The sequence below is a fragment of the Mobula birostris genome, chromosome 30 (genome assembly GCF_030028105.1).
Source record: "Mobula birostris isolate sMobBir1 chromosome 30, sMobBir1.hap1, whole genome shotgun sequence".
Classification (NCBI taxonomy): Eukaryota; Metazoa; Chordata; class Chondrichthyes; order Myliobatiformes; family Myliobatidae; genus Mobula; species Mobula birostris.
Window position 1 is genome coordinate 9,020,804 of NC_092399.1, and position 72,089 is coordinate 9,092,892.

The window sequence follows — 72,089 nt, forward strand, 5'->3', positions numbered from 1 at the left end:
GAGACACATGGTAGAACAGGCCAAAGTCAGCATGGTTTCCTTAAGGGGAAATGTTGCCTGAAAAATCTGTTGGATCTCTGAGAAAATAACAGGCAGGATCAAATCAGTGAATGTTCTTTCTTTAGATTTTCAGACGGCTCTTGACAAGGTGCTGCACATGAGGCTGCTTAACAAGGTAAGAGCCCATGGTATTACAGCAAAGATACTAACATGGGTAGAGCATTGGCTGACTGGCAGGGAGCAAAGAGTGGGAATAAATGGGGCCTTTTCTGGTTGGCTGTCAGTGACTAGTGGTGTGCAGCAGGGCTCGGTATTGGGACTGCTTTGTTTCATGTAACGTCAATAATTTGGATGAAGGAATTGATGGCTTTGTGGCCAAATTTGTTGATGATACTAAGATAGGTGGAGGGGCGGGTAGTGTTTAGGAAGCAGGATGTCTGCAGAAGAAGTTTGAGAGATTGGGCGAATGGGCAAAGAAGTGACAGATGGAATATGGTGTAGGGAAGTGCATGGTCATACACTTCGGTAGAAGGAATAAAGATGTGGACTATTTTATAAATGGGGAGAAAATTCAAAAATCAGAGGTGCAAAGTGACTTGGTAGTCCTTGTGCAGGATTCCCTAATGGTGAATTTGCTGGCAGTGGAGAGAGTTCTAAGGTTTCAAGAATTATCTCAACAATGAAAGCTTAACATATGAAGAAGTTTTGATGGCTCTGGGCCTGTATTTGCTGGAGTTTAGAAGAATGGGGGCGGGGGGGATCTCGTTGAAACTTAACAAATATTGAAATGCCTAGATAGTGTGGATGTGGAGAGGATTGACCACTGATGCCAGGCAGGCAATCTCTGAAGAGTATTGATAATGGCTGGGGTTACCTGCCTTGTGAAGACACTGCCCAGAAGAAAGGCAATGGCAAACCACTTCTGTAGAAAAATTTGCAAAGAACAGTTATAGTCACGGGACCATGATCGCCCACGTTATACGACACAGCACAGAATGACGATGATGAAGTTAAATCAAGAAAGTTATTTCAAGTAGGAACAAGCTCAAAAACCAAGTACAAACCAGAGCTCACATACATTTTCCTTCCAAGATATTACACTTCTTCATTCAAGCATAGGTAAATCTTTCTCCCCTTCTGAAAATTCCATGGGACATATTTTGACACTAGAAGCAGTATGTAAAAGCAAACTGCGATTGAGACATCGTTTATCACTTTAAAGCCGATTATGGGGCAGTGCAGCTGCAACATGCCTTCTGTATCCCCTTCAACTCAGCTTATGGTGAATGTAACCATGTGAGATACCTCATGGCCTGTTAACTTTTTTAATGTTTCACGGTTCTCCCTATTGACTAGCAAATAACAACTGCCATAAATTTGTCTTAACTGAAGTTTTGAATTCATTTTGCCTTACATCTGTTGACTCTCTAATACTAGTGAATTAATTAGATAGTGTTAATTATGGAATGATATTGTGTACTAAATTAATATTGGCTGTGAAGAATAAACACTATCTCATGGTTCCCATCCCTTTTCACGAGACTATTTACGAATTTAATAGGTGTAAAGTGTGCATACTACATTCCCCATGGTGCACGTGAAGAGCCTTTGAATAAGTCACACAAGATGTTTCAGCTCCTTGTGTTTTATTTCTGTACTGCATTTTGTCAGAGACTAATAATTCACTGCATGCATAAATTTAATCCACAATTCAGACATTGATACCCACCTGAGGTATTTATCAGGAGTACTGCATACACAAGGGCCTTAGCAATGTCAATGACCCCCCCCCCCCATCCGTCCAACAATCTCTTTGACCACCATCAGATAGGAGGTACCGTAGCATTAGGACAAGAACTGTTAGGATAGGAAACAGCTTCTTTCCCCAGGCCACGAGACTACCGAACTCCCTGACCACCCAGGTAAAAAGTGCCACTGACATTATACTCATGAGGAAGTCTGCAGATGCTGGAAATCCAAAGCAACACACACACAAAATGCTGGAGGAACTCAGCAGGTCAGGCAGCATCTATGGAAATGAATAAACAGTTGATGTTTCAGGCTGAGACCCTTCCTTGGGACTGGAAGGGAGAAAATGCCAGAATAAGAGTGAAAGGAAGATAGCTAGAAGGTGATAGGTGAAGCCAGGTGGGTAGGAGAGGTAAAGGGCTGGAGAAGAAGGAATCTGATAGGAGAGAGAGTGGACCATAGGAGAAAGGGAAGGAGGATGGGACCCAACGGGAGTTAAAGACAGGTGAAGAAGAGGTAAGGGGCTAGAGTGGGGAATAGAAGAAGAGGGGAGAGGGAGGGAACTTTTTCTGTTTGCACCTTGGTCTGGAGGAGCATTGTTTTGTTTGGCGGTATACAAGTGTACCATTGAATAACAATAAACTGAACTTCAACCACCTGATAAGTGGAGCACAGTTTGAAGAGTCTGTCTGAACACTTTACTTTCCTCTATCTTCTCTCACCGCTTTCACCTCCCTCATGTTCCTATCACTCATAGTTCTAGCTCAGATACATAGACCTCAGACCTGGTAGGTGACCACCTAGCAACCACTGAGGACAATTTCGGACAGGAAATAAATGGTGACTTCGTTAATAAATTGCGTACACCATAAATTAATAAAAACTATATTCTTTACCCCAATCCCCTCCCTTAACAATCTGTGTGTTGCTCTGTGAAATGCTCTCACCGAAAAGCAGGACCTATCATCAGAGATCACCACCACCCAGGACATGCTCTTTTCTCACTGCTACCATCAGGTAGAAGGTACAGGAGCCTCAGGACGGGCACCACCAGGTTCAAGAACAGTTACTACTCCACAACCACCAGGCTCTTGAACCAAAGCGGATAACAACACTCACGTGTCCTTCCATTGAGAAATTCCCACAACCAATGATCTCACTTTCAAGATTCTTTAGCTCATTATCTCATGTTCTCATTATTTATTTATATTTGCATTTACACAGTTTGTAGTCTTCTGTACTCCGGTTGATCTTTCATTGATCCTGTTGTAGTTACAATTCTATAGAATTGGTGAGTATGCCCGCAGGAAAATGAATCTCAGTGTTATATGTGGTGATTATGTATGTACGTTGATAATAAAATTAACTTTGAACTTTACATTATGGCTTTCTGATCACTGTAAATAATATTTGCTTGTCTAATACACTTCGCTGCCTTCTTACAGTCCAAAGAATCGATGGAGCGACAAGTGCTCTGCGCAGACGCAGTGAAGCACAATCGACAAGACCGGCTCTGCTCAGTCTGCGCAGACACAGTGAAGTGCGATTGACGAGACCGGCGCTGGTCAGTCTGCGCAGACGCATTGAAGAGCGATTGGTGAGCCCGAGCAGTCGGGGCCCGCAGTGTCTGCGCATGCGCATGCCGATGCCGATGCCGGCAGGTAACCGGTGGGAGCTGATGCAATTCGTCAACGTGACTTGTTGGCGGTAGAGCTGGAGGTGGAGGGTTGTTCATCGTTGGCTCTCGAAGCTGATCTGCACACGGTAAGGATCTGTGATGCTGAAGCAGCCGGAGGAAGCGGGGTCTGGAGCTGTGTGTTGGTCGGATTCACGTGGGCTGGGGGCCTGTCTGGAGGACTGTAGCCGGCCTGGGCTTTGGTTTATATGGAGCAGTCGAGGGTGCGGTGACATCTGACTTGCCTTTTCCTATTTGTTTTTCGGGTTTATATCGTGGGCAAAGATTAAGCATTTGTTGCCCTGGAACAGCAGGCCGGTCAGAGGACATTTAATGGTAAATCATGAAGCAAGGTCTGGCAATAAGAGGAAATCTGCAGATGCTGGAAACCCGAGGTAGAAAATGCTGGAAGCACTCAGGTCAGGCAACATCCGTGGAAAGAGAAACAAACTTAACGTTTCAAGCCTCAGATTCTTGGTCCTTACAAAGACCAAACACTTTAATTATGTTTCCTCTTCACTGATGACGCTTCACTTCCTGAGTGTTTCCATCATTTTCTGTTTTTTTATTGTGGTGCTGGGCCAGACCAGGTAGAATGGCAGCTTTCATTCCTTCAAGGACAGTCGTAAGCCAGATGGATTTTTACAACAATCTGTTAGTTTTGTGGTAATTACTAATTACTGGCTTTGTAAATTTAAGCTCCACTGCTACCAGAGTAGCATTTGAATGATAGTCTCTGGTTTCTTTAAGCCACTGGGTTGCTCAACAGCCTACTTAAGACTGATACCAGCGATACCAAAGAAACAGATACCGGGGTTCATAAACACAAACGATTCTACAGGTGTAGAAATCTTGAGTAACACACATAAATTGCTGGAGGAACTCAGCAAGTCAGTCAGCGTCTTTAGAGAGGAATAGGTAATCATCGTTTCTGGCTTGAAATATCAGCTGTTCATTATCCTCCATAGATGTTTAAATATATTGATTTTGATTCTGAATCTCTCTCTATAGGTGTTTCCTGGCTTGCTCAATATTTTTGGGATCTTTGATTTTTGTTTCAGATTTTCAACATCTGTGGCTGGCAGACTCTAGAAATAGTTTATTTGTATATCAAATGAGGCTGCCCCTCTCACTTTAGAAAATCGTCAGTCCTTGCATTGCTCATGTATTGCACCAGAATAATAAAATTTGTCCTCTTAAACTCTGTTAGTTCTGCAAAATATCATCATTGTTATGTGCCATGTCAAATGACATGGGCAATCATGGTCTTTCCATGACCATGATTGTTCTTGTCAAATTTTTCTACTGAAGTGGTTTGCCATTGCCTTCTTCTGGGAACTGTCCTTACGAGATGAGTGACCCCAGCCATTATCAATACTGTTCAGAGATTGTCTGCCTGGCGTCAATGGTCGCATAACCAGGACTTATGATGTGCATCGGCTGCTCCAATGGCAGGTGGTGAAGAAACGTGACCCTGATCGAGGGCCTAAGCAGGTACTACACCTTGTCAAATGGTGACCTGGGGGCCAGTGGAGTGAAGGAGGACTTATACCAGCTTTGGTAGAATTGTATCTCCACCCTGCCATCCAGCTGCAATGTAACAGCATACAAATTGGACACTTGAAGGTGATGGGGAGAGTTGTGCTTGTGTTGGCTGAGTCTATAACCCTCTGCAGCCTCATGGGATCTTGTAAATTGGAGGGCTCACACCAGGCTGTGTTGCCTTTAAAAATTTGCAATTTATAAAAACATACCAAATCTCCTCAAACTCCTAACAAAGTAGTCTTCATGATTGCATTGACAGATTATCTGAGATGTTGAAACCCAGGTACTTGAGGCTGCTCACCCTTCCCACCACTGTCTCCCCATTGAGGACCAGTGTATGTTCTCCCTTCTTCATATCCACAATCGCTTTTGCTGCAAAGCCACTCAACCAACCGATCAATTTCGCTCCTGTATGGCTTCTCATCATCATCTGGGATTCTAAAACAACAGCGGTGTCCTCGACGAATTTATTATTGGTGAATAAATACCTGGCCTTCTGTGATTTTTGGGGAACTGCTGGATCCTCCACTTAGAACTTCTGGTAGTAGATGGTTATAGAAGGTGCATCCTTGTCTTTGGCACTTGTACTAGGTGAAGCATTTTAGGGATCGTCTTCCATTAAGTGTTTAATTGCCATTCATAGCTGGATGTGGCAGAAGTGCAGTGTTTTGATCACATCTGATTTGGACTGTGTGATTCTGTTTGCTGTATGCTCTTCTTGCTAATTAGCACACATGTTACAACTTCAACAGGTTCCTCTTCTTCCCCCCCCCCAACTTCCTCATTTCCCCACTCTGACCTTTTACCTTTGTAAGGGGGTTTCGTCTTTTAGGTTACTGTGTAGGCTAATTAAAATGGCTTCTTTGTTATGTTATGCTTAGGAATGCTTCTTTGTTATGTTAAACGCTGAGAAAGTCCTTCCCGCTAGCAGTTTGTTTTGTATTATCTATTGATATGAGGACGAATGAACCAATTGGGATAGTTGTTATGTTTTTGGTGTATTTGAGGATACTGTATGTGCGAGGTTTTGGGGCAGAAGGCAGGAGAGAGAGACAGAGAATGGACCAGGTGCTGTGAGTCCGCTAACAGGGTTGGACCCCGAGCGAGGCGTTCGGCGAGGAGGGGAGACAGAGACGGACTCGTGTGGAGCATCTGGTCGACCACCGTTGTTGGTCCCAGGCAGCCGGTCGAGGTGGTCCAAGGGGTCGCAGTGTGAAGAAGAAGGGTCCTGAGCTCCAACTTTTTTTGTGCACGTGTGGCACCTTTTATTTTCCTTTTTTTATTTTATTCTCTATTAATTATATAGTTCCAGTAATATCTATAAACTGTAAATCATTTAATTGTATCTGGTGTATTATCTGTTATTTGGGCGGGGTGGGGTACATCACACAGCATCCACACAAACTAATTACCCAGTTTGCCGGGGCCGAGGGCTGTTGCCCTAGACGACAGCGAGCCGAGTGACCCTGATGCTGGTTGGGGGGGCTACACTTCTCACCTGCCTATTCCCCTGGGTCCGCTTTCTCCTATGGTACACTCTTCTCTGATCAGATTTCTTCCATCCCAGCCTTTGACCTTTCCCATCCACCTGACTTTACCTATCACCTTCCAGCTAGCCTCTTTCCCCTCCCTTCCGCCCTTTAATTCTGCCATCTTCCTTCCTTCCTTCCTTCTCAGTCCTGAAGAAGGGTCTCGGCACAAAACATCGACTATCAATTCATTTCTGTAGATACTGCCTGACTCTTTGAGTTCCTCCAGCATTTTGTGTGCTTAACCTCAACAGATTGTTACCTCATTTTTATACATGCCTAATGGTATGCATGGCAAATCCTTGTACACTATTCATTGGAGCAGGTTTTGACCTGTGTAGAGTCAGGGACAAGTGATGTCAAAAGGTTACAGTCTCAAGATGGCACAGAACTGTGACCTCTGTGGAAGTTGTGACTAAGTTTTAGTTGTTTTTTTTTTCAGTGCATCTTTTTTAGTGTTTTGTTTGGGTTTGTATGGATGGTTTTGGGGACAGAGAGAGTTGTCAGGGGTCATCTTGGGGTTTTAGGGACAAGAATGTTGGGGAGTTGGAGGACAGGCTTAAGTGTCCTCGTCATATTCAAAAGAGAGCGATGTAACAGTGAAGGATGTGGGGCATCCCTGTGAATCTGGCTGGAATGTCCGGCTGGCAGACTAGCTTAGATGATGGATGTTGGCTCATTTTAGGGTCAGGTTGTCAGCGGGTTCCAGGGTCTGAGTTTGGTTCAGACAGGAGGAACAAGGTCCAATGACTGCCCTGCGTTCATGAATTGATGAGACCAGAGTTCCAAGTCCTAGTGTTCAGAGTCCTGTCATCAGGGAGGATGGAGGTCGAGGTGAGTCTGAGAATCGAGGCCCGAGGGTCTAATTGGAAGACCATAGGTTGAGGCCCATTGGCCGGAGCCGCGGGTCTGTGGGTCTGCTGGGGTAGTGGAATGCCCAATGTCTGTGTGTCCACATTCGAATCTGGGTGTGCTGGAGCCCAAAGAATATGGGCTGACTTGAGCTTAGGGGACTGTGTGTGTGCGCGTGGGAGTGAGGAATGGGACTTATTTTGGTGTTCCGCCGAGCATTGTGGGCATGCTTTGTTGACATCTGTAGTTGGGAAAATGCTTGAAGCTATCATTAAAGAAGAAATAGCAAGGCATCTAGAAAGAAATGGATCCATCAGGCAGACACAGTGTAGTTTCAGCAAAAGCAGATCCTCTTTGACAAACTTACTGGACCTCTTAGAGGATATAATGAGCGGAGTGGATAGAAGGGGACAGATGGACGTTATTCACTTGGATTTCCAGAAGGTATTTGATAAGGTGCCACATAAAAGACTTATCCATAAGATAAGGATGCAGAGTTGGGGGTGATGTATTAGCATGGATAGAGGATTGGTTAATGGATGGAAAGCAGAGAGTTGGGAAACGTGGGTGTTTCTCTGGTTGGCAATCAGTGGCGAGCAGTGCTGAGCCCACAACTGTTCATGATATCCTTTACTAACCATATAGTCAAATTAAGAATTATAAAGCTGAATCGTTTAATTGCAAAAAAAAGAAAAGTGCCCATTCTTATGAAACAGTCTAATGTGCAATGTTGGAGCTCACTGATAAGGCCGTTCGTCCACCATCGACTTCCTCCGATCATCGCTGACCTTCGGACCCTCATTCCAAGTCCACTCCGTCCGGCAGTCTACCAGCTCTCTCCATTCGCGTCTTATCTCTTCCCAGCAAAAGACTGCAAATTCCTGGCTCCTAGACACACAAGAAAGAACAACATCTCGCTCATTGGCTAACATGCCCCGTTACCTCTAGTCATAACCCAAACATTGCTGCTACAGAGAAACCATTACCTCAGCAGTGGAACATTACAGAGAAACCATTACATCAGCAGTGAAACCTTACACTGTGTTACATACATTAACAATCTGGAAGAGGGGACTGAGTGCAGTGTATCTTAAGTTTGCTGAAGACACTAAATTGAGTGGAAAAGCAAATAGTGCAGAGGATATGGAGAGTCTGCAGAGATATAGAGATAGGTTCAGTGAGTGGGCAAAGGTCTGCCAGATGGAGTACAATGTTGGTAAATGCGAGGTCATCCACTTAGGAAGGAAAATGGAAGATCAGAGTATTATTTAAATGGTAAAAGATTGCAGCATGCTGCTGCGCGGAAGGATGTGGGAGTGCTTGTGCATGAATTGCAAAAGGTTGGTGTGCAGGTGCAACAGACTATCAAGAGGGTAAACGGAATGTTGGCCATTACTAGAGGGATTGAATTTAAGAGCAGGGAGGTTATGCTGCAACTGTATAGAGTTCTGGTGAGGCTGCATCTGGAGTACTGTGGGCAGTTCTGGTCTCCTTACGTGAGGAAGGATGTACTGGCTTTGGAGATGGTGCAGATGAAGTTCACCAGGTTGATTCCGGAGATGAGGGAGTCAGACTATGAGAGAATGAGTTGCCTGGGACTGTAATCACTGGATTTCAGAAGGATGAGAGGAAATCTTATAGAAACATATACCATTATGAAAGAGATAGAAAAGACAGAGGCAGGAAAGTTGTTTCCACTAGGTGAGACTAGAACTAGGGGACATAGCCTCAAGATTTGGGATGGATATGAGGAGGAAATGCTTTTCCCAAAGGGTGGTGAATCTGTGGAATTCTCTGCCCAGTGAAACAGTGAAGGCTACCTTAGTAAATATAATTAAGACAAAGTCGGATAGATTTTTGCATAGTAGGGGAATTAAGGGTTATGGGGGAAAAGGCAGGTAGGTGGAGATCAGCCATGATCTTACTGAATGGCAGTGCAGGCTTGACGGACCAGATGGCCGACTCCTACTCCTGTTTCTTATGTTCTTATGTTGACACTGGAATGTGTGACGACAATTGCGGGCTGACCCCAGCACACCCTATATTGTGTTGGTTGTTGATGCAAACAACACATTTCACCATTTGTTTAGATGTGTGTGTGAGAAATAAATTTGAATCTTGGCATACTTGAGGTTACGAATGGTAGCAAAATTCAATTCTGATCTTGATTGTCCACTTTGTCTTACAAATGCATTGTCTTAAGCTGGTAGATTTGTTCTGAATATGCATTGCCACGTACCACGCAGTGACGGGTGTATACAGTACGAAGATAAAGAATTTCATTCCATTAAAGGGCGATTTTCCTTCTAACACATTTATGGACAGTTTGGGTGAAGTATTGTTAGTATTGCCTTGCCAGGAAAGCACTTTTGAATTATAGTCATGTTTGTAATAAGCATGGTAGGTAATCTTTATCCAGCAAGGTTAGCAAGGGGCCAGGGTAGTACAGTGATAGCACAGCAGTTTACAGTACAGACAACCCAGGTTCAATTGCTGCAGCTGCCTGTAAGGACTTTGTACATTCTTCCTGTGACCACGTGGGTTTCCTCTGGATGCTCCGGTTTCCTCCCACTGTCTAAAGATGTACCGGCTGATAGGTTAATTGGCCATTGTAAATTATCCAGTAATTAGGCTCAGATTAAATTGGGGGATTGTTGGGCAACATGGCTCGAAGGCTTGGAAGGGCCTATTCTGCACTCTATCTCATTAAATATTTTTTTTAAAAAAGAGGTTACAGGTTTCCCCTGCCATCCGAAGGTAGAGCATTCCTATGAAATGGTTCGTAAGCCGGATTGACGTGAAGTGAAGAAGCAATTACCATTTATTTATATGGGAAAAATTTGTGATCGTTCACAGACCCAAAAAATAACCTATCAAATCATGCCAAATAACACACAAAACCTAAAATAACAGTAACGTATAGTAAAAGCAGGAATGATATGATAAATACACAGCCTATATAAAGTAGAAATAGTTTTCTGCAATCATTGCACTGTCCACCGTGGCGAAAATCTCACACAAGCGCTCTCGGCAGAAACACTCTCTCCAGTAACCTTTAAGCTATGAAGCTGCCAAATCATACCAAATAACACATAAAAATACAGAGCCTTTATAAAGTAGAAATAATATATTTGCAGTGTAGTATCACTTACTGGAATTGGGAAGACAGCGAGCACACTGATGATGGTGTGTTAGGCTGAGTCGTTGGAGGTTGGGGTGTTGGGACACTGGGGCGTCATCTCATCGTTGCCTGTTTCCATCAGGGCAGGCAGGTCATCTTCTATGTCTGCCTGCCTCGATGTTGAAGGTCGAGGTTGGTCGTCTGCTGTGGCTGATGTGGAAGGCTTGAAAAACGACGGTATGCTTGACTGCTAGCCTCACGCATTTTTCTATCGTACAGTTCTTTGTAAGCACTCAAACTATCCTGCAAATATGCCCTAAACCTACATACCCTTTCAAAATTAAAGTCGTAGTTTTCTGCAATCATTGCAGTGTTGTCATTTGCAGCGAAAATCTCACACAGTTACTTCATGTTCAGTTCCTGGACGACTTCACTTTCGGTCTGTTCACTACTGCATTCAGTTTATCCTTTCCTCTTCCAATTGCATCAGTTCTTGGTCATAGGATGCCAAAACCTCTTCAAAATCATCTTCGTCAACTTCCATAAGCCAGACTCACATTGTCCTTAATTCATTCACCATGATCGAAATGCTTAATTATGCCTAGTTTTATGCTAATTGTAACACCCCATAGGAGCTCTTTTAGGTTTTTCATCTGGCTAATGGATGCTCAAAATAAATCGACATAAAGCACAGATGCTCACAGGCACGTGTTTAAGCAATGCCAGCTAGAATGCAGTTCATGGGGAGGAACTTGGCTGCTCGGGGCGTGCGCTGCCTTTTATCACGCGCTGCCTTTTTTCGTAACAGTGAAAACACCTTCTGTTAGCGAAAACAGGTAACTAATGTAGGTCTATCATAACAGCGAGGTGTCGTAAAGCGAACGTTAGAAAAACGGGGGACACCTGTATTTGTATTTTTGCTTTAGAACTAAGCACTATAGCATTATACAGGACATCAGAGCCAGCTTCTCCATGCTTCTCAAAATGGTGCCAAAGGATTTTTTTTGCATTCACTGAGAGGGCAGATGAGTCCCCAGTTTATTACTGGCTCCTCAGTTATTCTCTAATGTTAATGTAAAAGTATAGTACTATACCAGTTGCTCAGTTTTGCTTCTAATCCTTGAATCTTTGAATTGGCAACCCACTTCCTACTGATTTGTGTAAAAGCTTTCTTGAGAGGCCTTGTCTTACACTAAAGGCAACCTTTACTCTTACACAGTTGTACATGCAGAAATCTACAAATATTAGACAGTTCTTCAGATTCATTTATTTTTCACATGTATATCAAAATATACACTACAGTGAAATGTGTTTGCATTAACGACTGACACAACTTAAGGATGTACTGGGGACAGACTGCAAGTGTTATCATCTATGCAATTATAGTGGGCAGGAGAAGTTCATGTTTACTGGCATTGTTTGTGAACAAAGTTAAACATTTGGCAGTTAATGTTATAGTAAAACTGACTTTTTTTCGATTTCTCGCAGATCGCCATTGGAAGCATTCAGCAACATGGGGGAAAGCAGAAATGTTAAGGAGAAAATCAGTCTTATCGCACGAAACTTGCAGGTATGATATTATGCAAATATCAGTGATAAGAAATAATTATTTCTCCTTCTGTTTGAATACATAGATTTGATTACCGGAAATAATGGTGAATGCAAATTTAACTGGAATCTTTTAAATGAATTGAATGTTGAAATATGTTGAAAGTAGTACTAACCCTAACCTTTTTCTCATTATATTGAGCTTGTAAATATAAGTCTATTAAAACTTCTCACCCTGAATAATGTGCAAACTGCAGAGCATGTTATATTGTCACTGAAAGTAAATATATGGGGAAAAGATAAAAAGTGATATAATATTTTTAGCAAAAAAAGCACAGAACAGTATAACTGGTAAATAAGTTGGTGGATAATTGATTACATTTTGAGGATCAATTCACTTTTATGTCTATATGTTAAGTTCTTGAACTTCAGTCATTTAATCTTAGATATTCTGCATTTTCAGAAAAAAAATCAGTTTAAGAATGTATTTTTATGCTTAGTATATACTTAAGTAGTTCAACAAAGCAAGCTTTATGTTTTTTTTCTAGGAGGTCTTGGGTGAGGATAAGTTGCATTCCATTCTGCAAGAGCGAGACCTGAAAGTTTACTGGGGAACAGCCACAACCGGAAAGCCCCATGTAGCATACTTTGTGCCAATGTCAAAGATTGCTGACTTCTTGAAAGCTGGGTGTGAGGTGAGAAGATAGACAAATAGGGAATGTGGTGCAGATTTTTTTTCCATGAACTTCGTAGTCCAAACTATATTACTGGTTTAGTCATGATTTTGTTGAAAACCGGCAGCATAAATCAGAGTCAGGTTTATTATCAGTGGCGATTTGCAGCAGCAGTACAGTGCGAGACATAAAACTTCCTGTAAGTTACAAAAAATATTGTGCAAACGAAGGAAAATAACGTAGTATTCATAGGTTCATGGACCGTTTAGAAATCTGATGGTGGAAGCAAAGAAGCTGCCTCTAAAATGTTGGGAGTAGGTCTTCAGGCTCTTGTACTTCCTCCCCAATGGTAGTAATGGGAAGAGGGAGTGTCCCGGATGGTGAGGATCTTAATGATGGATGCTACCTTCTTGAGGCACTGGCCCTTGGAGATGACTCAACAGTGGGGATGGTTTCGTTGGAGCTGGCTCAGGCTACAACCCTCTGCAGCCTCTTTCAATGCCGCACGTTGGAACCTCCATAATCAGGCCATGATGCGACCAGTCAGAATGCACTCCACTGTACATTTGCAGAAATTTTTAAGCCTTTGGTGACATGCCAAATCTCCTCAAAATCCTAATGAAGTGGAGCCGCCGTTGTAATTGTATCAAAATGTTGAGCCTAGGATAGATCCTCTGAAACGTTGGTGTCAGAGGATGCTCACCTTTTCCACTGCATCACTTTGATGAGGATTGGTGTGTGTCCTCCCTCCCTAAAGTTCATGACCAGTTTCTTGGTCTTGTTGACGCAGAGTGCGAGGTTGTTGTTATGACACCACTCAACTAGCTAATCTATCTCACTCTTGTATGCCTCCTCTTTGCCACCTGAGATTCTGTCGAGAGCAGTAATATGATCGAAATTAGAGATGTCTCTTCAGCTGTGTCCAGCCACACAAGTAGCCTGGGTCAGCATGTACCTTGGAGGTGTTGATTGTCAGTGAGGGCGATACATTATTATTGCTCTGCGCTGAGTGTGGTCTTCTGATGAGGAAGGCAAGGAACCAGTTACAGAAGGAGGTACAGAGTCCCCAGTGAGGGAATGATGATGTTGAACACTGAGATGTAATCGGTAAACAGCAGACTGAGGTGTGTAATGCTGTTGTCCAGATTTTCCAAAGCTGAGTGGAGAGCCAGTGAGATGGCAAGTCGCAGTGGGTCCTTGCTCAGGGTGGGGGAGGGAACGTCGACTCAGACCACAGTTAGGAGAGTTAGGTAGTTAGAGATACAGTTAGTTAGAATAGGCCTTTCAAGCCCATCCCTCCATAGTTAACCCTAGCCTAATCACAGGACAATTTACAATAACCGTATTAACATACTAACCAGTACGTATTTAGACTGTGGGAGAAAACTGGAGGACCCAGAGAGAACCCACACATTCCATGGGGAAGACATACAGACTCCATAGAAGTGATGTTGGAATTGAACTTTGAATTCTTGATGCCCTGAGCTGTAATAGTATCCGGTAACCACCAAGTGAGTGCTGCCAGGAGACAGTTGTTGAAATAGCCCATCCTGCTCTTCTTGGGCACTGGTATGAATGATGCCCTTTTGAAGCAGGTGTGAACCACTGGTTGCAGTAGTGAGAGTCTGGAGATGATTTTGAACACTCCAGCCAGTTGTTCAACAAAGATTTCCAATATCTGGCCAGGTACACCAGTGGCTAATTCATCAGATTCGAAGAGGAATCCCTGATAATTCTGTTTTTTTAAAAATTCTATTATACTCCATCATTGTTGATAGCAATAGCACCTTCCATAATCTAGGGCCTCCATTAGTCAGGGTCGACCATGGATGTTGAGTTTTAGCTGTCTACAGGATATGCAAGCCAGGGCAGTACAATACAAGCTTTTACCATGCATCACACACCCCATCCACACATCTGATGAACCCAAAGAGTGGCAGAGACCAATACTGTTTGGCACCTGCAGTGTTACAGGAGTTGCCAGTCAGAGTTGAACTCCATATAGGACTGCCTTGGGGATTCCAGCTCTAGATTTTTCCCTCAAGAGTTTACTCCCGAAGCCTTCTCCATGAGTGGGAAGAACTGCAAGGCAGCGGAGGTTTGAGATTGGAGTTTTCCTTCTCCTAGATGAGCTGCCAACCACGGCTAATGAGCCCCATCTGCCGGAAGGTACAGGTTTTAAGCTGCTGGCGACTCGCCTTTGCCGCTTCTCCTGTCAGTAGAAACAGTTCTGCCAGGCTTAGTAGCTAAGCCACACGTGAAGGGTAGGAGCTGGACTTGGTTGGTCAGAGGACATTTGAAGCGCACACTATTGGGAGCATTTAATAGGTAGTAGAAGCTTATCCCCATTACCACCCCTGGCTATAACAACCTGAAGGAACAATCTTTCACAACACAGCACCTTAAACAGAATGGATCAGTGAGTAATATGCAAGAAAAAAAATTATTCCAATGAAATAACATGCACGAGATCCTGAGGATGCTTGAAATTCTGATGAAGGATCTCAGTGATCTTTATTCCTCTCCATAGATGTTGCCTGACCTGCTGAGTTCCTCCAGCATTTTGTGTATTACCCCTATCAAGTGAGTGGATCTTAGGACAGATAATCAAAATTTTGGTAACAATAATTTTAATGATCTTCATAAAGGCCAGTGGAGAGTTTAATAGTGGGAGTTCTTGAGTTTAGGGATTAGAGCTGAAAGTAAAAGTCTAAAATTCTTTATCAATATACATTGTGAGTATCTGAATATTTTTAATCGAGGAAAAACTCTGACACCTGGCCATCTTAGTTGTATCGTATCAAGCTTACAAACATTCTGAGAATAAAACTTGTTGGACTATGGAGCAAATTTTTGCAGGGACCAAAGGTGATGGCAGTGGTCTTCCTGGTGCTTAAATGGAGAAAATTTCTGTTGTTCTTTTCTGGATGTGGGACTTGCAAAGTGTCACGTCATAGTAGTGAACATGTGGAAAGAGTTTCAAAAGCTGGAAATGTCATGATTTAGTTTTCTGAAGCATTGTGCAGGATCTCAATATGTGTGAATATCTTCTAGGAAAGCTATAGCACATTACAGAAATAGCAGAAATTGCAATAAAAAAATTTCTTACAAACAATTAAAATCTCTGTTTCCCCTTCTGCTTCAGGTAACTATTTTATTTGCTGATTTGCATGCTTATTTGGACAACATGAAAGCTCCTTGGGAACTGCTTCAACTAAGAACGGAGTACTACGAACATATTATAAAAGCCATGCTGGAAAGTATAGGTGTACCAACAGAAAAACTCAAATTTGTGAAAGGGACCGATTATCAGTTAAGCAGGTAGGGTATTAGTATCTAAATAGAGAAAAGATTATTTTAATTTCATAGATTGAAAGTCTTTATTTTGTTTGACTGTAACAAGTTAACTTCATTCAACTTCACTTGCCCCATCATTGAAAAGTTCCCACAACCTTTGGACTCACTTTCAAGGGCTCTTCATCTGAAGTTCTCAATATTTATTGCTTTGTTTTTGTATTAGCACCTTGTTGTCTTTTAGGTTGGGGTACAACTGCCGATTTCTATGTGGACGATCTGTTAGTTTTTTGTGTGAGGGAGGGGTGGGGTGTTTTGGGTTAACGAGTTTTGTTTCTTTTTCTTGTGGAGGTGGTTGACTTTTCTTTCAACAACACCCATGATTTTTTGTATTTCATGGTTATCTGGAGAAGACAAATATCAGTTGTATTGTATGCATACTTTGACAATAAACTGAACCTTTGAACCTTTTGCACATTGGTTGAATGGCCAAATTGGTGCCGTCTTTCATTGATTTTATTATGGTTATTATTCTGTAATGGATTATTGAGTTTACCCACAAGAAAGTGAATCTCAGTGTTGTATATGATGACTTGTATGTACTTCGATGATAAATTTACTTTGAACTTTGAACAATTTCTCTAACTTCAGCATGTGTCTGTGTTTTCAGGGAATACACTTTGGATGTCTACAAGTTGTCCTCTGTAGTGACCCAACATGATGCCAAAAAAGCTGGCGCGGAAGTAGTTAAACAAGTGGAACATCCACTCCTCAGTGGTCTCCTGTATCCTGGATTACAGGTAGGAATGGGAAAGACTGATAACAAAGGGGATGTACATGGTGAGGCAAAGGGGCTCCGACACCTGTGATGATGTCCAAGAAGGATTCCTGACACGATATGTGGACCGGCCGACTAGAAGAGAGGTCAATCACTAACACACACAAAAGTCTACAGATGCTGGAAATCCAAAGCAACACACACAAAATGCTGGAGCAACTCAGCAGGTCAGGCAGCATCTATGGAAAAGAATAAACAGTTGCCGTTTTGGGCCAAGACCTTCTTCAGAACTGAGAAGGAAGAGGGAAGATGCCAGAATAAGAAGTTGACGGGGGGTAGTGGGTGGAGAGGCTAACTGGAAGGTGAAAGGTGAAGCCAGGTCGGTGGGAAGGGTAAGGGCTGGAGAAGAAGTAATCTGATAAGAGAGGAGAGTGGACAATAGCAGAAAGGGAAGGAGGAGGGTACCCAGGGGGAAGTAATAGGCAGGGAAGAAGAAGGGAAAGTTCAGAATGGAGAATAGAGGAAAGGGTTATACTGGATAGAAGAGAAGCCATACTGGATCTGTTACTAGGCAATGAACCTGGTCAAGTGACAGATCTCTTGGTGAGCATTTCGGAGACAATGACTACATCTCCATAACATTTAGACAAGGAAAGGAGCAGACAGTATAGAATAGTGTTTAATTGGGGAAGGGCAAATTGGGATTCTGGGCAGGAACTGGGGAGATACTGGGGATGTATGTGCGGTCAGCATAAAACAGGCTAAAGTGCTGGAACATGTCGAGGTTAAGAAAAAGGATGTGTTGGAACTTTGGAAAAACATTAGGCTAGATAACTCTTTGGGCTGGATGGGTATACCCCAGGTTATCAAGGGAAGAGATTGCTACGCAGTTGACACTGATCTTTGTATCTTCACTGGCCACGGAAGTCGTAGCAGAAAATTGGAGGGTGTCACGTGTTATTTCCTTGTTCAAGAAAGGTAATAGGATAATCCTGAGAATTATAGACCACTGAGTCTTATATCAGTGGTGGGCAAACAATTGGACAGGACTGATGAGCAATTTGGAGAAGCTTAGTCTGATTAGAGATAGAAAGTATGGTTTTATGTGGGACAGGTTGTGCCTCGTGAGCCTGTTGACTTTTCCAGAAAATGACAAAACAAATTGATGAAGGTAGAGTGGTAGATGTGATACTTATGGATTTTAGAAAGGCATCCTGCAAGGTTCCCGTAGTAGGCTCCGGAGGCATTGGGTCCAGTGGAATTTGGTTGTGTGGATTTTAGAATTGGTTTGCCCTCTGGTAGTAAATAGAACAGATTCTGCCTGGAGCTCCCTGACCAGCGGCAGTCCACATGGATCTGTTCTAGGACCCCTGCTCTTTGTGATTGTTAAAAATGACTAAATGAGGAAATTCAAGGGTGGGTTTGCAGATGACACAAAGGTTAGTGGTGTTGTGGATAGTGTATAAGCCTGTTGTAGTTACAATGGAACATTGATAGGATGTAGAGCTGGGCTGAGAAGTGGCAGATGGAGATTAATCCTGAAAAGTGTGAAGTGAAGCACTTCAGAAGGTCGAACTTGACGGTGGAGGACAAGGTTAATGGCAGGATTCTTGGCAGAGTGGAGGAACAGTGGGATCTTGGGATTGACATCCATCGATCCCACAAAGATGCTGCACAGATTGATAGGACGGTTAAGAAGGAGTATAGTGCAGTGGCCTTCATTATTCAGGGTATTTTAGATTAGGAGCCGTGAGGTAAAGTTGCAGCTGTATAAAACTGGTTAGAACACACTTGGAGTATTGTGTTCAGTTCTGACCACCTCATTGTAAAAGGATATGGACTCTTTGGATAGAGAGGAGATTTACCAGGATGCTGCCTGGGTTGGAGCATGCCTTAGTAAGATAGACTGAGTGAGCTAGGGCTTTTCTCTGCAGAGCAAAGGAGGATGGGAGGTGACTTGATGGTGTATAAGATGATAAGCATAAATAGAGTGGACAACCAGTGCCTCTTACGCAGGGCGGCAATGACTAACTTGAGAGGACATTCTTTTAAGGTGATTGGAGGAACGCACAGAGGGATGTCAGAGGTACAGAGAGTAGAAAGTGTTGGCACACACCACCAGGGGTGGTAGTAGAGGCAGATTCATGAGGGGTATTTCAGAGACTCTTAGATAGGTACATGAATGAAAGAGAGATGGAGGGCTATGTGGGGGGTAGAGTTAGAGTGATCTTGAAGTAGGCTGTACCAGGGTGACCGTGTGACTGAGTGGGTTTCCTCTGGGGGCTCCGGTTTCCACCCACGGTCCAAAGTCGTACCGGTTGGTAGGTTAGTTGGTCATTGTAAATTGTCCCGTGATTAGGCTAGGATTAAATTGGGAGATTGCTGAGCGCTGTGGCTCGAAGACCAGGAGGGCATATTCCACACTGCAGCTCAATAAATAAATAAAGGTTGGCAGAATATTGTGGCCAAAGGGCCTGTACTCTACTATTCTATATTCTTTGAACATGAAGCAGATTGAGAATGCATGCTTGCGTGCACAATGTATGTATTATTTTAGTGAGCCCCACCATAACAGTCAAATTTAAATTCCTACCCATATCACAGCTGAAACTTATTGAAGTAAGGGAAATCCTTTCTCTTAAATCTTTGTCGTCGATAGATTGACAGGAATTTCCATTTCTTGTTATGTAAGTTTGTGGGTAATAAACCAGGTGTTCAAATGATATCTGAAATATTACTTATTCATTTTTGATATTTTTTTCAGTCATTCATTTGTATTTTAATAAAATCACAACTTCTTGTAGTCTGTTCAAAACCATAGGGCCCTAGGTTAAAATAAACCTGTGATGCCTGCCCTGTTCTAATGTTGAAATGATCTTGTGTGGCAAGTAATTCAATTTATTAGTAGTTTTCTTTGTTTTCAAAGCTTCAATATTATCATTAATTGAAAACTTTAAAAGTTTTATTTCATTTTAATCCTAAGTGTTAACATTTTTTTAATATTTTCTCACTCCTTTTAGGCCCTAGATGAAGAGTATTTGAAGGTTGATGCACAGTTTGGTGGGATTGATCAGAGGAAAATATTCACCTTTGCAGAAAAGGTACTTCTGTTATCAAAATATTTACAATTATTTGAAATATTAAGCAGTTGGAGTATTGAATGTCTAACTGTGCTTGTCATATTATTGTCATGTCTTATGATTTCGTGTTGCAATACAGTTGATTCTCAGCTGAGTTCAACAGGAAATTTTTATATGTACTTTATTGGAAAAGTATGCATTTTTTTGTTCAGTTATATTAAGAATATTTTGCCATTGAAACCTGAATTTATAATCTAGGTTATTTCTCTAGTTCAAGATTTAGAGGGATGGGATTTTCTGCACCATCTGCAGCTGGCATCTCTCGTATAGGATGTTAAACCAGGATCCCACAATAATACCTGAAGTGGGGAGATTCCTGGTGCCCTGATTGATCCTTGTCTTCAATAAACTCCAACTATCATAATATTGCTTTTTTTGGAAACTTGATATATGTAAACTGATGACTGTGTTTCCAATGTTACAAGCATAATACTTCAGTTACTTGATTTAAAGTAATTTGCAATGATCTGTGCTTTATGAGACCAAGTGTCTGTTGGTCTTGCCAGAACTAGCATTCAATGTTATGAGTAATGCAGCTGGAGATGTCTGGATAGGTTATTAATTGCATATATTTTTAAATCTTTAGAAATATTAATATCTTCTTGGAAAATGCAATGCTTAAGATTCATTTAAAAAGCTGAATATTCCATATGTTATTGTTTCAAGACAAACAATATTGACCAAGCAAACTATGATAAAAATGTAAAATTTAAATAATCTAATTCAATGTACAGTAGTTGATTTATAGAACATGTGATGTCTGAAATGTAACAACTTCTTTCTCTCTGCATTTTCCTTGTACTTATGAGACTATTCATTGGCTTAGTTTTTGATCACATTGTTAAACGTGGAATTAACATAAGATACTCTGTGCTATTAATGTTGATATCTTGCTAGATCTGAATGACAACTCTTTAGGTTACATTATTGCTTATTCAAATAATCTAGAGTTATCATTTGATAAAATTTAACACAGGATTAAACATAACTCTTAAGTAATCTATTAATAATCTTCAGAGATATTTTGAAGACAAAGCTTTCTAAACAATAGTGTCAGGAGTAGGCAAATGTTTTTTAAGATTATCAGTCCTCCTCTCAGTTCAGGTGAACACCAACTTTTGGTGAAGTTAGTTTTAAAATCTTCAAGCAATGTCTGAATGTATTTAACTCTGAATTGTTCTTTCTTCAGTACCTTCCAGCTCTTGGGTATTCCAAGCGTATTCATTTAATGAACCCTATGGTCCCAGGTCTGACTGGAGGGAAAATGAGCTCCTCTGAAGAGGTATTGATTGTTGATTTCAATTTCTATTGTTCTGGATAATTTTACTAATTGAGAAACAAAATTGTAAGTGCCCATGGCTTGTTATGAATCGTGACTAGATTGTCAGCCAAAAATAAGCATAAAATTCAACAAGAAGGGGAAAGTAATGGCCCCAAGGTGATACAGGCTAACAATATCCTATCTAACGGGGATCATGTTCTCCAAGTTTCACCCTGATGTGTTCAGGGAATGGGATTAATGTGTTTACTCCAAACCGCATCATAAACCTGCAGGATTAAATGGCTTCCATCTATGTCAGGAGAGAGTAGGAAAGACCATGATGTTAAACTTTATTTTAGATTATGAGAATCTATTTAGAAACGCATACATGCATTAAGAAATGATACAATGTTTCTCCGGAGTGATATCACAGAAAACAGGACAAACCAAAGACTAATGCTGACAGAACCACATGATTATAACATATAGTTACAGCAGTGCAAAGCAATACTATAACTTGATGAAGAGCAAACCATGAGCATGGTTAAAAAAAAAGTCTCAAAAGTCCCCGAGTCGATCGACTCCCGAGTCCCCGATAGCAGGCGGCAAAAGGGAGAAACTCCCTGCCATAAACCTCTAGGCACCATCAACTTGCCGATGCCTTGGAAGCAGCTGACCCTGAGTCCGTCCGTCTGAAAACTTAAGAGTCTCCGACCAGCCCCTCCGATACAGCCTCCTGAGCGCCATATTCTGCCGAGCGCCTTCGACCTAGCCCCAGCCGCTGAAACAAGCAAAGCCGAGGATTCGGGGCCTTCTGCTCCGGAGATTCCGGTTACCACACAGTAGCAGCGGCAGCAAAGCGAGCATTTCAGAAGTTTTCCAGATGTTCCTGCGTACTTTCACGTCCACCTCCATCGAATCAGGATTGTGCACGGTCCCCTACTCGACAGATAACAGATATTCATCACCGGAGAGGCCGCGTGCGCTGCCGTCGCGCTGCCATCTTCTCCTCCCACTTTATTTATTTATTGACATACAGCATAAGATAGGCCCTTCAAGCCACGCTGCCCAGCAATCCCCTGACTTTATCCTAGCTTAATTACAAGTCAGTTTACAATAACCAATTAACCTACCTACCAACTAGTAGGCCTTTGGGCCATGGGAGGAAATCGGAGCATCAGGAGCAAACCCACGCAGTCACAAGGAGAACATACAAACCCCTTACAGGCGGTGGCAGGAATTGAACCCAGGTCGCTTGTACTGTAAACCGTTGTGCTGACCACTGTGCTACCATGCCGCTCAAATTGCCACTTAATGTTTAGAAAATGGATGTTGAGATTACTACCTGGTGGTATAAATATCTGCTAATGTCTTGATTCCTAGAAAAAAATTCCTAGAATTGCGCAAGATAGAAACCATTGAATGGGTAATCAGTCTGTATACTGTTAAGCCAGAATTTGATTCTGTAACAAGTTCAGAATTGTAACAGAAATTTTAGAAGATGGTGGTGTTATTATATTTAATTTATACACGAAAAGTAAAGCAAGAGGCACAAAATACTGACTGTAATTGCTTTGGCATTCTGTTTGATAATGCAGTAAATGTTGCTTTTAGGAATCCAAAATTGATCTGCTTGACAAAAAGGAAGATGTAAAAAAGAAGTTGAAAAAGGCATTCTGTGAACCTGGCAATGTGGAGAACAATGGTGTTTTATCCTTTGTGAGGCATGTCTTGTTTCCATTGTATGGAGGTGAGAACAAGTTATACTTCTGTTTGTGGCCAAAGATTATCACTGACCTGTACTTGCGGAACTGAATGCTATTTTCACAGTCACTTCACCTGATTGGTTAAGGAGATGCTCAGTTGTTTAGGTCCAGATTGAACGATAATGGAGATTGTGCCATTTCCATTTTGCATGGGCAGTGAATTTGCCATGCAGAATGCCATTGGTGTTAAATTGAGTCAAGCCATTTGCCAAACGTTTCCAAAGAAAGTATATCAATTAAAAGATCAAAAGGTTTAAAACATTGATTAGAGTAGCAGTAAGTTTGAGGATTGAGATTAAGAATTAAAAGATTTTAAAGATCAAAACATACAGTGAAATGTGTCATTTGTGTCAACGACCAGGACGGTCTGAAAGATGTACTGGGGGCAAGCAGCAATTGTCACCATACTTCCGGTGCAAAAATGGCATGCTGATATCTTACTAACCCTAACTTGTGCTAATGTGTGAGGGACTGGAGCACCTGGAGGAAACCCACGTAGAATGTACAAACTCCATACAGCCAGCATTGGGAACTGAACCCCCGTCAATGGCACTGAAATGGGTTGTGCTAACAGCTACGCAATCATGCCACCTGAGAGCTTTAGGAAGCAAAATATTTAACTGGAAAGTCATGAGGAGAAATTAAATATAAGAGTAACCAATGAGGAAATTTGAGAAAGTATTGTACGGGCTATGGGGCATGCAAAGGGAGGTGAAATTATGAAGAGTAATGATGTTGGTAGCATTAAATATTCTGTGTAGTTTTTCTGGCAAAGATTCAAATGTATGGAATGTGTCAGACCTTAAGGCATAGGAGCAGAATTAGGCAACTCGGCCCATCAAGTCTGCTTTGCCATTTCATCATGGCTGATTTCCGATCCCTCTCAACTACATTCTCCAGCCTTCTTCCCATAACCTTTGATGTTCTGACTAACCAAGAACCTATCAACCTCTGCTTTCAATATACTCAATGACTTGGCCTCCACAGCTGTCTCTGGTAGCCAGATTTTCAATCTCCCTCTTACATGTTGATTTGGCCTATGGCAGTAGTGTCATTAGCAAACTTGAATATAGCATTGGAGCTGTGCTTAGCCACACAGTCATAAGTGTAAAGCAAGTAGAGCAGGGGGGTAAGTATACCTGTGCTGATGGAGATCACGAAGGTTATTGCCAATCTGAACTGATTGGGGTCTGCAAGTGATCCAATTGCACAAGCTGGTATTGAGGCCAAAGTCTTGAAGCTTATTGATTAGCTTTGAGCTGTAGTCGATAAAGAGCATCCTTTGCTGTCCAGATGCTCCAGGGGTGAGTGGAAAGCCAGTGAAATGGCATCTGCTGTGGGCCTGTTGTGGCGGTTGGCAAATTGGAGCGGGCAGGCAAGAATTAATAGGTTTCATTACCAACCTCTCAAAGCATCACAGTGGACAATAATTTTTGAGGCTGGTCACCATGTTCTTAGGCACTGGTATAATTGAAGCCTGCTTGAAGCAGGTGGGTATCTCAGACTGCTGAAGTGAGAGGTTAAAGATATTGGTGAACATTCCAGCTAGTTGATCAGTACAGGTCTTTCGTACTTGGACAGGTCCGTCACCTGGGCCGAATAATTTCTGTTGGTTCACCGTCCTGGAGGATGCTCTCATGTTGGCCTCAGACCGAAATACAAGGTCGCTGAAGGGTTGTGAGAGTTCGTGGAGATTCCTCTATGTTTTGATGGTCAAAGTGAGCATAAAAGGCTTTGAGCTGATCCGAAAGTGAAGCCTTGTTACCTGTGTCACTTGGTTTCACTTTCTTAAGAGGTGATAGCATTCAAGCCCTGCCACAGCTGTTGAGCATCCTTCAATGATTCAAGTTTAGTCTGGAATTGTCACTTTACCCGTGAGAAGGCTTTCTGGATATCGTACCTGGATCTCTTGTATCTTGGTCACCAGACTTGAATGCCACTGATCTGGCCCTCAACAGATTGCAGATCTCATGGTTCATCCACGAGATCTGCAATCTCATGTGGAAGCCTGAGTGACTTTGTGGGGGACACACTTGTTACGATTGTTCTTATGAAGTCCATGATGCCCATGGTGTATTTTTTCAGATCCTCTAATGACCTGGTCCACTGACTTGAAGCAATCCTGACACTGTTTCTCTGCATCCCGCAAAGACCGCTTTGTTGTCCTTGGAGCTAAAGAGCCTTGCTCTTTAGCCTCTACCTGCATGCAGGTAGGAGAAGGGCAGCCAAGTGATCAGATTTCCCAAAATGTGGTCTGGGCATGGAACATTAGGTATTCCTTACCGTAGTATTGCAGTGGTCTTGTGTTTTGGGATGTCTGGTGGTGTAGATTATATGCTGATGATTTTTGGGCAGAGATTTCTTCAAACAAGCCCGATTGGAGTCCTTTGACTATGATTTGAAATGTGTCAGGGTGGACTATTTCTTGTTTGGTGATGGTGAGATGCATTCATGTGTCTGATTACAGTTGTCCGTTTGCTGTAACGATCACGGAGAACTTTCTTGTTAAATAGAACGGTTGGCACTTAATTGTGAGATGTTCCAGGTCAGAGGAGCAAGAGTATGACACATCCCCCTGTGGTACGAGCACCACAGAGAGTTTATCTTGAAACACACGCTCCTATCTTTTGCCTTTTCTGAATCTCCAGTTCAGTCCATGTTGTGAATTGTGAAGCCTTCAGGTTTGATTGCTGAATCTGGCATGTTCAAAATAGGTCCCCTTTTTTCCAGCTCTTAGCCTGTGCCAATCTTCTGTTGATGCTCGTATCTTTCCTGTAATTTTATCTTATTAAGTAGCCTCGTGTGTGGTACCATGTCAGAGACCTTCTGAAAATGTAAGTAAACAACATCCGTTGACTCTGTCTATATGTTATTTCCTCAATTTGTCAGACAAGATTTTCTCTTAAGGAAACCATGCTGAATTTGGCCTACTTTATCATGTGCCTCCAAGTAGCACGAAACTTCATTCTTAATCGATTCCACATCTTCCTAACCATTGAAGCCAGGCTATCTTGCCTATAATTTCTTTTCTTCTGCCTCCCTCCCTTTCAAAGAGTGGAGTGACATTTGCAATTTTCTAGTCCTCTGGAACCATTCCAGAATTTCATGATACTTGAAAAATCATTACTAATGCACCCATAATCTCTTTAGCTATGTCTTTCTGAACTTCGGGGTATTGTCCATCTGGTCCAGGTGATTTTATCTACCTTCAGACCTTTCAGCTTTCCAGGTACCTTCTCCTTAGTAACAGCAACTACACTCACTTCTGCCTCTCTGACACACTCGAATTTCTGGCATACTGCTAGTGTCTTTCACAGTGTAGTGAGGTGGGACAGCAGATTAAAACATTGCTAAATGCTATTGATACAGTGATCAGCCATTGTTTAACTTCCAAAAACATTTGACATACTACTCCTTTTGGGATATGAGTATCAATTTGAAGAATAGCCAGGGAGCAGTAAACCTCCAATGTACAAAAAGCATTGTTAAAGCGGTTGGTGGTAATCTAAGATGCAACATTATCTCCAAGTGCTTACTCTATCTCCAGAATTAAATTTCTCATTTTTCCTTCTCTTCTTTTTCAAGTACTTTTTTTGCTGCTCCACTCTGTGCATTTTTCTGTACTTGCTTTGCAATAGGGTAGAATTTGCAACTTGCCAGAAAGATTTACAAACTTGCCTGATAAAATCTTGGCTTGAAGGTTGGTGGGTGGGACCCTAGTCTGATATTGCATGGCAGGGTCCTAGTTAGATGTAGAAGAAGATCATACAGTGCAATCAAAGTGAGCTACTTCCATTTTTAAAAAAAAACTTCCGTTCACAGAAAAGGAGAAAAACATTCTTACTCTTCAACTCAGCTGAAAGTGTAACTGAATGCTTCAGACTTTCAAAAACTATTCATTTGTTGTTATGTGATGTGTCATATAACGTGGGTGACCAGGGTCATTCCATGACCATGTTGTTCTAGGCAAGTTTTTCTCCAGGAGTGGTTTGCTATTTCCTCCTTTTTTACTATGTTTTTACAAGATGGGAGACCCCAGCCATTATCAATTCTCTTCAGAGGTTGCCTGCCTGGCATCAGTGGTCGCCTCACCAGGATTTGTGATGTGCACCAATTGCTCATACAATCATCCACCACCTGCTCCCACAAAACCATTAGAAATTATTAAAATATTGTCATTAGTTTATTAGAAAATTAAATGCATCTGGTGCACTGATGTTTTAAATATTTTAGATCATCTTTCCAAAATTCATTGCAATTGTTTTCCTCTAGTGCAATGAAGGGCAGTGTTTTTGCTATTCCTACTCCCATGCAGCGCAGGATCCTGGGACAGTTTCCCTGCCCAAAGAGGAGTCATTGCTCCAATGAGCTACAGCTTCGGCAAACTGCCCATTTAACACCAACACCTTGATTTCCATATTCACATTTACAGAAGCACCAATATTGGTGTCAATTACACAGGATAATATTAATCTATTCTTGATAATGTTCTCAACATTTCCTCATGAATTCTGGGCTGTTATGTCGCTTGCCAAGTCTTTCACAGAATTCAGAAAGTTGCCATTGCACTTCAGTTATTTTATCCTAGCCAGAGAGGCTAGACAGTTTGGATGGGTAATTCAGAAGAAGAGGTGACCTTATTCACATACAATATCCTGAGTGGAATTAACAGGGTAGATATTGAGATGATTTCATGGTTGGAGAGTCACAAACAAGAGGTTATGGCAGCAAAATAAGGGAGAAAATGAGATGCACATAAATTTCTTCTCTCAGAAGATAACAAATTACTGGAATTTCTAGCCCCAGAGTGTGGTGGAGGCCATATTATTGGATGTATTAAGCTGTTTGTAGATATTTGAAAGATCAAGGAATTGAGAGTTATGGAAAACTGGTACAGAAAAAGAGTTACAGTCAAAGGTAGCTCAGCCAATTTCATAGTGAATGGAGGCCCATTTTTCCTATTGTGCTTTTATAGACTTTGTATTGCACTTGTGACTGGATGAACGAGTGATTTAATTTTGAATGACTAAAGGGATTTGCTATTGCAATATTATATGTCAGTCAAAACTTAGAGCAAGTGTCTTTTTTTGTGCCATTGACCAATACCATTAATCAAGGAGTCTGTGGACCCCAGATCGGGAACCCCTGACTTAGAGGATAGTTGATGTATGCATTATTTATTTTTAAACACTTGTTTTATTTCTGTTCAACTGCAATAAAATGTAATTTTTTCTGCTCTCTTTCAGAATTTGTAATTTTGAGAGATGAAAAGTGGGGTGGCAACAAGACCTATGTAGAATATGATCAACTTGAAAATGACTTCCGTGATCAAGTAATTTAACATAAATTCCTGTAATAGTTTCAAATAATATTAAACTTGTTACTTTGTGGTATTTCAAGATATAGCTTTGGATATATCTCGCTTTGAATACTTAATTTAACTGTTTGTTACAGAAGTAGTCATCAGAGAGAAATAGCACAGAGACAGACCCTTCAGCCCATCTAGTCCATGCCAAAACTATGTAAACTGCCTACTCCCATCACCTGCACCAGGACCATAGCCCTCCATACCCCTATCATTCATGTACCCATCCAAACTTCTGTTAAACATTGAAATCGAGCTCGCATGCATCACTTGTGCTGGCAGCTCATTCCACACTCTCACGACTCTGAGTGAAGAAGTTTCTCCTCATGTTCTCCTTAAATTTTTCATCTTTCACCTTTAACCCTGGTTGTAGACCCACCTAACCTCAGACACCTGCTTACATTAACTCTATTTATACCCTCAATTTTCTATGCCTTTGTCAAATCTCCTCTCAATCTTCTACATTCTAAGGATTACAGTCCTAACCTATTCAATCTTTCCTTATAACTTGGGTCCTCCAGACCCAGCAACATCCTTGTAAGTTTTCTGTGTACTCTTTCAACCTTGTTTACATCTTTTCTGCAGGTTGGTGACCAAAACTGCACGCAATGCTCCAAATTGGGCCTCACCAACGTCTTATACAACTTCACGATAACATCCCATCTCCAGTACTCAGTACATTGATTTATGAAGACCAAAGTGCCAAAAGCTTTCTTTACGACCCTATCTACCTGTGACCTCACTTTCAATGAATTATGGACCTGTATTCCCAGATTCGTTTGTTCTACCACACTACTCAGTGCCCTACCATTCACTGTGTGAGACCTAACCTTCTGTGAAGTTTGCTCAGTGATGTCTACAGCTCCTGAAGCTGCAATTTAAGTCCTATATAGAGTTTGCGAGGTGCAGTGTTACTTGCATGAATATCCGCTTAGTTAGTATTTGTGTGTATTAATAGATTAAAACGTTTTCTCCTCAGACTGTCCATCCTGGGGACCTGAAGAATTCTGTGGAGGTCATGTTAGATAAGCTGCTAGACCCAATCAGGAAGAAGTTTCAGACACCGGAGATGCAACAACTAATCCAAAGAGCTTATCCTGTACCTAAGAAGCAACAAAGTGAGTAGATTTTAGTCAAATTGATTCTTTGCCTTGTTTACCAGGAAGGAAACAAGTTAATTGTAAAATTGGTGGCAGGGTGAGGGGATTGATTGAAAGCCATTAGAATTTAAACACAGAATAATAACACCTGGTATAATAGAAGAAGGAGCCTGCAGACCTGGAATTGGGTGAGTAAATGATTTGAGGAGAAATTGGTTGGGGAGTAAAAGTGCATGTGAATTCCTAGTGTTCATTTAATACCATCACAAGAGACCAATGTCAGCCTCATTATATCCCAGCCTTATGATTAATTTCAATTAATATGCATAGAATGTAATGGATTCATTGGAGCATTTCTGCAAGTCAAAGCTGAAGAATAAAAGTGAAAGCATTTTTGTCTTGAGCTCTTCTTGATTCGGAACATAGGCATGAGTGTGAAGACACAAGAGACTTTAATTGCTGGAATTCAGAGCAAATAGCAAGCTACTGGCGGAACTTGCCGGGTTGAGCAGTGCTAGGTGGATGAATCTGGTTCACCCCTCCCTCTCGCCTCTTCATACTGACTGCCACTCTTCGTTCTGATGCAGAAGCTTGACCTGGAGCACCAGCTATCCCTCTGCGTCCACAGATGCTCCTCAACCCACTGAGGTCTTCTAGCAGTTTTTTCCTGTTCTCTATTTATGGAAATGATTTTCTGCCAGTATTATTTTTGAAGGAGCATAACTTTAAATAAATCTTAACAAAAGATGTGTATTTTCAAGTCGTCTTTCTCCACTTCAACTTCCAGAGGGAGCTCCCAAAGGACCAGCTGTTGATAATGATGAAATTAGGCCTTCTAGGCTTGATATTCGAGTTGGAAGGATTATCAGTGTGGAGAAGGTAAGTTAGAAGCACAGAGGACTTCTAGCTATCACTGAAATGTGCCCCTCCTGTGCCTTTCTATTAGGTATATGGCACTGCCTTTAATAATTGGTTGCTGGGACAAACAAGTGACTGCTATATTAGATCAGTATTGTGGTTGTGAAGTGTTAGGTACAAGAATTATACTTTGTCCATGTTATATCTGATATGGATTCCTGAACATGTCCTGTATACAAAAGTGAAAAGTTCTTACTTTCAAGCATAGCTGAGCTTTAAATTGAGAACATAGATCCAGAAAATACTGCAAATGTAGCACACCTTCGATTCAGCCAGTTTTTTTTTCCCTGTCATTGTGTCTCGGGTCTGGAGGGTTTTTAAAAGGAAGCAATTCCATTGTTTTTCAATTTGCTAAGAATACAGTTATACAGGATAGAACAAAATATGTGCATATCCACTTAATTAAGTAGGCACTTACACTCTGTCTCTCACCTGAAATAACTTCCTGGAAGTTCAGAACACAAATACACAAGCCCAAAATTTGCTGATTGAGCTTCATTGATTCCCAGGCTATACTCCAAAGCTGAAGGCTTCTGGAAACCCTGCAAGCTCATCTCCTTAACTTTCAAATAAATGGGCTCACTTTCCCAGGTCTGATCTAACCTGTGCAAACAAAGTTCTAGACAGCTGTGGTGGTTAGTAAAGCTTGTGGGCATGGTTATGCTCCTTTGTATACTGGGGTTTACTCTAGTCTGCCCACTTTACAGTATTCTGACATATGAGAGCCTCGGCAGTCTGAATTGGAACAGAACTCACTAGTGAATCAATGTTGGCAGACCCATGAAAGGCAAACCTCTAGATGCTTAAAGCCGGCATGGGCAGCAAGCTGTGGCTGATTTGTATCTTAATTTGTAACTGGAGTACAGTGAGTTTGTAGTTTCCAAAGTGTGGCTTTAGTTTGAAATTAGCATGGACAGTTTTGACCTTTGTTTTTGCAAATTGAGATCCAAGAAAACTTAAATTAGCCATATTTATGCAATTGACATTTATTCACTGTAAATAAATCAATCAATAAAATTATAGTTTAGGCACTGTCTTGGAGTTAAATAAGCTGCTCTTAATTTCATCCTGCAGAACTTGATAAAGCAGTGTGGTGATATTGGGCATTAGCATAGAAAACCTACAGCACAATACAGGCCCTTCGGCCCACAAACCTGTGCCGAACATGTCCTTACCATAGAAATTACCTAGGGTTACCCATAGCCCTCTACTTTTCTAAGCTCCATGTACCTATCTAGGAGTCTCTTAAAAGGCTCTATCGTATCCACCTTCACCACCATCGCTGGCAGCCCATTCCACGCACTCACCACTCTCTGCATAAAAAAAACTTACCCCGACCTCTCCTCTGTACCTACGTCCAAGCACCTTAAAACTGTGCCCTCTTGTGCTAGCCATTTCAGACCTGGGAAAAAGCCTCTGACTATCCACACGATCAATGCTTCTCATCATCTTATACACCACTATCAGGTCACCTCTCGTCCTCCATCGCTCCAAGGAGAAAAGGCCGAGTTCACTCAACCTATTCTCATAAGGCATGCTCCCCAATCCAGGCAACATCCTTGTAAATCTCCTCTGCACCCTTTCTATGGTTTCCACATCCTTCCTGTAGTGAGGTGACCAGAACTGAGCACAGTACTCCAGGTGGGTCTGACCAGGATCCTATATAGCTACAACATTACCTCTCAGCTCCTAATCTCAATCCCACCGTTGATGAAGGCCAATGCACCATATGCCTTCTTAACCACAGAGTCAACCTGAACAGCAGCTTTGGGTGTCCTATGGACTCGGACCCCAAGATTCCTCTGATTCTCCACACCGCCAAGTCTTACCATTAATACTATATTCTGCCATCATATTTGACCTACCAAAATGAACCACCTCACACTATGTGGAGGAACATCACACGAAACTTGATTTTTAATGTTTGACAACATCTGAGTATATTGATAGTGCATCTAATTATAATCTAATAATCATAGTAAATGTATCATACAAAGTAAGTGTTTTGCGGTCAAGTGCTGCCAACCAAACTTCAGTAAACTTGCTCAGATAAATTATTTCAGGAAAATGAACCAAGGCTTACTTTTTAACTTAATTGTAATATCAATGGAATAAGCTACCAGAGGAGGTGGTAGTGGCAGGGCTAATAACGCCTGTTTAAAACTTCCCCCTTCCTTTCCAGTTCTGAAGAAGGGTCTTGGCCCAAAATGTTGACTGTCTATTCATTTCCTGTCTCGCCTGCTGAGTTTCTCCAGTATTTTGTGTGTCCTGTTTAAAACAAGCCAGTTAGTGCATTGATATATCAATCTAACTAATCCAAAGATTACTTTGATGTTTCTCTCTGGCTAGTTATTATTTTGTATTGTATTCACTGTCCACTTCCTGATTTATTTCTCATCACCGTATTCATCCCCACCAACTCAAATTCCAATCCAATTTGTTCAGTTTCCATCCATTTTTGAATATTCTGACTTCTTCCTCTCAAGGCCTCCACTTGTCGGGATTGATGATGGACATTGCATCCTAGCTGTCTGCAAATCGCAAGCAAGGGCAGTATGATATGGAGAGCAAGCTCCCCTCTCCATGGAGCTGATTAATCCAAAGGAATGGCAGACACTGTTACAGTTTGGCACCAGTGGCATTCAAGGACTTGCTAGTCAGTGTTGAACTCAATGTAGGACTCCCTTAGGGATTCCAGCTCCGGATTTTTTCCTCTGGGTTTACTCCCAAAGGCTTCCTCAAGGCAGCTGAAGTTTGAGATCAGAGTTTTCCTTCCCCTAGATGAGCTGCCAATCATAGCTGATGAGCCCCATCTGCCCGCTTCTTCCTTCACCTTCTTCTATTCCGCCCAATTTCTACTTCAGCTTATTTGTGCACCTCCACCATCATCCTCTCTTTTAGATGAAATTTAGAGTAACGAGAGTTCCAATGCAGCCAGGATGGCCTGAAAGGCACGATGTTGTATGACAATAATTCTATCAAATGGGAAGGAGTGACCATTTTGGAGTTCTGACTGAGCAGCCATCCAGTTTGTAGATGTGCTATGAGTAAAACATTATCAATTAAAATAGTAATTAAATGCAAACAGAAAATCTTTACCTGAAAAAATTAACTTCATAATTTTTTAAATAGAATGCAATCTCCACTAACTGCAAAAGTAAATCTCTCTCATCTTACTGCTGGCCCACCACCTCAAGGGAGTCTTGATCATAAGTGGGCTGAAACTCCTGAAGACAGGTGGCAGATCAACTGATGGTCCCACTGGTGACAGCACAGGACAGTTAACATCTTAGTCCACGTGTATTTTTTAACTCAATGCAATTAATCATCTTGCTTAATCATTTTCTGATTACAAAATTCATTTTCCAAATCTCCAGTGGAAATCACTTTCCTTTTACTATTTCATTATGGGCTGCCAGCATCAGGTGGTCTTCCTTAAATTGATCAAGCCAGCTGGTCATGTTTTGTACGGTTTAGACTGCTAGTTGATTCATTTTCCCTGATTGTCTAGAAGTGTAGTTTAAATTACTTTTCCCTCCTTTTTCTTTATACTTTCAATTTTTTCTCTTCATTGCTTGGGCTCTTATGACTTGCAATAATCTTCTTTCTTAAAACGAATTCTAACTTGGAGAACCTGCAATACTTCCCTGACCTTTTGGCTACTTTCATTCTTCTGACTGTCAGCTTTTGCTGACATTCCAGCTTCTGTAGAATACATTAATCTCCATTTTTCTTGTATATCTTTTCCTTTCTCAAGGAATGCTAACAATTCTACTTCGCTGTTTACTGAAAAAATTAGTCAGTGCCATCCATTCTCCAATGAAAGGTTATTTCTTCCCCCTTTCACCTCAAATATCAGTGACCTTTCTGAGGGACTTCTTTCAGCATTATATACTATTCTCATTGCCTAATATCAAATGTTATCTCCTAGCTGTGACTGTTTTCACACTTCATTTATCAAGAAGGCTTGATAATGTTCCTTCTCATGATATCCAACGTATGTACTTCGAGCTTATTTTTAGGCAGTTCACTTTAGAGGCTCTAAATTTGGCGTTAAGATTTTCTTAATATGGCCTTGCCTCTGGAACACTGTTAATTCCCTTACTGTATTAATTTTCAATTGTATATGATAATAAACTAGCCTAATGCATGATTCCTGGTATGGTCTTTCAAAGACCTTAAGATTGTTGAAGAAATTGCTTATTTCCTGATTGTAAAATTAAATGAAAAATATGTGCATAATTATCAATTGTATTTTGTTTACCCTAGCATCCTGATGCAGAGAGTCTATACGTGGAGAAAGTGGACATTGGAGAAGCAGAGCCACGAACGGTTGTTAGTGGGTTAGTGCAGTACGTTGCTGCTGAGGAGCTCCAGAATCGAGACGTGGTATTGCTATGTAATCTGAAGCCACAGAAGATGCGAGGAATTGAATCTCAAGCCATGTTGCTTTGTGCATCCATGTGAGTAGGATTTTTTTTCAATAATTAGAGCATTGTAGACCCTAGCCTGAACACTACATTATACATTTTTGATAAAGAACAGATTGGCTGCCGAATAATAAAATGTGTAGTTAGCTGGTATCATTAATGTTTTGCTGCTGCTTTATGCTTCACCAGCTGTTAGTTTTATAATTGGAATTTCAGAATGTACAATATTAAATTAACACCACAAGTTTCAGGAACAGTTACTACCCCAGCCATCAGGCTCTTGAACCAAAGGCGATAATTTCACTCAACTTCACTTGCCCAATCACTGAAATGCTCGCACAAACAATGGATTCGCTTTCAAGGGCTCTTCATCTCATGTTCTCAATATTTATTGCTTGCTTATTTATCTTATCTATCTATTTATTATTTCTTCATTTTGTATTTGCACAATTTGTTGATTTCTGCACTCTGGTTGAATGACCATGTTGGGCGGTCTTTCATTGATTCTGTTGTGGTTATTGTTGTATAGATTTATTGAGTATGCCCACAAAGAAATGAATTTCTGGGTTGTAGTGGGTCATATATGAACTTTGATAATAAATTTACTTTGAACTTGAATTTTAAATAGATATTCAAATAAATCATCTATGGAATCTATATCTTTCACTCTATGTCAAAGATATTTCCATTGCTTCTGTTCAGCTTTTCATACCTTATCTATCATTACAGATATTTTTATAAAGTAATAACTGATCAAAAAGAAAGCAGTGTTCAAAAAGCTCCCCCCCCATATTTTTTAGCTGAATTAGACTGTTAGTATTAATTCATTAATTTTACATGTGTGCTTTTCAACCTATGGAATTAATTCAGTAATGCATTTTGTTTTGTATTAGCTTCATTTCAACATTTAACATATTTCTGTGCTTATTTGTTTTGATTATTGAACAGTTTTATGGCAGTTTAATACATAGGAGCTTTTTTATTTTAGTAGGTTTATTAATAACTTCTCAATTCAATAAAGGATTCCAAAAATGTTTTAAAAATAAGAAGGCTTTTGTGCAATATTAATATTTATTGAGGATAATAATTTGCTTTTGTCTATTCTATATCAATAACTTTTTAAAATTTTTATCGTGATTTCTGTTAGGTTTCCTTCTTCTCACAGTTACTTTCTAAATTTGTCATTCTCGTGTTACCAAGATGTCCAGGTCTTGTGTTTACTGGACTTGAGCGGCCTTTGCATTATTAGGGGGGGAACCTGCTTCAGGATCAGTATTTTGCACCAATTTCATCTGTTGAAGACCAACAAACTAGTACACTTTGAGCCTTTTTCTCTAAAGAGCTCGTCACAAATTATTTGGCAAGACCAATACATAAAAGGACTTCATATTTTCTCTTTTTTTTTACTTTATTGTCAGTAGCAATACTAATTGTTAATTTGAAATTGGAGAAGGGAACTTTAGTTTCCTTACTTGACAGTTTGTGATCTCACTGTGTACAGAAAATCTGAAATAGTTCCTGGAAATGAAGGTGTGTGTACTAATGTACACTTTCAATAGTTTTGGCTACTTTCTTATTTTCCACTTTACTTCTGGAACCTTCCGATGCAGTTGGCGCTGCTTTATATTTAACAATATATTTTACAATTTTTGTCCGTTCAACAATGTTCTAATGCTGTTCTGAAGAATGTCCATTTCAAAGTGAATTTTTGCCAAGCAATTTCCTGGAAATTGATTTTTGGAATATGCTGTACTTTGAAGGTGAAGCATATTTCATGCTCTTGTAACTTTGATGCATTATATAGAGTTGAAAATCCAATCAGTATCTTACTGGCAGAATGCACTGTCGTGCTTCGTCTAGCCTGCATCAACTTTTTATTTGTAGAGAGTGTCTTATCATTGAACTTGATGACAGTATCTTCATAAAGTAGAAAATGGAAATGGAACAAATGGAAATACAGGCAGAGAAAGACAGATCTGAGCAATCTTGTATGATGATTTGAACAGAAAACAATGGTCCTCTCGAGTTTATTTCTTTCCCAAGTTGACTATCTTGAAGCTGTAAAAACAGCGTCTTGAAACTCAACTATACAAATATTTTGCTCTGTCTTCAAGGTTTTATTTTTATTGAGATGCAGTGTGGAGTAGGCCCTTTCTGCCCTTTGAGCAACCCACCGATTTAACCCTAGTCTCATCAGGGGACAATCTACAATGACCAATTAACTTGTCAGCTGGTACGTCTTTGGACTGTGGGAGACCCGGAGGAAACCCATGTGGTCATGGGGAGAACGTATTAACTCCTTACAGGACAGCAGTGGGAATTGAACCCAGGTCGCCTGTACCATAAAGTGTTGTGCTAACCATTATGCTACCATGTTTCTAGAGTATTTATTTTTCCTCAGCTGGGCCTTGCTTGTTCCACTGAAGTGGGTAGAACAGTAATAGCACTTCAGCTACCCATATAGAGCTGCCCATCAAATGGTTTTACCTCATTTGAGATCTTCTGCAGTAAATTGTCATCATCAGACCTCATTCTGATTATCAGAAGTTGTAAATGCATTTTTAGCACAATTCCCTGAGAATTCAAGTTGCATTATTATTGTCATGTACTGAAAAGCATATCTTGCATACTGTTTATACAGATCATTATGTACAGATCTGTTAATGCAGAGAAAGTGCAGTGCAGGTAAGACAATAAAGTTCAAGATCATAATGAGGTAGACTGATAGGTCAAGAGTTCATTTTATTTTTCTAGGAACTATTTAGTAGTCTTGTAATAGGTAGCATCTATTATTTTGTGTGGTGGTATTTGCTTTCAGACTCTCTTATCTTCTAAACACGAGAAAGTCTGCAGGTGCTGGAATCCAAGCAACGCGCACAAGATGCTGGAGGAACTCAGCAGGTCAGGCAGCATCTATGGAAATGAATAAGCAGTTGACGTTTTGGGCTGAGACCCTTCATCAGGACTGTGAAGGAAGAAGGAAGATGCCAGAATAAAGAGGAGGGGAAGGAGGCTAGCTGGATGGTGATGGGTGAAGCCAGGTGGGTGGAAAAGGTCAAGGGCTGGAGAAGAAGGAATCTGATGGGAATCAGGTTGGATCTTCTGCCCAATGGGAGAGGGAGGGAAAAAGAGTATCCAGTGTGAGTAACACACACAAAATGCTGGAGGAACTCAGCAGCTGGGCAGCTTCTATGAAAAAGAGTAAACAGTCGACATTCTGGGCCGAGAGCATCAGGACTGGGAGAAAAAGATGAGAAGTCACAGCAAGAAGGTGGGGGGAGGGGAGGGAGAAGTACAAGGTGAGGGGAAGGGTGAAGTAAAGAGCTGGGAAGTTGATTGGTGAAAGAGAGAAAGGGCTGGGTAGCAAGAAGTATAGACAGAGTCCATGGGGGGGAGGCTGGTTTCCATAATGTGCTGAGCCACAAATCCTTGTAGATTCTTCCAATCACAGCTGGAGCAGTTCAGAATCAGAATCTGGTTTAATATCACTGGCATGCATCATGAAGTTTGTTAGCTTTGTGGCCCCAGCACAATGCAATACATGGTAATATAGAAATAAAAATGAATTACTGTTCATTGGTTCAATGTCCATTCAGATGTCTGATGGCAGAGGGGAAGAAGCTGTTCTTGAGTTGTTGAGTGTGTTGAGTTGAGTTGCCATATTAAGCTGTGTTGAACCCAGACAGGATACTCTATTGTGTATTGATTAAAATTTTTTTAAAAAAGCATGAATTGCTGCTAGTGTTTTACCCTTGAGTTCTGAGAACTGAAGTTAATTGTAGTGACCCTATTACTGCATCTGGAAGTTAACGGACCAGAATACAGGTTTCCCCCGCCATCCGAAGGTAGAGCGTTCCTGTGAAATGGTTCGTAAGCCGGAATGTCGTAAAGTGAAAAAGCAAGAACCATTTATTTATATGGGAAAAACTTGTGAGCATTCGCAGACCCAAAAAATAACCTAGCAAATCATGCCAAATAACACATAAAACCTAAAATAACAGTAACATATAGTAAAAGCAGGAATGATATGATAAATACACAGCCTATATAAAGTAGAAATGCTTTTCTACAATCATTGCCGCATTGTTCTCCATAGCGAAAATCTCATGCAAGCGCTTTTGGCAGAAACACGGTGCAAGCGCTCTCGGCAGAACCACTCTCTCCAGTAACCTTTAAGCTATGAAGCTGCCAAATCATACCAAATAACGCATAAAAATACACAGCCTATATAAAGTAGAAATAATGTATGTACAGTGTAGTATCACTTAACGGAATTGGGAAGACAGCGCCGAGCACACTGATGATGGTGTGTTAGGCTGAGTCGTTGGAGGTTGGGGTGGTGCAGTGGTACAGCGGTGGCCGGGACGCACCCAGCACATCTTTAAGAAAAAAGCCGAAATAAACAAGCTAATTAATTAGGTGCCGCCCGGCACGTAAATGTCGGCCCAGATCAGAGGCGACACAATCGGCAATCGCCCCTGATCTGGGCCGCCATTTACGTGCTGGGCGGCACCTAATTAGCTTGCTTATTTCTGCTTTTTAAAGATGTGCTGGGTGCGTCCCGGCTACCGCTGCATTCTCCGCGGCAATGTATCAATCCACGGCCCAGGGGTTGGGGTGGTGGGACACTGGGGTGTCATCTCATCGTTGTCTGTTTCCATCAGGGCAGGCAGGTCATCTTCCTCTACGTCTGCCTGCGTCAGTGTCGAAGGTCAAGGTTCATTGTCTGCTGTGGCTGATGTGGAAGGCTTGAAAAACGACAGTATGCTTGACTACTTAGCCTCGCGCATTTTTCTATCATACAGTTCTTTGGAAGCACTCAAACCATCCTGCAAATATGCCCTAAACCTACGTACCCTTTCAAAATTAAAGTCGTACTTTTCTGCAATCATTGCAGTTGCTTCACGTTCAGTTCCTGGACGACTTCACTTTTGGTCTGTTTGCTACTGCATTTGGTTTCGATTGCTATCCTTTCCTCTTCCAATTGCAGCAGCTCTTCATCTATCAGTTCTTGGTCATAGGATGCCAAAACCTCTTCAACATCATCTTCATTAACTTCCACAAGCCAAACTCACTTTGTCCTTACTTCGTTCACCACAATCGAAACGCCTAATTATGTCTAGCTTTATGCTAAGTGTAACACCCTTACGAGCTCTTTTAGGCTTTTCCGATACCTTAGAACTCATCTGGCTAATAGATGCTCAAAATAAATCGACATAAAGCACAGATGCTCACAGGCACGTGTTTAAGCAATGCCAGCGAAAACAGGTAACTAATGTAGGTCTTTCGTAACAGCGAGGTTTCGTAAAGCGAACGTTCGAAAAGCAGGGGACACCTGTAACTGGTTAGTCTGCAAGCCCAAGTACATTACCCTCCAAGTCGATAAGGATTAACAGGAAATTATAGACAATGAATTCCATGCAAGAGCTATTTCAATTTTGTGCAGAGTATTCCTTTTCTCCTTTGCAGCTATTAAATGTCACAGATCATACTCTACTCACAGCTATGAAATGTGAATACAAAGTTGGCAGAAAATATTTGGGCCTTTGCATTACACTATTCTATACTTGCCTAACTCACTGGGTCTGATGCAAGTTGTCTGTATACTGCTGCCAAAGTGGAGTCTGCTTGCTCTTATTCTGCTTTTATTTATGGGATCTAAGCAGACCTATTCTTTCTTGCTTCAGCTCGATGCAGCTCTAAGTTAGATGCCCTCTGTCTCATTACAGTATGCACAAGAATGTGAAATGTTCAGCTCCCTTAGATTCCTAGCTTGTACAGGGTTTAGAAAAATGTATTATAATTACTGAGATACAGTGCTGCCCAGCAATCCCTGATTTAACCCTACCCTTATCACAGGATAATTTACAATGACCAATTAGCCTACTAACCAGTATGTCTTTGGACTGTGGGAAGAAACCGGAGAATGTGGAAGAAACCCACGGGGTTACATGAAGAGCAGACAGACTGCTTGCATGCAGCAGTGGGAATTGAACCTGGGTCACCTGCACTGTAAAGCGTTGAGCTACCCACTACACTACCAGGTCTCCTTCTGCAGGGGTAAAGGGGTTTATGAATGGTGGGAATCAGGGATTCCCTGAGAACTATAAGTCATGGAGATCTGATCTCATGAAAACCGGTTAAGAAGGCACTACTGAAAATTTGTGACAGCTTACTTGTGGTTTGAAAGCAAAGGCATTCCATTAAAAACATTATTAATAACACTTTTTTCCTCGAAATAAATTATGGTAAACTATCACCACAAACAATGAAAGGCGAGCGAGGGCAAAGCCAGCACGAGACATGTATCCTGCTGATGCACTGCAAAATCGATGCAGTTGGAGTGGATGATTTGGAGGGGCGAAAATGGGACGGGGGAGTTCCGATGCCAGTCCAACTTACCCAGGTGTAAGAGTGGGTCACTGTAAGCGCCGAGCCAATTTGGGGGGATTTGCCACAGCGAGGCCCGGGTCCTAGTGCTAGGTACAATATGCTATTTGGACAATCTAAATGTGGGCCCAGATAGACAGAAAAGGCAGGGTGTCAAGAGTCTGGCGGGGCTGAGTCACGCAAAACACCAAGCTGATTTGGAGAGATTGAGAACGGCTTCTCTGGCAGCAAAATCTAGGCCCGGAGCGATTCACCATGGTTCCTAGCGGGAGGTTCGGACAGATTTAAATACCGACCCAGATAGTCTGGGGTCTTCTGTCTCCACAACGCCAAAGTTGTAAGATTGCCCCCAGCTGCAGTGCTTCATGTCTGCGAACTTTGCGGCAACTTGCTCCGCTGATATGATGAACTGCATTCCGTGGCTTTAGGCCTACTCCAAGCTGTTCCGAGGATTTGGGTCTAAGGACCCAATTTGATTTGGAATGCTGCTGCTGTTCTTGTTTCTGTTGCTTGTATGATTTGTTTTGTTTTTTTTTTCCTCTTTCTCTGTGGGCACTAGGGTTGGTCTTATTTTTTTCTCTAATAGGTTCCTTGTTTTGCAACTGTTAAACAAATCTCAAGGTTGTATAATTTATATATTTGTTGATAATTACACTTTAAATCTTTGAATATTTCATGCTTTTCCTTTTGTTGTGCATCTGAAAATAGTGTTCCACTAATGAGAGAAAAAGGAAAATCTACTACTAAACCTAAACTGTTTGAATGAATAATTAATGATAAATATGGTTTATTATTTATTTGGAAGCGAGAGGGGCAGCAGATTAGGTTGGTTCCCAATACTGAAATCTGTCCATTGAAACATTGATACCAGCATCAGATGGGGCTCAGGTGTGATAATCTCTGATTAGTTTGATGATACCTACCATCTATGTTCTTAGCTGTAGAGCTAATCACTTGGGCACTGAAGTTAGTGTAGGAAGCTTGTACTTAAAGAAAGAACACTCTTGGCATTATATCTGAGTTTTATTATCTTTAGACACATCTGTATGAAGGGCCCTGCAGGTTACTCAAACTATTAATTTATAATGGAGATTTAAAAAAATTATTACGTTATAAAATAAACATCCATTTGCAATTTGACAATCTCGGAATATGAGCCAAATGTAAGAAGTTTGGATTCGATTGGAGGGAGGGGCACACTGTGGTCAGCATTGAGCCAAAGGTTTGTGGAGTATTAGTCTGACTCCATAATGCAATAGTTGCCACGTTATATCTAGAAACAGTAAAATTGAGTGGAAATTACATTATTCTAACAAGCTAAGATTTTCACCGGTTGATAAAATTTAAAGCTAGATTCTAGATGCTGAGGTATGGAAAAAAAAAGGAGCAACTTTCAAAGTAGATACTTTGTTAGTTGTTGCCTGAAGATCTTCAAGTAGACAATGTTGTTAAAGCAAGTTTGTCCTCCTTGTCTTTACAGAGATGGAGAAAAGCGTAAAGTAGAACCATTAAATCCTCCAGAAGGCTCTGAACCAGGAGAGCGGGTGTTTGTGGAGGGATTCGAAAATGGTACAGCAGATGAAGAACTGAAACCAAAGAAGAAAGTATTTGAGAAGTTGCAGGTAATATTTGTACCAGAAAGCCTCCAGACTATACCCTTGCAGGAAATTGTATATGCTGTATCCCTTCTGATTTGTTTGCAATAAGCATGTCTTGTGATAATAAGAATTAAGAAATTGAGCAGTTTTAATATAAGACCATGAGACATTGGAGCAGAGTTAGGCTACTTGGCCCATTGAGTCTGCTCTGCTATTCCATTATGGCTGTTTTATTGTTCTCCTGCCCATTACCTTTGAAACCCTGAGTAACCAAGAACCTGTCAACCTCTGCTTTAGATACTCTTAATGACTTGGCCTCAGTGGCAGTGAATTCCACAGATTCACCATCCTCTGGTGAAAGAAATTCCTTCTCATCTCTGTTCTAAATGGGAGTCTGTCTATTCTGAGGCTGTGCCCTCTGGTCCAAGACTCACCCGCTATGAAAAACATCCTCTCCACATCATTTCTAGACATTTTAACATTAGAAAGTTTTCCGTGAGATCCCCCTCATTCCTCTTAAATTTCAGCGAGTACAGGCCCGGAGCTATCAAACCCTTCTCATGTTAACCCTTTCGTTCCTGGAATCATTGTCTTGAACCATCGCTGTTCTCTTTCTAATAAAATACAGTATTGTGCACAGTATCATAATTTTATGTATTGCACTGTACTGCTGCCACAAAGAAAGATAAATTTCATGACATATGTGAGTGATGATTAACCTGGTTCTGATATGGGTCTCTATTGTGGACTGGAGAGTGGGAAGAAGGCAGAGGGAGGGGAATCATGGTTGGAAAAAGGGGGAGGGAGTGGGAAGTACCAGAGAGACATTCTGTAAGGGTCAGTAAACCCATTGTTTGAAATCATATGACCTTGGCTGGTGACTCAGGGCGGGATGTGTCTGCACCCAGGCCACACACTGCCCCTTCTCTGCCACCTGTCCTATACCCTTCCTGCAGTGCTCCACCTTCACCACTGCCAACATCCTCTGCTCCCACCAGATTTACAGACTCGCTCTCTGCTCCATGTTGACAAATACAGTAGTGCAGAAATCTTCGGCACCCCAGCTATGTGTACATTCTGAATTTATTTGTGAAAATATAGAAAAATTGGAATTGTGAAAGCAAATAAATGTAATTGTCTAGCCTGATGTACAGAGTAGTTTTAGGATTTGTATGGGTTGAGGAAGTTGTTACCAAGTAATAAATTCATTAAGGTAAGACTTGAATGTGTGTTCAATGTGTTGGTTGTTTATTTTCCATTTTACCTGTAGTGGGCAGTATTGGCCTTCTAACTGATCAGATTTGTTAGTGACCAATTGACTCCACTTCCCAAGCCTGGCATCTTTAACTCATAATTTGTATTTGTACAGTTTACTTCAAAGCTCCGCCTTAATTTTCTACCTGGAGTAAAATTATTCACGTTCATAGGAGAGGGTGGCCCTACTTGTACTGCTTTTAATCTTGGCAATGTCATGGCATTCACTGTTATTACAGGATTAATCTACTACAGGATAAACTGTGCATATGCACAGTTCATCAGGAGCCGGGGGATTCCTTTGAGTCTTGTACTGCAACTGAAATTGCGGTTTTGGTCACAGTGTCAGAGGAAAGGTGTGGTTAATCTGGAAATAGTGCAGGAAATAATGAGGAAGTGGCCAGGATCAGCAGGTCTGAGTTATGGACAGGCTTGGTCTCTATTGCTTGAAACGTAATGGATGACCTTTGTAGAAATGTTTAGAAGTACGATAGGCATAGTTAAGTGAGATGTTAAGAATCGGGCAGAAGAGCCTGTATTTGTGCTGTATTGCACCATGACTCAGTGCTGTCTTGTTTCTCCATAACTTACAGTTTTGCAGCTTTTATAAAACAAGAACAAACTCACTGCAAGTTGTAAACTTAATTTTCATAAATAAAAATTCATGAGTATTATATCATGCAGGTGGGGGTTAAGTGAGTTTTTACAGGTATTATTAGTGATCGTGCAACTAATAAACCTCTTTGGCCCTGAAGAAGTTGCAAAAAGGATTTTTTTGTAGTCTTGCTCTCCTTTAACAAAATAATTACCTTTTTAAAAAAACATAAAATGTATTGGTGAGAACTATTTGACTGATAAAGGACCCTCACTGCTGATCATGGAAACAATAAGTCCCCGTGAGAGAGCTGCGTCCGATCAGATGTGGGACTAGTAGCAGCGTCTAGAGGCTGAGGTAATTGACAATCGCCGTTCCTTTACTGCACACAGCAAAGTAGTGGCCATGATCCTATTCAGTCTCAGGTAGAATTTTCTAAGTTTGACATGCAATGTGACAATGTCAGGACAATTCCCTAAAAGATATGCCACCAATTCTGCGGCATAACTTCCCTTAAGATAATTTTGGAATAATGTCCATATCTTCGACAGGAAAACTTTAGTTTGAATACATCACTTGCAGATTTAATCTGGTATAGTCCAGGGTAGATGTGATTTTAACATTAATAGCTCCTGATGTAGAATTTTGTACAGTACAAAAGAGGACAATATGGACTCTGCTATTTCTTCGCTCTGTTGGAACAATCCAAAACTAATCCTTGAAGAAACATTTATCTCTTTTACACATTCCATTACTACTGTTAAATGTTGCACAAAGATAATTTTCTAAGATCAATGCTTATTTATTTTCCAGGTCGATTTCAGGATTTCAGATGATTGCATTGCCCAGTGGCAGGAGAAGAACTTCATGACAAAACTTGGTGCCATTACATGTAAATCGCTAAAAGGAGGAAGTATAAGTTAATGAATACATCCTACTTGAAAGTACAGAGATTGCTTTTCATCTGGCTTTAAGACCTCAGCTCCAGCCCTGTACAGTGAGGATATTATTGCAGTCTCTCAGCTGAAACTCATACTATGTCATCTTCTAGTGGTGAAATCATGAAAGAATGAAATATCAAGGAATTGAATAAAGGTTATTAATCTTGGAATAACCACATTCTCATTAATAGTATCTAATATACCAATTGTCAATGTGACAGAATGCATTTATTGCTAAGGTGACATCCTTGCACTGCATCAGTAGTTTTGTCAGCATGTACCTGTGTCTAAGTTGAGATGTTTGATAGTTGGCTCACTAGACACTCAAGTAATTAGACAGTAAAAGTCAACTATCTACTAATTATAAGTATCATAGTTGGTATATAACCCTGATGAAGTTCAAGCAGCAGAAGGAATACAGCATCTCAAACTAACTTCCTCCTCGCACATCATCAGGCATCTTCTGCTCTGTAGCTGGTAAAAAGTCTGCTTTCCATGATGCCATCATTAGCCACTTGTAAACCCACAAACAGGAGCAGAATTTGACTTTTATCTTGAGGAATTGCTCAGGAAGGATGTTTATATTCATTAAAGCCCACATAAATTAGTCGTATTAATTTGACCATACTTCCAAATTTCATCAGAATGGTTTTTGGTTTCTTTGGCCTCATAGTACTCTGTAGCTTAAACTGAATATACGTAGACTATCTATAAACATCTGTAACTTGCCTTCATTCATTAAGGTAAATGAGTAATTATGTTCACTCGGCCTCAAAGCCTGCTTTGATATTTATCTTCTGTGACTTTTGCTAATGGGGGAGGGTGTCAGTAGCCCAGTTTCAATCCTGACCTCTGGTGCTGTCTGGGGTTTTTGCACATTCTCCTGAGACTGTGCTCTAGTTTCTTCCCACATCCCAAAAAAACGTGGGATGGTTAATTGGCCATTGTAAATTGCTCCACAAGTGTACAGTAGGTGTGGTAGAATGTGAGAATAACATGGAATTAATATAAATGCATGCTTACCTGGGCAGATTCTGGGGCTGGAAGGTGTGTTTCCATGCTGTGTGACTTCCCTGATTGGGATTCATGTCACAATTATGTTGGTGAGACTACACTCTGTTGAGAACAGTTTTAGTCATCTTCCATAAAATTGGATATACATGCCACAGAGAGAATGCAATGATGATTCACTAAGCTGGTTCCTGGGAAAGCAGGCTTGCTGTATGAACAGATATCGAACAGGCAAGACTTGAATTCTCTATCATCGAGAAGAATAAGAGGTGATCTCGCTGAGATTTTTAAAAATTCACAGGGGTTAATGCAGAGGAGATTTTTTTTTCCCTTGTTAAGGTATCTTAAACCAGGGTTCACAGCCTTGGAAAAAGGGGGAAGTCATTTAGGGCTGAGATTAAAATTGAAATGAGGTAAAAGAGCTGCCATGAACTTGAAAGGCAGAGCAAACTTGAAGGGCCAGATGCTAATTCTTATAAGAAGTAATGTGCAAGAAAACTGACTATAACCAGATTTCATTGTGTACATGTGATCCATACAATGCACGTCCGAGTTTGCAGCAGTAATACATTGCATTTCTAGCAAGGATATCACCAGCTGCCAAGACCTATGTTAGGCTTTCAGTTTATTCTGACATTTAAATGATTTTAGACATCTTCAATACTGGAAATTTTATGTTGTATAAATGATAAAATAATCTTTAAAAAATTAAGCAACTGAAATTGTTGTTTTTCCTAGGAATTGATTGGGACCCAGAAATTCTTTGCTTTACTTCTTTGCTTAAATCCAAGTGGCTTCAAGCTCTAGCTGGGACAGAATGTATCAATGCACTTGTAACTTAGATACGCCGATCATAAGTGAAAACAATTTCTTGAATATTTAAATGTCTGCAATTTCTATTTTGTGTATTGAAGAAATAGGGAGTTTTTAAAATTATTTGAGAGAACAAAATAATCAACCTCTCTTTTAAACACTATGAACTCTGTTGGAAACTAATTGGAGGTGATTGATATGTTTTCAATTACTTTGTAAAAACAATCAGTATAATTTTTATTTTTTTAATTAATTTAGTTAGTTGACCTCCAAGTCCTATTACAAGTGTACTTGGGTATCATGGTGCTCTATTTTATGCATGTGTAGGTGGTTTGGTTTTGGAACAGCTCTCCATTCAGTTATGCACTCTTAACTTTTTGATGGATATTGTTCATACGCAAGATGCAGTGGCCAATTCTAATAAACCAATTGCTCCTGCTGGCGACCTAACACGGGTTGTTACCTTTGTGTGATGTGCCCTTCAATCACTCCAGTAATGATGTTCCACAGAGTTGAAGAAATATATTAGATACTTTATTAGCAAAACAATCATGAAGTGATGCAATTAAGCATAACTAAGCGGTAGAAAAAATATGATATCCAGTGGTCCCCAGTACCAAACTGCCTAGAACAAAACACAAATACGTAACTTATTCCCTTCACTTCTACCACACCCCCATTTGAATGACTAGTTATCATAAACATGCAACAGATGTAATGTTTCTACACAAGATTTGCTCGAAAGCTACCCCACTAAGGATAATGTTATTGTTTACTTGATTTTCATATGACAAACAGCCTGTTAGCTGAGTGTAACTGATAACAATTGAACCATAACCTATATATGTTGCCTTTAGAGTTAAAACGCAAGGGGTGTTGGTTATAGAAAACCTCGAAGATCAGTTTTAGTTATTAAAACAAATCAGCTTGAATTATACACAAATCATGGATGGAGCTTTCACTCACATAGTTTGGATTTTAATGAAAACTTATTGTTTGTGGGTATTACTTGACCTTTCAAGTAGGCATTTGAATTTAATACATTTACCACTTTTCCATTTTCAGACTTACAAGTAAATTTTTTGGCAAACTTCAGATAGGACCAATACTTAGTGTCCCAAGAAAAGCCAGGGGAGTGTAATTAATTGGAGAGTTCTTTCAAAAAGCCAACATATGTATGATGCTTTGTTCAAATTTAGAGCTGTATGCATGTTGTATATTGAAATTGCTTACGGAGGGGTCTGTTACAGAATTTAAATATATCAAAATCAGATTTATTATCATCTGCATATGCCATGAAATGTCATTGTGACAAACTTTATGCAATACATAATAAAAAAAACTAAACTAAAGTATATATATTTTAAGTTAAATAAGTAGTGCCAAAAGAAACAAAAATTAGTGAGGTAGTGTTCATGGGTTCAATGTTCACTCAGAAGCTGTTTCTGAATTGCATGTGTGCTTTCAGCCTTCTGTACCTCCTCTCTGATTATAGCGATGAAAGAGGGCATATCCTGGGTGAAGGTATACAATTTAGTTTTATTAAGTCATTAGGTTATCACATCTGCCATAGATAACTAGGTAATGATAAGCCAAATGAAGCTTCCAGGTCAGGCAGCAGCTATGGAGAGGGATGAAGAGTTGACTTTTTGAGCTGAGACCCTTCAGGAGTTTCTGGATTCCTGCGTTTAAATGTTCAGAAGTTGCTCTTAGATTTCCTTAATTATAGTCTGACCACAGATTATCACACTGAAATTTTCATTTCAAATTCTAGGCATTGGTTTTCATTCAGAAAGTACTATAAAATAAAATTGGTCTTTGTATTTTTATTACAGCTCATCGCTTTAAATGGCCTTAAGTACATCAGACAAATAATTCTGAAATACAAGGATGACTTTAGGCAAATGTGCCAATAACAATGTCTCACAAATAGCAAGAAATAACAGGTTTAAGAACAGCTGCTTCCCTTCAACCATTTGGTTCTTGAAACAACTGGCAAAACCTTGATCACTATGGTTTAGCAACGATAATCACATCACTAAAATGGACTTTTTTTTTAGTTCTAATTCTGCCCAAAACATTGGTTCTTTATTCCCCTCTGTGGATGCTGCCTGACCTGCTGAATTTCTCCAGTATTTTTTGTGCTTTACTCTGGATTTCCAGACTCTCTTGTTCTGAATTTTAATGACTAGAATATAAAAGTGGCGATGTAATGTTGAGGCTTTATAAAGCAATCTGACGCCTCACTTGGAGTGTTATGAGCAGTTATGGGTCCTTTATCTAAGAAAGGATGTGCTGACATTGGAGAGGGTTCAAAGAAGGTTCTTGAAAATGACTCCAGGATTGATTAGCTTTTCAGATGAGTGCTTGATGGCCCTGGGCCTGTACTCACTAGAAATTTCTCCTCATTAGTGGTGAGTGTGGAATTCGTTGCCACAGGCAGCTGTGGAGAAAGGCCAAGTCATTGGGTATATTTAAGGCAGAGGATAATAGATTCTTGATTAGTCAGAACTAGATATAAACCTGAATTAAGAGTCCAAATCTACAAACCGCTTCAATTAAACTTTGCTCTGGCAACATCACCCGACAGCATCGAGAGAGAGAGAGAGAGAGAGGTCACTTGAATGCAAGGATGTTCCCTTGGGAGCAGAAAGTGAGAGACCAGCACACAGAGACACCTGCAGCTGCGAGCGAGAGGCTGGCAGTCAGCGCTGATCACTCGATCACTTTCCACACCCTCATGGATAAAAATGAAATGATTCATTTTGGTTCTTATCTGAATGGTGAGAGATGGGGGAAAAGGGAACACACAATGAGACCAGGTGCCCTGTTCCAACACCACATACAGTGAAGATCATGTCTGTTTATACTGTTTTAGGGAAGGAATCACCATTTCAACTTTGAGAGAAGATGCTCTACAACTGCCATGAGGTATGTGAGGTGATCCTGGCAGTAACTGTGACAGAGAGAAGTAAGGCTCCTCTAATCTCTGTTCTCCAGGTGATTGCAACAATGGCACGTGCAAGGTCCCCTTGCTTTGTTATTCTCTTGCTGGAGGAAATAGGGTCATGAATTTCTGTCTGAAGTACTTTCATAGGTCAGCAGGAGTTTAGTGTGCTTCGATCCCCTTATGGTTTTCACTTGTCAAGTTGTCTTATCAACTTCCTACCCGGGTGGGGTAATGGTGATACTGTAACAGATGGTGTGGTGTAGGATAATGTTAAGGACAATCATATCAAGGTCAAAATCTTGACTGAGGAGATTTTGCAAAGTGCTCCTTTTAGCAGTAGCTGACTGCCTCATTCTCCCTGATTAATTCTCAGAGCTATTTCTGCAAAACAAAGGCAAATGGGACTAGCCTGGATGGGCATCTTACTGCACCATTTCTGTGCTATATGTTTACAAATTCTCCAAATCTATTTGCAGGATGCAGCCTGCATCTTGGCTGGCAAGTCTGTGATAGGCCAGCCATGTCACATACTGTATGTTCGGCCACACAAAACATACACTCGTGATCTAGCATGAGATTTCCAAGATACAGGAACTGTTTCCCTCATGTTCCCAATGTCTCTTTGAAAAACTAAGATCCTCCAACTTAAGATTCTAAGTACATTCATTATCAAAATATATATGCAGCATACAGCCCTGAAATTCATCTTCCTGGGACAATCATGAAACAAAGAAGAACCATGTTTGTCTGAAGCCATTCAAAGAAAAACATCAAACCCACCCCCTACCCCTGCTAAAAAGAATTGTGCAAACGGCAACAAAATATATGGGAGAAAACAGAACATAAAACACAAAATCAAAATACATATTTCAGTACAGTTCAGCTCAGTGTTCACTATCTGGAAGCTATCCCGATTCAAAAGTTGCCCAAAAGTAATAACCAAAAATTAGCAACCAGGACTACAACTAGAAAATCATAAACCTGATTTGGAGTCCAAATCTACAAATCGTGCCGATTAAACCTTGTTCCAGGGCCATCCACCAACGGCATCGAGGCAGAGAGTGATCACTCGAATACAAGGACTTTCCCTTGGCAGCAGCAAGTGAGAAACCACCATACACAGACACCTCCTCCTGCAGCAGCGAGCTAGAGGGTTGAAATCACCCGCCTTGATGATTTCAAACTTCCTCGGTGAGATATAGAGTTTAATTATAATTGGTGAATAAATAATTCATTTGTTGCTCCTGGATTTATATCTGAGCTGAGAAGATATTGTTTTTAATTTCACTTGAAGTTCATCACTTTGTGATGGGGTGTAGATATTTCAATATGACATACCAGCTGGCAAATGCGAGATAGAGACAGATAATAAATAGATCAAAGGATAGCAACTCTCCTTTACATACACAATAACGACATAAAAGAAATTAATACACATGCTCGTCATGTTCTTTATTAAAACAGACTCCAGAATTTTCTTTTTTGAAAATAACTTCATGTTCTGTTTTCATTATCTTACTTCCCGGGGATATATTTAATCTTTGACCAATGGATGAAGTTAGTCAAAAGTGAATAATTAGATTGATCAATTAAAATCAAAGTAGATTTATCAAAGCACATAAATGTCATCATATACAATCCTAAGATTTGTTTTCTTTTAGGCATACGCAATATATCCAATAACTATAATAAAATCAATGAAAGACTGCACTAACAGGTCGGACAGCCAGTGTGGAAAAAAAAAACAAACTGCAAATACAAAAAGAAAAAAAAGTAAATAAGCAGTAAATATTGAGAACATGAGATGAAGAGTCTATGAAGGTGAATCCTTGATGGATAGGGCCATATCCACTACTTTTTGTAGGCTTTTCTGTTCTACGGCATTGGTGTTTCCATACCAGGCCATGATGTGACCCATCCACCACACATCTATAGATTGTTGACCCTCTCCACCTCTGATCTCCTGATGAGGACTGGCTCATGGTCCTCTGGTTTCCTCCTCCCGAAGTCAGTAATCAGCTCCTTGGTCTTGCTGACATTGAGACAGAGATTGTTTTTACAGCACCACTCAGCCAGGTTTTCTATCTCACTCCTCTTTGACTCCTCTGATTGGGCCAACGATAGTGGTGTCCTCACCAAACTTAAATATAGCATTGGAACTGCGCCTAGCCACACAGTCACAAGTATAAAGCAAGCAGAGCAAGGGACTAAGCATGCAGCCTTGTGGTGCACCTGTGCTGATAGTGCTGATTAACGAGACAAGGATGTTATCAAGTGTTTCATACCAGCTGCATGAACATACAGTGTCAAAAATATTCTGTAACCCAACAGGCAGCAATTGTGGAGGCACAAATCAAGTTAACGATGCAGGCGAATGCCCGTATCTCACTAGGGTGTGGGTGGCAAGCCTCCTGATCATCATTGGTGTCAATCTTCAACGGAGCACCACATCAGAGATAATAGGCTATTGATAGATCGTTAACCCAAAATATCAGCTTTTCCTGTAAATTTTTTCAAGTATTTGCTGATTTTATTTCAGATTTCTACCATCTTCAGTATTTTGCTTTTGGATTACTATTCCATTTGTTCTGAATTTTTTTTTGTTTTAGGCCTATCCTCAGAAACCTGAAGATAAATAATTGAAATAAATTGAAATCTCTTACTAACTCTTCCTTCAGTTAGTCCTGACGAAGGGTCTCGGCCTGAAACGTCGACTGTACTTCTTCCTAGAGATGTTGCCTGGCCTGCTGTGTTCACCAGCAACTTTGACGTGTGTTAATTGAAATAAATATCCATTTATGGAGTTTATCACAGAGTGTATGGAGTTAAGAACACCTTGCCTCTTTTGAGGGAGAACTGACTGAGATAAAACAGGATCTTTTGAATGACTGGAAGTTCGATCATTCTAAAACTTCAAACCCAGGATTAACTCATCCTAGTGCATGCTTAGGTCAATTAAATTTAAACAATTGATTGGGCAAAATATAATCACCAAGCTGAACCAAAATGATGAATACATTATCCATAAGTGCAACTGAAAACAACAGTCTTGCCACCAAAAAGTAGAACAATTATTTATTTTAACACTAGGGTTTAATATAATTGCACATTATACATTAATATCTCAGTTGAAAATTCCTTCAAAACACAAGTTTATCACACATACGCCTTCTTCTGAAGAGCTGTATAATCATGGCCAGTATGTGATTCCAATTTATAATATTTTAATATTCCTGGTATTGAGGTGCTATTCTCTGACATATTGCAAATGGAATAAAATGATATTTGGTTGCTGTTATTTGGTCTTTAATACCCCAGTGAACGTCAGTACAAAAGGAGTCGAGAAGGCTAATTTCTATAAGGTCCTTGACAAAATGCTCCAGCCAGGACCAAAACTCAACAAGCACTCTGCTCACCAGGGAGAGAAAAAAAAAACACAAAAAGACATAGCACTCCACCAATTTCAAGCACTGGGACCTTCTAAGTATCTGAGCAGGACACATAACGACGTTTGCCATCGACTGCACCATGAGAGGCACCAGTGGTCCTCTTCAATCGCCTCAAAACGTCAGCTTCAATGGGAAGATCAACGTGGAAGCTCTCAGCCATATCACAAAGCTGCCTTTAGCCTCAAACAGTCTGCCAGCGGGTCGCCTACAATGTTTTCATGACTTACGGGTATTTGGCAAGACTTAGTTCCCGCTGTACATTGTGTCCTAGATCTTGAAGCCCATTAACCAGGATCCAGGGTCCTGAGATAATGAAGTAGGGAAAGGAAAAGCCCTTGTTGGGTGAGATTCCTTCGAAGGCTCTGCCACTCCAGACTGGAGCGACCAACTCCCTCTCACGGGAGCCGGCGCCATTTCCTGCAAGGAGAAGCGCCTGGTGAAATCCGAACTGTGAGTGTTCATACTCCATGTTGTCTCGGAAATCTGAACTCAATTTACCCCGCCCTATCCTCCCGTCATTTCCTCTCTTGATTTTTCTTTCCGTGCATTTCTTTCCTCTGAAATGTACTGTCATCTAATCTCCACCCTGCTTTTTCACCTCATTCCTTTGTTCCCCCCCAAAACCACTCACACACTGTCCATCTCTTCACAGGATACGAAAGCACACCCACAAACCCCAAATATCATCCATTTGCACTAATCCCATTTATTTCCCACCCTACCAGCATCCCAGTCCAGCCATTCATTCCTTTCTGCTGCATAATGCGGTATGAACTCCGGGACTGAACAACGTGCGGTGGTAGTAAAACTAATAACATGGTTTAATTCCCGTCTGGGTAACGGAGCTTTGTATTGCAACAACAACAAAAAGATTAAAATAGTCCGTTTAGTAATCAAAAAAGCAAGCCTCCATCTGCCTTACTGATGTGCAGGGGGGAGCCGTCTGTTCCAGGGTGCCGGGGTCACAAGGGAAGGGAACCTCTCTGGTCCTGGATGGTGGGCTGCTCCTCGAACCTCAGCAGCCCATCTACGGTTCGCCGCCGCTGGCGGGCTCGGGTCTGCGGGCTGCAAAAACTTTCTAAATCCGAGGAGGGTGGGCCTCTGTCTTGAATGTGGCTGCCACACTGAGGCATTAGGGTCACATTTACCTCAGGAAATATGCGCGATCCCAATGAATTTCTAGGCTACAAAAGAAGGGGGGGGGGAATCATAAGCCATGATTTTTAAACGTGACTTCAGTGAAATCGAATAGTCCCGATTCCTCACGCTACTAAGCCGAGGGGGTTCATTCCGCTCCCTGAGCGCGTCCATTGCGCCGATCCATCCGGCCGGCCGGTGGGAACGTGGAAGAGTGACCGTGTTGGTCATCTTTCAGCTTCAAATGTGTGGAAGTTTTAGTGGTTTATCGTTTATAAAAGTGTTTTTATCGTGAAAATCCCATGAATAAGGGTCGGGGCAAACAAGGTGCGATTTATTCCGCAGAACTATGCTGTGCTATCAAACTAAGGGGCATGCAGTATGGCGCAGACACAAGGACGAATAACAAATGTCTGACCTTGTGATACGAGTGAGATAGCAAGTCCTGCGAACGAGTCTTGCACAACTAAATGTTTTAAGATAAACAGCAGTAGACAGGCAAACTTCCGTTCACCAACAAGGCAGACCAGAAGAGAGAAATCCCGGCCTGTTAGATGTAAACACCTGGGCAAGCCTTTCAGGCTATTGATGTGATTCAATGCAGGTAAACTGGCATTTAATTGAACAAATATGGGAAACAAAACAAGCTACTTGGGAACTGGGTGTTCGTAAGTATAAAATTTCCTATTAAATACAACCAGAAGACTTGTGTACCTCATTTAGACTTATAGAACAGTACAGCACAGAAACAGGCCCTTTGCCCATCCTGTAAGTACCTACCTATGTAAACTGCCCCCGCCCATCAACCATAGCCCTCCGTACCCTTACAATCCATGTTCCTATCCAAACTTCTCCTCAACGTTGAAATCGAGCTCACATGCACCACTTGTGCTGGCAGCTCGTTCCACACTCTCAGAGTGAAGAAGTTTCCCCTCATGTTCCCCTTAAACTTTTCATCTTTCACCCTCAAAACATGACTTTTAGTTGTAGTCCCACCCAACCCCAGTGGAAACAGCCTGCTTGCATTAACCCTATCTATACTCTCATAATTTTGTATACCTCAATCAAATCTCCTCTCAATCTTCTACGATCTTAGGAATACAATCCTAACCTATTCAGTCTTTCCTTATAACTCAGGTCCCCCAGCAACATCCTTGTAAATTTTTCCTGTACTCTTTCAATCTTGTTTACACCTTTCCTGGATGTAGGCGACCAAAACCGCACACAATACTCCAAATTATGCCTCACCAATGTCTTGTATAACTTCAATATAACATCCCATCTCCTGTACTCAGTACATTGAACTGTGAAGGCCAATGTGCCAAAAGCTTTCTTTATAACCTCATCTACCTGTGACCCCACTTACAATGAATTATGGACCTGTATTCCCAGATCCCTTTGTTCCAGCACACTCCTCAGTGCCCTACCATTCACTGTGTGAGACCTAACTTTCTGTGAAGCTTGCTCAGTGATGTCTACAGCTCCTGAAGCCGCAATTTAAGTCCTGTTTAAAGTTTGGCAGGTGCAGTGTGACTTACATAATTAAGTAATTTAACATAAGCTCCTTTAATGTTAGAGTAAATTATTAAACTTGTTAATTTGTGGTATTTCAAGATATTTGATCAAAGACTTTGGTTATACCTCATTTGGAATACTTAAATTAACTGTTTGTTACAGAAGTAGTCATCAGAGAAGTATAGCACAGAGACAGGCCCTTCAGCCCATCTAGTTCATGCCAAAACTATGTAAACTGCCTACTCCCATTGACCTGCACCAGAACCATACCCCTACCATCCATGTACCTATCCCAAACTTTGCTTAAACGTTGAAATCGAGCTTGCGTGCACCACTTGCACTGGCGGCTCATTCAACTCAATCTTCTACATTCCAAGGAATGAAGTCCTAACCTACTCAATCCCTCCTTATAGCACAGGTCATCCCAACCCGGCAACATCCTTGTAAGCTTTCTCTGTACTCTTTCAACCTGATTTACATCTTTCCTGTAGGTAGGTGACCAAAACCGCACACAATACTCCAAATTAGGCCTCAGCAATGTCCTGTATAACTTGTTGCATCATCTCCACACAATGTGTGGCAGCACTTGCGAGCTGCCCCCAGTGCATCGTTTGTATGTGTTGGTTGTTAAGCAAATGCTTTGAAGTACATGTGATAAATAAATGTAAATCTGTACATCAGTTCTATTACTCACCCGCTCCCTCCCATACAACTCAGCCCTCACTGCATGTGTGACTGGTGAGGGGTGGTGGGGGGCGCGATCTGTTGGGATGAAATGTGCCCACAATATCTGATGGGCTGAGGGGAGTGGGGGATAAAGGGAAAGAAAAGAAGATAAGGACTGGGCTGGGGGGTTCCCAACCTTTTTTATGCCATGGACCCCTACCATTAACCGAGGGGTCTGTGAACTCCAGGGTTGGGAACCTTGTACCCGGCAATTCGGAGGGAACTTTATTTTTCTCTCCTGAATCTCTGTATGGATCATTTTAATTTCCCACTGATTATTACTGACATCAGCAACAATGCCTATTTCTGATGCCTGGAAGAGGATCAGGTCCTATGAGGTGAAGAAGGGGTTGGGAGTGGGTCAAACTACACAGAGAGCAATGCTCACCAACTAATGCCAGGACGTGCAGGTGAGGGGTTCTTAGAACTTGATAATCTCTTGAGACATAGCAAGCCAACAGCCACTACACAAAGTCACCATACACAACCCTGAGATTCATTTTCTTGCGCGTGTACTCAATAAATCTATAAAATAAATCATAACAGAATCCATGAAGAATGGCACCAAAGTGCAGAAGACAACAAACTGTGCAAATACAAAAAGAAGAAATAGTAAATAAATAAACCATAAATATCAAGAGCATGAGAGGAAGAGTCCTTGCAAGTGAGTCTATTAATTGTGGGAACATTACAACGATTGGGCCAGTGAAGTTGAACCTTTGGTTCAAGAGCCTGATGGCTGAGGGTAGTAACTGTTCCAGGACATGGCGGTGAGAGCTCTGAGGCACCTGTACCTTCTTCCTGATGGCAGCAGCGAGAAGAAAGCTTGTCCAGGGTGTTCGAGCAGGGGTCCCTGATGATGGATGTTGCTTTTCTGCGACAGCGTTTCATCTAGATGTGCTCAGTGGTAGGGAGGGCTTTACCTGTGATGAACTGGGCCGTATCCACTCCTTTTTGTAGGATTTTTCGTTCAAGGGCATACAAGTTCTAATCAACAGCCGGTCTTTGTAGACTTCCCAATAATACTAAACTATGCTTTATATGGAGTCATATGAAGGAATGCAAATCTGGGGCATCAACTAAGTTGTTCAGTTCAATATGGCAAGATATTAATAACTGGTTAAAAGCATCACTTAATTTCCCTGACTGATGGTGATGAAATAATCTTCTGCATCCGAGTCAACATAAAGTCATGTGCAGAACAGTGTCACTTACCTCAGGATGAGAAGGGTACAGAACTGGAACTGCCAGTGTCCAGAACAGTCAACTGCATCATGAAGTGTCTTTGTAATCACTTTCAGCATCGGCAGAGATTTATCATCTGTGCTTCCTCTAACTCTTTTTGAAAACTTAGAGTTTTGTTCTTCTGTTGTAAACCTTCTCTTTAATTAAATCCATCCTTGGCAATTACTTATCAATTTCTGATATTAGTTCACTTCCTCTTTTGGATTTGTGAACAATTCCATATTTACTGGTAGAAGTTCTTAACTACCAGCCTGATTTAAATGCCAAATTGAGAATCAGTGCTGAAACTTATCTTCAGCTCCACTGTACCAATATCGGAAAGTGTCAGTATTCTTTTCTTTTAATAGAGTCATAGAGGAGTACAGCAAAGAAACAGGCCCTTTGTCCCATCTAGTCCGTGCTGAACCATTTAAACTGCCTACGCCCATCAACCTGCACTGGGACCATACCCCTACCATCCATGTACCTATCCAAACTTCTCTTAAACTCTTATTCCTTAACATTGCCAAAAGAGTATGAAATCCCATCCAAAGATGCTAAAAACTTGATTTTTCTGTTTTCCTCCGAGTATTTCTCAGAAATGGGGTTTTCCAACCCTGTTTGTAAACAAAAGAGCAACAGACAAACTCCCCTTCAGAAATTTCTTGGGGAAATTTCTACTTGAAAAAACTGAAACATTCTGTTTCATGTTTCCAATAGCTAGGGATGCAGCTATCCACAGGGTAGAGTGCCTTTAGCTGTAGAAAAACATTAATATTTCACAAGCATATGTAAAACTTCCAATAAATATCACATCAGAACTGACTGGAGGCAGGTAATATTTGAATTGTTTTCTTCAGGAATATGGAGAATCTCTGCCTCCACTTCTCCCGACAGTAGCTGTTGAGAAGCCCTCTTCGTCAGCTTTAAACAACAATATTTAGGAAATAGCTGGTGTACAAAATTTTCAAGCAGCAAACATAGTCAATGAAATACACTATTTTCTAGTTCCAGTGCTATGTAAAAGTCTTAGGTTTATATATATGTAGCTAGGGTGTCCAAGACTTTTGCACAGTACTGTATTTGCCAACATGGACCGGGGAGCGAGTTTGTAAATCTGGTGGGAGCAAAGGACGTTGGGAATGGCGAGGCTGGAGTGCTGCAGGAGGGGCATGAGACAGGTGGCAGAGAAGGAGTGCCAGAGACGGAGCTGGGGGTGGCACAGGTGTAGACACACCCAGCCCTGACACACCAGGCAAGGTCATTCGATTCCAAACAATTGGTTTATTGACCATTACAGAATGTCTCTCTGGTGCTTCCTGCTCTCTCCCCTCTCCCTTCCCCTTTTCCCAAGCATGACTCCCCTCTCCCTGCCCCCTTCCCACTCTCAGTCCACAATAGAGACCCATATAAGAATCAGATTTATTATCACTCACATATGTCAGCAGTAGGGTGTGATACATAAAATTACTACAGTACTGTGTAAAAGTCTTAGGCACCTTAGCTATATATTGTAAGTGTGCCTAAGAGTTTTGCATGGTACCGTACATAGAACTATCCTGCCATTTCTTCTAAACTCAGCAAAATAATCATCACCCAGAACAAAAATGCATTTATAAAGAGAGGATAGAATTTAAGTGTATTCTACAACAACCCAAAGGCCATTACAGTGAGTGATACAAAGTTAGAGCTATACACACAGAAATGAGCCCATTCTATACTAATTCCATTTGTTATGGTCCACACTAGTTCCATGTCTCTCTATGTCTTCTCTATTTCAGTGCCTGTTTAAATGCAGTAATTGTACCTGACTCCATCTCCTGTAGCAGAGTGTTCAAAATATCCATGTAGAAGCAAATTTCGTTGCAAATCTTCTTTAAAGCTCCTCCTCTAATCTTCAATATATTCTTCTTCAGCTCATCACCCATACTGGAGCAGAGGCCACCGACAGCAACTTGCCGGAGTCTTCTGTCCTGGGCCAGCCTTTCATGTTATCTCCAGGTGTAGTCCATCTTCTTGGTGTATCCTTCCTCTCTCAGGGATGAGCGCTTTGGAGCTTCTGTTGGCATTTCTGTAGCACTGGGCTTTTACAGGATGGAGTCGCTAGCCCCGTGCCCAATCCCCCTCCATTTGCAGTCGAGCTTCGGGCCGTCCATGACACAGTTGATCTTAAATATATGCACTCGTTTTTGATTTGATCGTCTATCCCACAACTCTATCCCACCTCTGTCAAGTCACTCCTGATCTTCTTTGCTGTAGGGAAAACAAAACCAGCCTATCCAATTTCTACCCATGACTGAATTCCGGGCAACTATCTGAGGAACCTCTTCTGCACTCTTTCTAACACAACCATTTTTACAGTATGGTGACTACAACGGCACATGATACCAGTGTTTTATAGAAAATCTAACTTTTATATTCTTTGCTGTGACTCAAAAAGACAAACATGATATACACCTTCTTCACCACCCCGTTTACCAAGATCTCTGTTTATCAGCTTTCCATTGCACCCTACATGCTCTACCACTATTCGACTCACCAAAATGCATTACCTTGTGCTCTTTGGGATTACATTCCATCTGCCAACTCATCTATTTGAATCATTCTATTTTAGATTGTGGAAAGACGTGAAACCCCGCTGGTTTCCTTAGCCGCGGAAGTCTAGGGAATACACACTCCGGTCCTGCCAAACCCACGAGATTGAGACAGCTCTCCCACACCAAACCCCAGTTTGTATGGATGCTGTGTAATTTGCTACCCTGTTACAACTCAGACCCAAGAAATAACAGACAGCACAATGTATTTGATTGAAGGAATTATATTTATGAATCTTAACTAAAGGGTTAATAAAGAGAGAAAAAAAACAAAAAGGGCTTATTATAGTTAAACAGTCAAATGTGCACAAGTTGGAGCTCAACTCTTCCAAAAGTAATATTCACCAATCCTCAGTCGACTGTGGCACCTTGCTCCCTCGAATCACAGTCCCCCACTGGGTCAAATCCTACGAGCAGGTGTCTCCAGTGTCTTCCCTCTATCTCCTGCCAAACACAGGACCCAGCTCACATTCCAAAGCACCCATTATCTCTAACCATAACCCAAACACAACTACAGAAAGACCATTACGTTAGCAGTGAAACCTCTCCCAGGGTGTTACAAATATAATGTAGAAGCAGTGTACAAAGGATATAGAAGATCTAGTTAAGAAGAAAAAAAAGCTTGTGAAAGGTTCAAGAAACTAGGTACTGTTAGAGCTATAGAAAATTACAAGGGTGCCAGGAAGGAGCTCAAGAACGAAATTGTTAGGAAAGCTAGAAGGGGCCATGAAAAGGCCTTGGTGAGCAGGATTAAGAAAAATCCCAAGGCATTCTACAAGTAGGTGAAAAGCAAGAGGACGAGCCATATGAGAATAGAACCAAATCAGGAGTAAGAGTGGAAACATATGCATGGAGCTGAAGGAAGTAGCGGAGGTACTTAATGAATACTTTGCTTCCGTATTCACTAGTGAAAAGGATCTTGGCAATTGTGGGGGTGACTTAAAGTGGACTGAAGTGCATGAGTATATAGACATTAAGAGGATGTACTGGAGCTTTTGAAAAGTATTAATTTAGATAAGTCGCTGGGACCGGACGAGATATACCCCAGACTACTGTGGGAAGCGAGGAAGGAGATTGCTGAGCCTCTGACGATGATCTTTGCTTCAATAGGGATGGGAGAAGTACTGGAGGATTGGAGGGTTGCAAACGTTGTTCCCTTGTACAGGAAGGGAGTAGAGATAACCCAGGAAATTATAGACCAGTGAGTCTTACTTCAGTGGTGGGCAAATTGTTGGAGAAGATCCTGAGAGGCAGGCTTTATGAGCATTTGGAGAGACATAATCTGATTAGGGATAGTCAGCAGGGCTTTGTCAAGGGTAGGTCATGTCTTACGAACTTGATTGGATTCTTTGAGGATGTAACGAAACACATTGATGAGGGTAGAGCATTGGATATAGTGTATATGGATTTCAGAAAGGCAGTTGATAAGGTTCCCCATGCAGGCTCATTCAAAAAGTAATGAGGCATGGATCCAAGGGGACCTTGCTTTGTGGATACAGAATAGGCTTGACCACAAAAGGCAAAGGGTGGTTGTGAATGGTTCGAATTCTATATGGAGGACACTCAGTGGTGTTCTGTGGGAATCTGTTTTGGGACCTCTCCTCTTTGTGCTTTTTATAAATGACCTGGTCGAGGAAGTAACAGGGTGAGTTATTAACACACATCAAAGTTGCTGGTGAACGCAGCAGGCCAGGCAGCATCTGTAGGAAGAGGTGCAGTCGACGTTTCAGGCCGAGACCCTTCGTCAGGATTAACTGAAGGAAGAGTGAGTAAGGGATTTGAAAGTTGGAGGGGGAGGGGGAGATCCAAAATGATAGGAGAAGACAGGAGGGGGAGGGATGGAGCCAAGAGCTGGACAGGTGATTGGCAAAAGGGGATACGAGAGGATCATGGGACAGGAGGTCCGGGAAGAAAGACGGGGGGGGGGGGGGACCCAGAGGATGGGCAAGAGGTATATTCAGAGGGACAGAGGGAGAAAAAGGAGAGTGAGAGAAAGAATGTGTGCATAAAAATGAGTGACAGATGGGATACGAGGGGGAGGTGGGGCCTTAGCGGAAGTTAGAGAAATCGATGTTCATGCCATCAGGTTGGAGGCTACCCAGACGGAATATAAGGTGTTGTTCCTCCAACCCGAGTGTGGCTTCATCTTTACAGTAGAGGAGGCCGTGGATGGACATGTCAGAATGGGAATGGGATGTGGAATTAAAATGGGTGAGTTAGTAAGTTTGCTGATGATACAAAAGTTGGGGGCATTGTGGATAGTCTGGAGGGTTGTCAGAGGTTACAGCAGGACATCAATAGGATGCAGAACTGGGCTGAGAAGTGTCAGATGGAGTTCAACCCAGGTTAGTGTGAAATGGTTCATTTCGGTAGGTCAAATTTGAAGACAGAATATAATATTAATGTTAAGACTCTTGCAGTGTGGAGGATCAGCAAGATCTTGGGGTTCATGTCCATCGGACACTCAAAGCTGCTGTGCAGGTTGACAGTGTTGTTAAGAAGGCGTATGGTGTGTTGGCCTTCATCGACTGTGGGATTGAGTTCAAGAGCCATGAGGTAATGTTACAGGTATACAAGACCTTAGACCCACTTGGAGTACAGTGTTCAGTTTTGGTATCCACATCTATAGAGAGAGTGCAGAGGAGATTTACGAGGATGTTGCCTGGATTGGAGAGCATGCCTTATAAGAATAGGTTGAGTGAACTTGGCCTTTTCTTCTTGGAGCGACAGAAGATGAGAGGTGACCTGAAAGAGGTGTATAAGACGATGAAAGGCATTGATCGTGTGGATAGTCAGAGGCTTTTTCTCAGGGCTGAAATGGCTAAGGCTAGGAGGCACAGTTTTAAGGTGCTTGGAAGTAGGTACAAGGGGGTTGTCAGAGACAAGTTTTTCCACACAGAGAGTGGTGGGTGCGTGGAATACACTACCAGCAAAGGTGGTAGAGGCGGATACAGTAGGGTCTTTTAAGAGACTCTTAGGTACATGGAGCTTAGAAAAATAGAGGGCTATGCGGTAGGGAAATTCTAGGCAGCTTCTAGAGTAGGTTACATGGTCGGCACAACATTGTGGGCCAAAGGGCCTGTAATGTGCTGTAAATTTTCTATGCTTCTATTCTATGTTAGAACTACACTAGACTGAACAGTTATGCTACAAACATAAGAAAGTCTGCAAATGCTGGGAATCCAAAACAACACACACACACACACAAAATGCTGGATGAACTCATCAGGCCAGGCAACATCTATGGAAAAGAGTAAACAGTCTGTTTCGCACCGAGACCCTTCATCAGGACTGGAAAGGAAGAGTAAGAAGGGTTAAAAGTCATAACATTAAGAACTGTTAAATTGCTGCATGACAGCTTTGAGTGAAATAATGTATTAAACAGTTCCTATAGTGGACTGAGCTCATTACAATCTTGTCACAAACAAGAGAAAATCTGCAGATGCTGGAAATCCAAGCAACACATACAAAATGCTGGAGGAATTTGAAGGGTCTCGGTCTGAAACGTCAACTGTACTTTTCTCCATAGATGCTGCCTGGCCTGCTGAGCTCCTCCAGCATTCTGTGTGTGTTCATTATATAACCCTCAGGTTCTGTTGGCGGCGTTAGTCCAGGGAAGACAATCTCTGGCCCTGCCAAATGTGTGAAATTTGAAATGCAAAACCTCTTGTTTGTGTGGGTGCTGTGTGATGTGTTCTCTTTACAAATCAGTACCATGAAATAACAGATAGTACGCCATATGCAATTGAAGGATTTAGCTTTATAATCCTTAATTTGACGAAAGGGTTAGTAAAGAAAAAGGCCCATTTTAATGAAACAGTCTAATGTGCACTAGTTGGAGCTCACGGTTTCCCTTCTGCTGGTCCTCCATCGACTCCTGACCCCACTCCAAGTCCACTCCTTTCTGGTGTCTATGACCTCTCCTTTCTGGCATCTTCTCTCTCCATCCTCCGCCAAACACAAGACCCAGATAACCTCAGTGTCAGGCACACAGCATGAAAACACCCCCCCTCACTGGACAGCCCTCATTCCAAAGCATCCACTATTTCTAACCGCAACCCAAACAGTGCTCCTACAGAAAGGCCATTACATCAGCAGTGAAACCTTTCCCAGGGCATTACAATTACAATCTTGAATATTTCTGTTCAGATTCATTTGATGTGGATTCTCGTTTTCAGAAGTCTTAAATCTTAGCAATTGTGGCTTTAAAAGATAACTGGCATCGAGCCCCTTGGGATAGGACCAGGCAATTTGAAAGAGATTTACCAAATGCACTTTAATTGACACCATTAGGAACGAGGCACTGGATTAATGAATAAAGGGGTTAAAAGTGGGATAATGGAATGTTCCCAATCAATAGGATGAGACTGCAGAACTATTGAATATCTCCAAGTAAACAAATTGTCAAAGAAAAGTGCAAAATATTGCCAGGATGTCTGACGAAGTGCAGTCAAACCACAAGAGATGTAATGGAGGCTGGCATCCCCAGAGCCAGCAGTGCTGCAGGTGAGGGGATTTGATGTTAAAGATCTCACTGTCAGTACCTGCAGGAGCAGCAGAACAATAGATCATCTGTTTCAGCACGGAACTGTGCACCACCATTAAGCACCATCGCTACGGAGCGAATTCCCTCAGTGCATTGCAAAATATGTTTGTACTTTCTGTCAATCACCAGCTGTGCTTTTGTAGGGAAAAATAATTGTGCTGTGATAAACACTGCTCATTATTCAAAACCCCTGAGCAGTTAATAAGCATTTCACATCAGATGCCAATATATTTTTGAAATATATTCTTTGTTCTCCAAGGGTAGATAGATTTTTATCATTTATTGGGTGACAGAGATATGAGTGAAAAGGAGATTATTGTGTACTCAGACGATGAGGAAAATTGTTGGGTGAAGTGTTAAAGCCGGTTAGCATACCAGCTGTGAATTGAATTCAGTGGAATGAATCCCCTCAGCTTAGTAACATCGTGAGGAAACAAGATTGTTAGATAAAAATGTAAACATGACAGAGTTTGCACATGCTGGAGATCCAAGGCAACACACAAAATGCTGGAGGAACTCAGCAGGTTAGGCAGCCTCTTTGGAAATGAATAAACAGCCAACGTTTCAGTCCTTCTTCAGGACTGAGAAGAAAGGGAGATGATGCCAGAATAAAAAGATGTTGGGGGGGGGGGGAGGAGATGGAGGCTAGCTGGAAAGGTCAAGGGCTGAAGAAGGAATCTGATAGGAGTGTGGCAATAGGAGAAAGCGGAGGAGGAGGGGCAACAGGGGGAGGTGACAGGCAGGTGAGGAGAGGAAGGAGGCCAGAGTGAAGAAAATAATAAGGGGGAGAAGTAATAGGCAGCTGAGAAGTAAAAGATCAAGGTGGAGAATAAAGTGGGGGGCGGGGGAGATGAAATTTGTTCACTGCAAAGAGAAACCAGATAAAAATACTGCTTTCTCATTTCACTGAAGTCATGTTTAATACATTGGGGCATTAAGACTTTTTTCTTCTTCAGTTGTAAGAACATAAGAAATAGGAGCAGGAAGCCTGATCCATCATTCAATAAGATCATGACTGATCTAGCCATGGACCCATCTCCACGTACCTGCCTTTTCCCCATAATCCTTACTTCCCCTACAATACAAAAATCTATCCAACCTTGTCTTAAATAGATTTACTGAGGTAGCCTCCACTGCTCATTAGGCAGAGAATTCCACAGATTCACCACTCCCTGGGAAAAGCAGGTCCTCCTCATCCCTGTCCTAAATCTACTCCCCCGAATCTTGAGGCTATGTCCCCTAGTTCAAATCTCACCTACCAGTGGAAACAACTTTCCTGCCTCTATGCCTTTCATAATTTTATAGGTTTCTATAAGATACAAGATCTAGATGCCCACTCTCCTTCATATTTGATGGGGCTGCTCTAGATCACTGAGGATTACAAATTAGGACTCTAATTCTAGTTTGTCTTGGTGTCTGGTTGGCTGGGCTGAACATAACCTGGTGCTAACAGGTAGACTGGAGCTTTCATCAGTGCTATTTAAGGAGGTCATTGCATGACATACTGCAGCGGCTGTTTGAAAAACAAACAAAAAAAAAGAGAGGCTGACTGGCTGAGGGAATTAACACTGTGTGATGCGCTTCCAAATAACTGAGTTCCCAGTCAAAAAAAATACGTTCGATCCTTTACTATGAAACGAAAGACGAACGGTAAAATTTAGCAATATCAGAATTAGCAAAATGAGGATAGTGTTACCAAATTAGCGTTCAACAAAAAAAAAATCAATTCCCTGGTTCATTGCCCCCAAACTAATGAGGACAAAGCGGGAATACGTGACTATACTACTACACCCCAACCCACATGACAGATTACCATAATCTGTAATAAAAAGTGCAACACAAAATACAGTACAGACAGAAAATAAACACATGGCTCCTACACATATGATCACGTTGTGTTCACCCTTTTGGGCTGTTGGTTAACTTCTGGGTGTCCTGTTTGCTGTCGGGGGAGTAGCACTTTGTACATGTCTGTACCTGATTCTATTTGTGTCAGCAGTCCTGGGTAATGTGTTGGCTTAGTTCCTACCTATTCATCAATTACAGACTCGTTGGTGGGAAGCAATGGTCACTATTGGCCAGTGCTGTGCAACACCCATCAGGAACCCTGAACCTTTTCTACTTGAGCTACACCCCACAAATTGAAACTTTGTAGAATAGTGTGGAGTTGGTGGTTGGGCATGATGCTTGTTCCATAAATTTGCTGTCTGTAATGTGCTAATCCTTCTGTAGTGGTTACTTTAAAACAAACCAGAATCACCAACAGACTAAGCCAGGAGTTCGACGCTATGACATGCTTCCAAGTAACAAAGTTCTAAAGTTGAAGCATGTCCAATCCTTTATTATGAAACCAAAGACAAACAATCTTATAACAATTAAAAAACTGTCAAAACTAAATCAGTGATGTAGTGATTTTAGTGTTCAAATCAGCATAGCTAAGTGTTCTAATTAGTGACCTCAGCATTAATTTTCAATGGTGACATTTGCAAATGATTGCCAACATCAGAGAACTCAACCAAACCATCAACCACTTGACCTACACATTTTCCAAGTTACTTCCAGCGTATTTAAGCAGTCTAATAATGTTCCAATTAACGTAAGCATTACCATAGTAAGTGGTTGAACTAAATTAGAGGATCAACAAAAAAAAAATCATTCCATAGCTTACCCCTTTCAACTAGAGTAAACTAACTCATTTGCTTCTACCACACCCCAAACCACATCGCGGATTTCCATAATAAACACACCACGAAAATACAATACAGACAAAATAGATACAGAGCTCCAATGGACAGAAGGTAGATGTGTGGCTCCTACATCTTTCAATGACCAAGATGACAAGAGCATCATATAGCAATGGAAGCAGGCCATTTGGCCCACCTGGTCCATGACAGTCAAGGTATCCATCTAAACTAGTCCTGCTTGCCAGTGTTTGGTCCATATCATTGACTGAATTTCATTAGGCATTTGAGGAGATTTGGTGTGTCACCAGACACTCGCACATTTCTGCAGATCTACCATGTTGAGAATTCTAACTGGCTGCTTCACCATCTGGTATGGGGGAGGGGGAGTATAAGTGCACAGGATCAAAATAAGCCGGAGACTTGTGACATGCATTTGCTGCTTATACTGCCATCCACCACCTGCTCCCATGATTTCATGCAACCCTGCTTGGGGGGTGTGCTAAGATGCTACACTTTGCCCACCTTTGGTAGAGATACATCTCCATCCCTGCCAATGTTAAGGACCCCCTTCACCCAGGCTATGCCCTCTTCTCATTGCTAGCATCAGGGAGGAGGGTACAGGATCCTAAAGGCACACACTCAACATCTCAGGAATAGCTTCTTCCCCACTGCCATCAGATTTCTGAATGAACATTGAACCCATGAACACTACCTATTTTTCCCCTCTTTTTGCCCTACTTATTTAACTTTGTATATAAACATATATTGTGGCGCGGTGCAGATCTGTTTTCACCAAAGGAGGTGTAAGGTGGTCCTTCCCTCCGCTAGCCTGCAGGTTACCTTTGGACAAGGTGTAGCACCTGCTTAGCTCCCTGAACAGAGTCGCTTGAAGCCATGGGAGAAAGTGGTGGATGGTTGTACGACAACATTGAGAAAAGCTCTGCATGCTGTCTCCTCTGTTGTTCTTCTTTTGCACTAGTTATTTTTAGTAATTGTGATTTTATAGCAAGATGCACAGAATGCTTGAGGAACTCAAGTCAGGCAGCAGTATCAACGGAGAGAAATAAACAGTCGACATTTCAGGCTGAGAACCTTTAGTGTTTATGTAATTTTGTATCTTTGTACTGTATTGCTGCTGCAAAACAACAAGTTTCACATCATAAGTCAGTGATAATAAAACCATAAGACATGGGCTCATTGATTCTACTCCGCCATTTCACCATGGCCAATCCATTTCCTTTCAGCCCCAGTCTCCTGCCTTCTCTCTGTATCCCTTCGTGCCCTGACTAATCAAGAATCTATCAACCTCTGCCTTAAATATGCCCAATGACTTGGCCTCCACAGTTGTCTGTGGCAATGAATTCCAGGTTGCCGCTGGCTAAAGAAATTCCACTTCCATTCTAAAAGGACATCCCTATTTTCCGAGGCTGTGTTCTCTGGTCTTAGACTCCCGGCCCATAGGAAACATTCTCTTCACATCCACTCTATCCAGGTCTTTCAACATTTGATAAGTTTCAATGAGGTCACCCCTCATTCTTCTGAATTCCAATGAGTAGAGGCCCGGAGCCATCAAACATTTTTCACTGGACAACCCTTTCAATCCCAGAATCATTTTTGTGAACCCTCTTTGAACGCTTTCCAACCTCAACATAAATAAATCTGATTTCTCCTTCTCATCCTTCCTACACTGGTCTGAGTGTCTCCTCCAAAGTAAGGGATAGGATTGCAGAGTGGGGGTTCAGTGTATTCCATTATCAGTCTCCTGGCACAGGTTGCATTTGATCACCTGCAGCAGAGGTTTGATTGTGTGCTTACATCTAGAGAATGTGGCAGGTATATGGGCTGATATGCCGTGTTCACGATGTTAGGCATTTTGTTGGAATTTGAAGTATGATATTGACAATGCCTGTGGTCTTATCATTTAAATTCAGACTTCGTTTAAAGAGCTAAGCCTTGACCTTCTCAACAACTTTCCCTTGGCGGTGCTGATATTGCCTGAAGAAATCTTACATTGCAGCCATGAGATAATAGTGTTACAGAACTTCCAGTCTGTCAGCGTGTATTATTCTCAGCCCCAGTTTTCTGACAGGCAGCCCACCTCTAAACGCCACAAGCACAACTTTGAACACTTTAGAGGCAGGTGTTCATCGTGAGGTGTTTCCACGTATCATTCTATTGAACTCCTGCCTAGTTTGCTTCTGGTGAGTTATCCTTGGTATTGCGGTCACTAATTCATTTAAATTCTAAAAAAACTCCTTTGTGTTGATGAAAAAGACAGGATTATTCCTTCAGGATACCAACTGTGGCAATAATGATTTAGCTGTGTCTTACCAAAGATACAAGAAGGGATAACATTAACTTGAAATTTTTTTCATTTATTACCATAGGGCAGCTCTATTTATTCATTGATAACATGGAAGAGGCCCTTCTGGTCCTTTGAGCCACGCTGGCCAGCAACCCCTGATTTAATCCTAGCCTAATCATGGGACAATTTTTTACAAAGACCAGTTAACCTATCAACCGGTACACATTTGGACTGTGGGAGGAAACTGGAGCACCTGGAAGAAACCTACACAGTCACTGAGAGAATGTACAAACTCCTTACAGGAAGTGGCGGGAATTGAACCCTGGTCACTTGTACCGTAAAGCATTGTGCTAACCAACATGCTACCATGCTGCTCAATAGCCCCAACCTTAAATCACAGAATTATACATTCCAAAACCTGCACAGTGATATTTAGAGCCTCTATATGAAATTCATTGACTTTATTTCAGAGTTAGTTTCAACTCAGCTTTAAGTATGAAAGGGATACAATGGAAGAGCTTCATTTCTATAGCACCTCTCGCATCCTCAGGCTATCCCATAGCAATTTATATCAGAGATTTGGAACAATAGTTACTAGTGTAACATTGAGAATACACAATTTATATAAAGAAGGTTCACAAGAAAAAAATGAAGTCAATAACCAGATATATTTTATTTTTTTTTATTATTGGTCAGTTTTTAATTTATGTTAGGGAATAACATAAGCTAGGTCATGGGGTCAAAACTGGGCAGCACTGGCAAATGTGTACTGGGATCAAAGTGTGTACTTAGCATATGACTGTTGTAACTGAACAAAGTCACTGGCGAGACACAGAAACTAGTGGATATGGAAGTGTTTTATTCAGCACTCAAGACACTCTTGGAGGAACTGGCCTTCCAACCCAATATTATATGACATTTTTATATGCTAAAGATCGAAAGTAACAGCAGGACAATTCTAGAGTTACAATGCTTCCTTTAAATTACATACAATTTTCAAACAACTCCTTCACACCCAGACTCCAAACACCCAACATGAATGTTAATCAACATTGTCTGGTTTGCAATCAATTCCAGTCTGCAGCTCCAGGAAGACTATTGTTCAAAGCTGCATTTTAAATTCGATCTACAATCCACGTTCAGATCTGATATTTGGTTGCTGTTGAGACTACTATTTGTTATATACTCCAACTCCGGAAATCACCCTAATAATGACCATTCAAAATAGGGCAGGCTATTGATTTCAGGAGGCAGACTGCACTAATCTTACTGTTTACCACCTTACAGAATCACCATCTGCTCCATTTTCATGGGTGGCTTGACTACTTGATGTACTGACTAAGTTAAGCTCCATTTCTTAAAGGAGGTACTGATTAGGACTGGGCATGGAAGCTATTCCAAAGGTTTTTGCACCTTATATAGGATTTCTTATACCTGCCTTGCCAACACCTCAACTGTGTACATCTCTTTCAGGTCTCTCACTATCTAGGATAGAGCTACCAAAAATTGTTGAAAGATATATTCATATAACAGCAGGAGATGGTCCAAAGTCTTAAAAATCGGTGTATTCTTAAGGCTGAGTGGCGGGGTGGAGATAGGTCTCCACGAAGGA

The 72,089-nt window shown here is 41.3% G+C and overlaps 1 protein-coding gene across 1 annotated transcript; it reads left to right on the forward strand.

Moving 5' to 3' along the window:
* Positions 1–3,374: 3,374 nt before the first annotated feature.
* Positions 3,375–48,702, forward strand: yars1 (tyrosyl-tRNA synthetase 1). Its single transcript, XM_072247153.1, has 14 exons — positions 3,375–3,513; positions 11,960–12,041; positions 12,568–12,714; positions 15,839–16,014; positions 16,658–16,787; positions 19,786–19,866; positions 21,095–21,187; positions 22,781–22,916; positions 28,179–28,264; positions 29,277–29,415; positions 30,185–30,276; positions 34,585–34,778; positions 42,616–42,757; positions 45,396–48,702. The coding sequence occupies exons 2-14, from the start codon at positions 11,985–11,987 to the stop codon at positions 45,504–45,506; spliced, it is 1,584 nt and encodes a 527-aa protein (XP_072103254.1). The 5' UTR covers positions 3,375–3,513; positions 11,960–11,984; the 3' UTR covers positions 45,507–48,702.
* The last annotated feature ends 23,387 nt before the right edge of the window (positions 48,703–72,089 follow it).

Bases quoted from the DNA above. Each gene is read 5' to 3' on its own strand.
- yars1 (XM_072247153.1), top strand. From the start codon at position 11,985: ATGGGGGAAAGCAGAAATGTTAAGGAGAAAATCAGTCTTATCGCACGA. The intron at 16,015-16,657 runs GTAGGGTATTAG...CTGTGTTTTCAG, and splicing joins ACCGATTATCAGTTAAGCAG to GGAATACACTTTGGATGTCT. The intron at 22,917-28,178 runs GTGAGAACAAGT...GCTCTCTTTCAG, and splicing joins CTTGTTTCCATTGTATGGAG to AATTTGTAATTTTGAGAGAT.